The following is a 72,089-nucleotide window of genomic DNA, read 5'->3' on the forward strand; positions in this document are numbered from 1 at the left end:
ACAGTGTGATGATGTAAACATTTGTACCGTGTTTACCATCATCAGCTGTCATCATCAATCATCACCGCTATTGTTTCAATTGCGAATAGACTCAAAGCATGCGGAACCAAAACAAACTGTTTCGGTTTCGCCGACGGAGTGGCAGATTTCCTCTGCCGAAACCGTAAGTATCAACATCTCCCCTCAATTCGCAGACTGAGAATGCTAAACAGCTTCGCGTGCCTCGCCCCAGCTAGCTGATCCTCAGTACATATGTGTCTCAAAGGAAGCTGACCGCTTCTCACGATCTCCCTGATGAATGCATACTTCACATCCAGATGCTTCAACTGCTGATGAGTCTGCGTCTCTTCCAGATACTGGATGCAAGGGTTGGTGTCTTCCATTAACGTGAAAGGAGTGCTAACCACACTAAATTCACCAAGGAAGTTTGTTAACCACAAACCTTCCTTGACCGCGTGGCAAGGGGCTCCTATCTTAGCTGTCGACGACAGACTGACCGTCTGCTGACGTTTCGTTGACCACGAAACTAGATTCCCGATGTCTCTTCGTGTTCGCGTTTCTGCGGTATACCAACGCCATAACGATCATACGTCGTAGAATACGCTGCAGGCCTCGCCAGTGGCTATCCGCTGGGCTGGCCTGGTATTTACTAAGTGCGCTAACCGCTGCAAGAATATCTGGTCTCGATGATATCGCCAGATACTGCAAACAACCGATAAATTCTTTGAACGGCTTTTCGGTGATAACCTCACAATCGTTCATCTTCGTCCAGTGAACGTTCATGTCACGAAATCTGTGACCTAGGGTAAGCCAACCGCCTCCCCTGCCGCGAACTTCTCCAGGGCTTTTTCGGTAGCTGTCTTACAGAAGACCCATTTGTACGAGAAACAGAATGGGTTTCCTGTAACATGGGTTAAGCTAACCGCTTCCCAAATCTCGCTCTCATCCAGGGCTGCTTGATAGTTGCTTAGTACGCTAACCGCAGCACTGATATTCGGCCTCGAAAACTGCAAACAACCGATCAAATCGTTGAACGGCTGCTCAGTGATAACCTCACTTCGTTCAGCCCGAATCTCGTTCGATTCATGGCTGCGGTGGTCTTCCGGAAAAAGCAGTCTTCTTTTAGCCCTTAAGCTTGCTGACGATTCGGAACTGCACTTCCTCATCATTAGCGGCTACGTTAGCCACGTTGCGTTGAGTATCTTCTCCTGTTCGCTGACTGTGTTTCTGGGCCGGTTCGGGATTGACGGAATCTTGATCATCATCGTCATCTTCGTCATCGCTACTCTCGTAGTCGCTCTCGTCTTGCGCCATGCGCTGACCGGCACCGGAATCGATGATTCGTTGATTCCGGTGGCTGATAACCTCGGCACGCGAACTAACAGAGTTTCTTTGTTGCTTTCTGGTAACCCCAGAAAAGCATCCTCTTGCAGCTATCTTCGCGTTTCGGTTCAAAGTCTTCATATCGCGATGACTTCGAGCATCTGCACTTTTGGCAGGAATCGGCAGCAAGAATTGGTTGACTCCGATAGCGACTAACCGTCGCCGAAACCACCTCCTTCGAATCACCCGAAACATCAACCATCCGCCGAAAATAAGCTTGCGCATGCTAACCGCAGCGCAGCTACTAAGCATAAGAATAATCGTCTCGACTTGCAGCTTCATGGCTTTTCGCTCCGTTACTTTAATGCTTCGAGGGCTCCATAAACCGGAGGGCAATGTGGCAACTCCAGTGAAACCTTCTGGCTGACCTGGAGCATCTCGTGGCCTCTGCGCTGACGATCCTTTGCGCTGGTGATCCACTGCGCATGGGTCAGCTCATAAATGCTGACCATAGCGCATAACAAAAGCACGAGAGTAACCCTCTCGGCTATCAGCAACAACCAATTAATCAGGGGTGTTGCTGCAGCTGGACCTGTCCATCTCTGCGCATCCCTGGGACTCCTCCCGGCCGTCGATCGTGAACTCACGCTCCCCGGACTCGACCTTTGGTGAAACCTTCTGGCTGGCCTGGGACATCTGGCTGGCTGGCCGTGGACTTTTGGCTGCCTGGTCTCTGCCCTGGCTGGTCCATCTCCGCTGGCTCGGGGACCACGAACCTAAATTGAGTTGTTTGGCTTCACAGTGTGATGATGTAAACATTTGTACCGTGTTTACCAAGGGACTGAAATAAACGGAGAATCATCGTCAATGATCAAACAAATTTTGCAGCCGATGATTGAATTTGTTATGATTTGTTGCAATTTGTTAGAGAGAAGTAGAAGGTTTCAATTAAAATGAGAGAAACCGGTGCTCAGAGAGAGTGAAAATGTGCTAATTGTTGCAAATGTTGCGAATTGTTACAATTTGTTAAGCAGTTGTGGAATTTGATCATTACCATTCCAAATGCAAAGAGTTCTCTCTCCACTGCAATCCCTTGGTGTTTACCATCATCAGCTGTCATCATCAATCATCACCGCTATTGTTTCTATTGCGAATTGACTCGAAGCATGCGGACGGAGCGGCAGATTTCCTCTGCTGAAACCGAAAGTATCAACATTTTTTCTTCGTGTACAAACATAATTTTCTAACCCATGAATCAATGCACCACTGTTAATAATACTTCGATGAGTTAAGTTGGACATAAATATCAGAAAAAATGCTCAAATACTCCCAAAAAAATGTTAAGCATCGTTGGTTGATACGCTTCAGTAGGTTCGGATTGTTAAAAATTCTGTTCCAAAAGGCTTATGTAAATCAACAAGTAGTCGATAATTTTCGTAGTTCGATACAAATACATGAAATGAAAAGAGTGGATTCTTCTATTGTTCAGTTATACACTTGAATTCTCAGAGATTTTTTGATATGGAACTCTTTTAGCACGTTCTTTCCCAGCAAACATTTAACTATGTAGGTATACCGCAGAAACAAAAGGAATATAGAAACGCTTATACCAGAAGGAATAATTGTATTTAACTTACCAAAATAGCATATAGCTACAAAAGTGGAGGCGATATAGCGATAATGACTAGATTCCAAAACGGATTTACAAAGTCATTACGGCTACATCAAACATCAAGCAAATATACAATCATGAACAACTTGAGGCGAACGAAAAAAAAAACGGATCTGGCCGAGAATCGAACATTCCACCGAGTCAGCTCGTCAGCGCCTTACCACAAGGCCAGCTCATTAGTTGTTTGAGAGTTGAGCTGAAGCTCTATAACAGATGTTGAAGTTCCATCACGCATATTCCGTTCGAAGCGAGAAGAGAGGAAGAGACCCGATTGAGTGTTAATATAAGTCCCACCCGTTCGACATAAATCTGAACAAATTGATGCTTTTGACTACATATTTACGAACCAAGTTATTATTTGCTCGATTTGAAATATTTTGCGGAAGGAGTCGTAATGTATCATGGAAAATCACTCAGAACAAACATTTGTACGATAGCCACGAACAATCTTAATTTAAACGACTTATGTTGTTATTTCTATTTCAATTATATTTTTCTTAACTTCAATATGACATAAATGAATAGGTTTTCGAAAAAAAAAAACAATTATTTTGATTTCTTTCACCGATGAGCTTTCATTCCATCGTCACCCATCACAATAAATCGTAAACCGGAAAAGGCGAAAATCACCCTTAGCGAATGTGAAAATTGCAGGGTGAATCTGTTTTATTGGCCATTCTTTCGAAGCGATACAATTGATGATTGACACAATGGTGCACTATAAAAAAAGTGAGACTAGCACGACTACTAGCTAGACGTTCGAATGTTCGATTGACTATCGCCTGACACGACAAAAAAAAACACAAACAGCTATCGGAACCATTCGGGATGTTTTCCAGCAATTACGGCGGGTCCATTCACAGCTACTTTGGCGGGAAAATGTAGTTTTGGTGGGAGTATACACAACAGTGGGTTAAGATTTTCTCCGCCCTTCTTCGTAGCCTCCATCAACCAGCAGGATTTGACTTTCTCGATAAGCGATTGAACGGGTGCTTTCGCCATATCGAATGAGGGGGCCATAAATGCATCGTTTCGCCGTTCCATCAAGTTATGCTGCCGTTGTTGTACATCGCTGGCTTTTCCGAGAAGATAGATGTTTAGTGTAGAGAATGATGATGATGATGATGACGACGACGACAATGATGTTAGTGGTTGGTTCAAGGGATTGCAGTGGAGAGAGAACTCTTTGCATTTGGAATGGTAATGATCAAATTCCACAACTGCTTAACAAATTGTAACAATTCGCAACATTTGCAACAATTAGCACATTTTCACTCTCTCTGAGCACCGGTTTCTCTCATTTTAATTGAAACCTTCTACTTCTCTCTAACAAATTGCAACAAATCATAACAAATTCAATCATCGGCTGCAAAATTTGTTTGATCATTGACGATGATTCTCCGTTTATTTCAGTCCCTTGGGTTGGTTACTGGCTCTTCTGTTTCGTGATGAGGCAAGGAACAGACAGTGATGCTTCATATCGGGAGATTTGAGCCGGTGTAAATAGAGCAAATTGATAAACGATACTACCGGAACAAAGTCGTATATCGCAAGAAAGGTCGGATGTTCTGGTATCGGGGAAGTTAACCGACAAGCATACAGCTAGTATAAGGAGTAAGGAAAGATATAGTAGAGAGCACTCCAGAGATATCCTTTTTCACCGGTCGCTGGCTGATGATGAGGTGCTGCTGTCTTCCGGTGCTGGTTCCAGCTCTGAAGGGATTTCCAGCTGTGAAATCGGGCAGTGATCGTCTAATTCTTGGCAGTCGCTCGATTTTAGATACGGGAAGTACATTTCGTCACCCTCCGGCAAGCTGTTGGAACCGATGGAAGGATCATCATCAATGGCGGCAGGTTTTCTGTGTATGCATACACAAACAATGACAGGAAACATAAGAGCAATTGTTAATAAAGCCGTCGAAAGTTAGCTGTTATGTGTATTTACATGGTGATGATGGGTAATGAACATTGCTTGAAATACTCACGTGAAAATCTTCCTGAACAGCTTGAGCATAAATCCACTTTTCGGAGTCATCACTTTGGACATTTCGCAGAATGTTCTCAGGATACAAGCCCGGCCATCAAATCCGTGACTGTAACGAAAAATAATCACAACTGAATATACTAAGCTGATAAAAAAACGAACACGAACACATACAGAATCTCAATGAAACTTGATGTTTCTTCGAAGAGATTCCTTTTACTTAATTCTAAGCGTACATCTTTCGAGGATATTAAGGCTAGCATCTCTCAAATGCTAAAACCACCAAACCACTTTTAAACCGTTTTTCTATAAGACTGGGAGAACTCCTATCTAAGGATAAAGCCGCTCTTCCCTTTAAGGGATACTCAGTATGATAGTTCGTAGTGGATGAAAACTACCCCTTATTTCAAACGCTTTCTTTTAGTAGAAATTTTAGGCTTTGATTATGGAAAATTCGTTTGCTGGGAAATGAATGAAAACCAAATGTTTAATTTCACTTTGTTTATTAAAATTGCCAATAATTATTCGTCTTAAAAACATTTCTTGGAACAATCTTGGAATCAATCATTTTTCAATCAAAGATGATTGGAATCTTTCTTTACCCCGCGTAGATATTTTTTCAGCGTCCTATTAAGGACTGGTATTATCAGAAGAAACCTAAAATAGTATGAAAGATAAGATTTTAAATTGAAAACAAAATATATTCAATTAATTACCATCAAATTCCACCGCCATCCGGGGTTTCAAAAAGACTTTTTTTTTGTTTTTGTTGACCTCGTCGGTGATGTGCTGATGAAATAATATGAAAGAATGTAAATTCGGAAAAATATAATATAAACTTACAATAAAATGCTTACCACAATTTCTGTATAATTTATTCACCGAACAAATAAAATAACGCTTTGAATGAAACAATATCTAAAACAACCCCTTTTGAAGGAAATCGAGCTTTTCGAAATAAGGGGTAATATTGGTCGATGAATTGACCCGTTATTTGACGTGGAGGTTCTCAATAACGGGTCAATTTTACACCTTTAAGGGGTAGCCAATGTGAGCATCTTGAATAAGTGCATAATCTGGGCATATTAATGTAGAAAAATTATTTTGAGCTGTTCATGCCACAGTAATAAATTCTGTTCTTGACACGATGTTATTTTTTGTTTTCATAAAAGTAAGAAAATGATAAGAGGAAAGCCAAAAATCCACAGATATCAAAATGTTTAAAGTGTTTCATACTTCTAGATAAAAAAAACGAGCGGGGGCGCAACGAGCGAGGTGGTTAGACCAAGTGCAGCGTGATCTGGCGAACGTGGGGTGCCTGAGGAATTGGAGAACGGTTGCCATGGACCGAGTGAATTTTAGGAATTATGTTCGTCAATTTATGTCGTGAGACGGAATACTATGTAAATAAAATAAAAATAAATAAATAAATACTTCTAGATAAAACCCCGCGTTTTTTAATTTCATCTAGAAAATTGGAAAAATCGTTAATTTGAAAACATGCAAAATTTTCGGAAAAAAATTAAAAAATCGCAAAAAATCTTATGACTTATAAAAATTGAGAGAATATATTCGAAAAATAGTAGAGGAAAGTCGGGTAAGACGGACAGAGCGAGTAAAACGGACACTTTGAATATTTCGAAAATTGTGATGTTTGGCACAAAACTAATCATATCAATATATTTGCCTTAGTATATCAACACTTTCGAAACCCGCTGTTTATTTACATCATGTAAGGTCTCATAAACGTAAATAAAACAAACAAAAAATTTGAGAATCCATAATTGGTGTCATTTTTTTCTATTCAGAAAATAGTTCGTAACTCGCAACATTTTCGAAAACTTCAACCGTTTCATAGGTGGAGTGTTTATTACGGGGAACTGAAATGAAGGGAGAAAATTCGTCAATGATAACACAAATTGTGCAGCCAATGATTGAATTTGTGGTAATTTGTGGCAATTTGCTAGAGAAAATTAAAAGATTTGAGTTCAAATGAGAGAAACCAGTGCTCAGAGAGAGTGAAAATGTGCAAATTGATGCAAATCCGAGATATTAACCAAACAGTAGCGCTAAAAAGTGCTCCATACAAGAGTTTACAGAATTTGGGAAGCTTTTAGGAACAGGCATATAATTAAAAGGGAATTCGCTCCTAATGTTATTTTTTTAATAATTATTGGGTAAAATTTTGTCATGAACAGGTACTTGCAAGACACACCGACGAAAATATATTCGATTTTTTTTAAAGAAATTTTCGATAAATGTGCAAACAGTTCTCACATAAATGCAGACATTCCAAAAGTGCATTTTTCATAAATGAAATACCACTCTTAAATAAATCTATTAAAAAATCTAAACCATTTTAAATCTTCTTCCAGTACAAAAAACAACTCAAACACTCCATTGATTCCAGAAAAAACATCAAATTTGTTACTTTGGTTGACAGCAAACAGGATAAAATTCCAGTTTTTTCAACCAGGTTTTTCCTTGTTAGAATGCTTTCCAAAACAGAACTTTCGTAAATTTAGCTTACAAATATCTCCACTTTTTGAATGAATGTTTTTGTGAAAATATCACTTTTTCATTCAAAAACTTTTAAAATACTTAGGTGTGTTTTCAATTGCAAGAAAAACACCAGCTATCAATATTTTTTCATAAAATATTTTAAACACTTGAAGAAGACCTAAAAGTTGATTCGACTTACTGATCTCTGAAGTAAAAAGCCGTAGTAAAATGAGTTTTAAATTCATCGAAAATTTACACCCTTTTGTTTACCTTTTTTCCTAACTACAAAACGTCAAACATTTACCTGGTATCGCGGATTGTTGCAATTTGTGAAGCAGTTGTGGTATTTTGATCATTACCACTCCAAATGCAAAGAATTCTCTCTTGATTTCAATCCCTTGGTTTATTAGGCTTCTTTTTAACCACGCACCGGAAGGAAAATCAACGAATTTTGGTCAAAATGTTTAAGAAACGAACACTTTGAAAAACAAAAATAAGTTGCGTCAGCGGGTAAGACGGACACCTAATGGTAGGGTAAAACGAACACATAAGTTTCTCCAGGTATTTCAAAAATTTTCATCGATTTGATCCTCCATATGATTTCTAAAGACCTCGGAAAGACCAATTGTCGGTCGAAAAGCACCCACAGTCTCAAACAATCCATAAAAACTGTAAAAACAGGATCCCCGGTGAAGAAAGCGCCTTTAAAAAACGGAATTCCAAAACCACACTGTTTCGCTTTTGGACTCAGACCAATTTGATCCATTTCTGTTTTAAAACGTTCTCAAATAAAAATTTGTACGTTTACAACATTTTTTCTATTTCTACGCAGTGTCTGTTTTACCCGAAGTGTAGTTTGCAAGGATGTTTTAGATTGCTATAAAACCAGTCTTGATGGATGAAATTTACTACAAGAAAACTGTGATGAGAAAAGCAATATTTGATTTTCTATTGCGATTCTACCTTAGGGTGTCCGTCTTATTCGACTTTCCCCTATTACATAAAATCAACCACTAAAATTGTTGAAATTAAAGTTGATATTGAGATCTTGTTTTTATTTTTCCTTTTGATCGAAAAAAATAATCTATGAAAAACATTAGGGTAAGTTCGTGTACTTTTGACAAAAATAAACAATCTTGATTTTTTTTTTACCACATTTTTACATACACGAATGCCTCCAAAATGCTAATTTATAGAATCAAGCATGATCAAAAGGTTGAAATTTATTTTTGGATTTATATACTTCACCATCCTTGTGGTTACCCGTGTCTAAGTTTAAACAATCTTTTTTTAGGTTTTATTTTTGACACTTTACCAGCATTAAAAGTTTAAACAATCGATAAACAGTGATAAGTATGAAAACCTCCAGAAATCATCAAAAAAGATGAAATATTTTCATCAAAGAAATTTTATTTTGTTTCTGGGTAGATTATTTAAAATTTGGGATTAAATGTCAGAAGAAAGTCTAATTTGTTTCCTAGTTTAAAATCTCTGTTCATGAAGTCCTCACATTCAAAATATAAAGAACTAAATCCTTAAGAAAAGCGAAAGATTTTTTTTTTCAGAATGGAACCCCACAAATGCTCTAAATTTCAGATTACTTTGAAAAAAAAATATGTAAAAGATTAATTTTCAATGTAAAAAAACATACTGATTATTAAAAATTTATACAATCAATAACTGAGTTGGTAGAAAAATATTTCTAGTCATGATACAATCAGTGATGCAAAGTTCTATTATAGATTATTCAAATGAAATATTAATCACTCTAATATTCTAACTCTTTTCTCTCATTCCGTTTCACTTTGATGTCTGCTACAAAGTTGTAGCCAGAGAAATTTCCTATTTAATCATGTTATTGACATACGTATTTGAATTAAGGCTAAAGGTAAGACGAGCGTTTTCGCAGTGATTTGTATGAATTGTATGAATTGTATGAATTGACCGAGTGAATTTTAGGAATTATGTTCGTCAAGTTATGTCGTGAGACGAAATACTATGTAAATAAATAAATTGTATGATTTTGTCTTTGAAAAACCCCTAAAAAGGTAAAAAATTTAAAAAAATAAATGAATTGTTCAAGAACCTCCGATCGATGATTTCAAATTTGGGCTCAAATGAAAGGAAAGTCCCAATAAAGTTTTCTCCTAGAGACATCGTGCTTTGCCGTCTTAGGACAACTACAAATAAAAAAAAAACATTATTAAAACCGATGCCCATCCTATACTTAAGCAAAGCTACTATCAAGCTTACATTTGTACAAGTTAGACCACGATTATAAACTAAGTTTACCCGGTTTTAACCGGACTTTGTCTGATTTTCATGGAAAAAAATGGAAAAGCTTGTTTCAGCCCAGTTCCCGGATATCTAAAAAAACCCAGATTTTGCTTGGTACCAAAAACTCAAATTTAGATAACATAATTAATGGTTTATGCGACATTTAACAAAATCTTTTGAGCTTGTTAAACTCGCAAACATTTTTTGGAACTATAAGATTACATTTGAATGCCGCTGATACGCTTTGATCGAGAATAATGTTTTCATGTGCTTACCAAGCCCATGCGATCGGCCTTTTTTCGGAGTTTTTTTTTTCAAGTAAAAATTTCACCGCAGTATCGGGAAATTACTTGACCTTAAAAGGCGTTTAAAAATAAGTATGTATTAACAAGCTAGTCATAAATTTGGCTCGCCTCCGTCTGAATTCAATCTTAAACCACCCTACACGTCAGACATTGCATTTAATGACACTATATGACGTTCACGAATTGAAACTTATTTCTAATTGTAAATTCAACCTTAAGTTTAGGAACTCTTAACTTGATGGTCCATTAAATTAGCAAAACTGATATTAAATCTAATATCCTCTTCTTCATGACTTAAAATTTTTATTCAAAAAAATTTTTATGTCATTACAAATGTTATGCTGATATGAAATATTCTTCGAGAAACCACTTTCAGCCTAAATTAAAAAAATTCCTTTTTCTTCTCAATGCTCAACATCAAATATAGAAAGGACTGATAAATTACCCAAGTTCACCGAATTAACATTCTTCAGAGATGCATTGAATTAAAAATGTAATTTTGGGATATTTGGCCTGAAATTAAATATGCAATTTTTCTATCAGCTTTTGTTATTGAAATAACTTTTGAAAAAAGGTAAAAATTATTTAAGAAAGTTCTGCTCTTTTTTGACAAAATTTTAAAACGTAGGGTAAGTGTACCTAAGACAATGGCTTAAGGAAGCTTTTTTCATTAATTCAATAGAATTGCCTTGCATGTTGATTTGAAACTGATATTTATTCATTAAACTTTATTTCGAATACTGTTTTATGAAACTACGTAGGAAATAGATCAATCCATTACGTACTTTTGAGTCAATTTATGATTTATTTTTCTCATTCAAGTTCCTCCATTGTCGTACCAGGTCCCTAATTCCGTCGTACAAGGACCCCGGAATTGTCTCAATTTATTCCACCTTCTTCAGAAATACATTTAAAATTTTGCGGTTGCGGTTCATGCAAAAAGCATTAGCTTACATCGAACGGATCAACCGCGCAGTATAACAGCAGAAGTTCTCTCGGGTAATCGGGTAACCAGTCGCAATAAGCTATGAAACTAGGATAGCTTTATTCTAAACAAGTCTACCATTGCTTGGCTAATGCATCTGCAGGCAGCAAAAAAATATACCTTCTATTCAATTATACCGAAATTGTCTCAAACTATTCCTCCCTCATAAGGTATAGATTTGAAATTTTGCGGTTGCGGTTCATGCAAATGCTATTATTTACTTCGCACGAATCAACCGCGCAGGATAACTGCAAAGTTCGAATGAGATCTAAGTCGCAATAAAATGGACTTGCCAAGAAATCCCAAGGTAGCGTTTTTGTATCTAGGTACCATTGCTTGGCTAAGGCAATTGCAGGCAGCACAATATTAGACCTTACAAATTGAATCCACCCTGCAAATGTATTTTGTACCAACACACTCTCCAACGGACTGGGCTGCCATGATCCAGGAATTGTCCGTTAAATAAGATTTTATAACATTCAAACAGACATTTTTCACAAATTACATGGCACAAATTTACAAAGTAATTGCATATATTCAAAGAACATCAACATTTTTAATAGTAGGGTGATTTGCCAATCGTTGTCCCCTAACCCATTGTTGCACAGCATGACTTAAATTGTCAATATTTCAGCTGTTTTTCAACTTTTTCTCAAAAATAATAATGAATCATGTTATTCGGAATGTTTTCTGATGAAATTAGGGTTTTGTGATATTTTCTGCTGATAAGTGTGTATCTTACGACAGTTTTAATTTTTCTTGTTTTTATCGCGCGGTTTTTGTGCTTATTGTTAACAAAAACCTTAACATTCCTTCTACGGCAAATAAGGTTTTACGTCAGAGCAAAACATTTTTCGTATCAGTTTTCTATACGAAACGTTTGTTGGACAATTTTAACACCATGATTTTGAAAAAAAAATTATGATCCATACTTAACTAGAAAATATGTTGGATCGTGCAACAATTGGTCCGCTCAATCTCCTCCTGCCCCATTGTTGTACATAGTTCTGCTGCAAAATTTGTTTGGAAATTTCAAATTCGTATACCTCCAATAACTTTGTTTGGTTGTTTTTACAGCTAAAAATAGCAATAAAAATTTTGGAAGCGATCGATTAAGTCCTGAGTTATAACAACGTATTTTAAATTAGTAAGGAGGCTTGTACAGAAAAATCCAAATTTTCTTTCAAAAACCATCAGAGAAAGTTCAAAAAACATAATTTTTTATTTTTTAAATATTTCTTAGTTCTTGCCATACATTGCATGTGAACAAAAACTTAACCATACTTTTACCCCAGAAATGATATGCATTGTCATACAAAAAATTTCAAATTGAAAAATATTTTTTTATTTTAGTGTTTTGACAGCTAATTTGAAAGCTGGTTAACCGGATGAAAATAAGAATCGCATTATACTGCTTTGAATAGCCAATAAGTGTAATGATTCAAAACTTTCGTAAAAACATGTCATGAAATTATTGAAAACTTCAGGAAGCAAATCCTGCAATTTTACAATACTTTTGAATGGATTACGATTTTTTATTTCGAAATAATTATAACTTTTTTCATGAAATACTTTGCTTCTTCTCATGCTGGAAAACAATTAATCTTAAGAATGGGCAAAACCAATTATTTAAAGACATTTCAAACTTATTTGAATTTCTTGTATATGCGAAAAGTTCTTCTTGCATACAAATTGTCATACAAAATTGAACACGTTCATTGACTACATGCAACTAAAACAACTCGAGTTGTCTATTGATATAACATGTTTTTTTTGCTGAATAAGTGGATATTTAATTATTTTCCACTCAGAATTTTCACATTTTCTTGCACTCAATGTTGATTTTTAATAAATAATTCAATAATTCAAAGACACTTTCTATATCCATAAGTTTATTTTTTCTACCGTCAAATCTTAAAAATGAAGTTTTGAAATTATTTAACTCGTTGAAAAAACTTATGTATGTATGAAAGTTGGGCAACTTGCATTGTCTGAAAAGTGTCAAAGTCAACTCAACTGCATTGGCTTTGAGAGACTACTTTTTTATCAGATTTATTTTAAATTACTTTATCGCGACCATTTACTCAACATTTTATGCAAATAATCTAAAAGCTGTTCTGAAAAAATCTGTTTCTCTTATTTCGTGTCAACAAATCTAAAAGAATTTTTTTCCATGTCAACAGCGATCCCCTTGATATTTTTATTAATATTGTCAGAATATTGTACAGGAGGAAAACTACGACCCTTAATTCCAAAAACTAGAAGTCGAAGGTTGGAAGACCCGAAATATTACTTATCTGACGTGCAATTTTCTCAGGAATTCGAATCTGCCGTCGAATGTCTATGTGAAGTTTTATTTGGCCCTTATCATCCAGAAAAATAAACAGTCATAGCTTTGTGAAACTTAATTTGATCCAAAACAGTTTTCCAGCCGGAAAACTCTTGGGAAGCATTTCTTTGTTATGTGATTGTTTCCTGAAGATTGATGAAATGCTATAGAGGTTACATTAATTACAAATAAACCCACTTATATGAAAAAGATATTTAAATCAATTAACTTTTAAAAAAAATTCTTATACAAAATTGTATATCATGAGCATAAATCAGTCAAACGATCTGAAACTTTGGGCGTGGTTGTGTCCATTTTCAAGTTTTAAATTGAGATCCATTATGTAAAAATCGATCGACTTCCAAGTGAGTCCTAAAACATTTGTTTTATAAAATCGCATCTTCTTCATGGGGGTAAAAGGGGGCAAAACAGATCACGTTCTCTAATCTTTTCAGCTGTTAATAGCCACTTAAAAATAAGCATTAAATACCTTTCAGTTCATTCTATGGGATTTCAAAGACATAAAATTTTATGTTGGTAGGACATATAAAGAAAAAGGCTCAACACTGGGTAAATAAAGTTAAATAACACTCCACTCAAATGGCTTCGGGTAAATTAAGAGGTGGATTTGAGTTTCTGAGAAAACTTCACGTGTGATAAATGCTATTCCAGACACTCAAACCGGCGGATTTGTGTTTTTTGGGGCCGAATTGGAATTTGAAAGTGCATTGGATCATATGGAAGACCCCCCCCCCTCATAAGGGGCCGTCTAAAAATTAGATTGCATTTGAACTTGAAGTTCTTAATAAGCTTCCGTAACAAATATCAGCCTATTCGACCTCATGGTGACGGATTTTTAAAATGTGCAACCATTGGAAAAAATCGGACAACATTATGCACGACACAAAATTTGCCCGTGCAACTATTGGGCACAGACAACCTTTTTTAAATAATTTTTTCAATTTTTATGTTACTTTTTTAAAAAACTTGAACTTTTGGATCTTGTTGACCAATCCTGTATGAGTGCATCGACTAAAAAAATCGAGTGAATTTGGTTGAAATGACTAAAATACAGCATAAACACCAAAATCATGTGCTTAGCTGTGCAACGATTGGCAAATCACCCTACTATATGATTTTCTACGCAATGAGACTGAATAGTAAGACATTTGAGGAGAGGCAGAATCACACTTGCGTTTTGTCAACATGTGTATTCTTATGCATGTGGGAACCCTGGCGAAGGATATCGACACAAAGCAAAGCCACGTTGATGCGTGTAATGCTTATTAGACTGATTCAGCTCATCTATTCAAGTTTTTTTGCGAGCGATAAAAGTTTTTGCAAGAATGTTTTTTTTTTAAATTGACGCTTCGTTATAATAACATTTCGTTGTTTGGGTTCAAATTTTTGGGAAATGACGTAGAGTAATCCAACTGAAATTAAACTTTTCGACTTTTTTTATTCAAATTGTAATATGTCAAAAACGACAAAACATCTTTAGTTGAAAATTTACTGAGAATTTATAAAAATGCAGCAAACATGAGTCAAGTATAAAAACTTACATGGTAGAAATCAGAATATAAGCGGGTTTGATTTTGTTGAATTTTGAACGACTATATGTACAAAAAATCATATCTACCGATTTTTTATTCAAACTTGTATTGAGATCCAATCCAGAGACTCATGAATTCTTATTTCAAAGTTTAAATGATTCATTCAACCAAATTCTCTTGTCATTTTGACCTTCAACGGGAATTTTTTTCATCGTTTTTCCATGCATCGTAAAGATTCAATAAAAATCGAGGTTTTCGGTCCAGGAATTGAAATTTTTTCCTCGAGTTGATCCCCATTTAGAGAATTTCTGAAAACTGGAGAAGTTTTAGTTTTAGTTTTCAAGGATCTCTCAGTGACCATTCTGTAGAGCAAAGCGTTTGGTCGTATGTGCGATATTGCAGTTTGAATGCAAGAAGCTTAAAAAGTCTAATTTTCAAATAATTGATCTATCTCAAGTTTCAAACACTTGAGAAAGGTTTAGTGTCATCAGATAATAGAACCAAAAATAATCAAATATTAAAATATGAAATAATTTTGAAGAAACAATTTCATTGAAGTTGAATGTTAGAAAAGTTTAAAGTTGGAGATATTCTTGCGTGCACTCAAACGTTTATTAAATTATGCACGATACTGTTAGTAAATAATTTGTAATACACCAACCACTAAGCTAAAAAATCCATCAATTCTTTGTTCATTTGAAACCATGCATTATAAGCAATGCTGAATACATTCAAGTAATTTATCAATATAAATAGACTTTTTGCACTTATCTCCCAGCGCATCAAGTTCCTAGCTTCAAAATAAACAAAATTACTGTATTGTGTTGTGATTACTTGGAAATCCATTATGTTCATTTTCTATGAGTCCGACTGTGTTCAGCAAAAAATAGTAAAAATGAACCGGTCTAATTCCAATTCTTGCAAAACGGTTCCCTATTCCTGTCGCAAAATTACGACGAATTATGGGGCCCGAGCGATTCAATTTCAATCGAATATTGACAAATTTATATAGTTCAGATTAGTTTGAAATCATTTTTCTAATTTTATTTCAACACTTTTCTGTCGAATTTTATGATTTTGATCGTTATATGCATTGACAGGAAGCGATAAAATAAAGAAACACGTTGGGGGAATCACTAAGTTCGTTTTACAATATGGCGGAGTGCAATAATTCAATTCACTTCGCGATTTCAATATCAAATAAATTAAAAAATAGTTTTAAAAGTTACAAATTTGTGATAGAAAATAAATTCACAAGCTTAAGTTTATCATGTGAAGTAGCCAATTAAAGTTTTTTTTTTTTCGTTTCGATTATAGTCGTTTTACCATCTTTATGGCATTCGCGACTTTATCAACGTTACAGTTGGCGGATCGTTATTGAAAAACTATCCGGTACAACTGTATTCGATATTTACTCTTGGGCTCGAACTCGCGGACATCGGCTCAGGAGACAACAGACTTGCTAACTGAGCTATATCACAAGCCCTAGCCAATTAAAGTGGAAAGTGATTTTTCGGCTCTAAAACATGCATTCTTGAATTGCGACGAATCAGAGGGATACGACGGAGGAGGGTACACCTACCCTATACATAATTTTTTTAAATAAATAATTTTTTAATCAATTATTTACTTTCCTCAAGATTTCATGTAATTTTGAGTTTAGCGAAAAAAGTTATAAAGGTTTTCTATTTGTTTACTTTTTCTCATTTCACGTATTTTTAATGAATTTTTAGACCAAATTTAATTTTAGATACTTTTAAATCAAAATCTCATCATTTGACAGGTTTCAACAAAATTGTAAAGTGAAATCATTTTTTTTTATTTTCTCTTTTCAAATATAGGTACAAGCTAGTAATTTTAGTAATTTTTTTTTTAATTTTCAACCTGTTGAATTTTTTGATCATGCACCATTATCGTTAAAACATTATTCCTTGTTAGAATGAAGTATAATAAACAAAATCAGAATCAGCAGAATTAGATTTCTTCTTAAATGTTGGTTTGATTGCAAAACAGATATCAATGATTGATTTCACTTAAGACTATAGTGCCCGTCCCGGGATTTCCCGGGAATTTGAAAAATTCGGGAATTCCCGATTCTTGGGAATCATAGTTTCATTCCAGGCATGTATGAAATTATTTGTCTGGAAAAGCCTGATAGCCTCCGGAACCATTTTTATGTTTTTTTTGAAAATGTACTCATACAAAACTCATTGAGGATATGCTAATTCCTGTGGCAGTAGACATTTGGCAGCCATTTAAATATGTAATTCGACTATGAAATATGTATTTCCACTCCGTTTCCATTGAACGAAAACTCACAACTCTTTGAAAAATTTATGAAAAATCGCGCAACAGGTAGGCAGTCTGTGTTTTCTCGAAAGTGTCATTTTTGCACTTTTTTCCCTCTGGCTTTGAAAGCTAAATGAATTTCAAAACTTAAAAATGACGAATACATAGTTTTTTTTTCATATGAAGAGCGAATATGTAAAGTGTGCAGAAGAAAGAAAACAGGTTGGAATAATCAAACAAATAAAAAGATTTTTTTTTATTAACCCCTAATTGCATGAATAAATTTTTCAGGTTCTTATTCAGGTTATTTTATAATTCGTTTGACTGCTTCATATTATTATTGTTGAAAAAAGTTTGATTAATTTGATAAGAAATAAGTTAAAAAACATTATGAAGAGTATATTTTGAACAAATTATGGGCTTGTATGCACTAAAGATTCGATAAGCTATGTATATTTGAATTGAAGTTCATATATTTTACATGTTTTTGGATATTTCCCGGGATCCCGGGAATTCCCGGGAAACAGGTAACCAGATTTCCCGATTCCCGGGAACGCAAAAATGGCCGGGAAATGGACACTCTACTTAAAACTGACACTCTTTAAAACTCCATATTACCCAAACTAAACCTTTGTAGTCAAAATTTGACAAAAAAAATCGATTCAAGCATGCTAAAATCTAAAAAATCAATCATTAAAACATACGCACCAAAATGCTTTTCCCTTGAATCTTCAATTAAATTCTATAAATATGTTTTTACAATGCCAAGACGTGTTTTTTGAAAATATCCCTCTTATTAAAATGGTAAAAATGTCATTTTAATCTTCATACGTTAATTCTATATTCAAATGAATTTTTGGAATTTATAAGTACAGTTTTTTTCAATTTTTAAATGATTTTACCAAATTTTAAACTCTAACTATTCAAATTTTTAGGAATACTTTTGATAAGTTTTCCTATGTTTTTCAATTCTGAGTTTTAATTTCTAAAGACATAAACCTCTAAGTTTTCCTTATAAAAAAAATAATTTTTCATATCGCGATTATTTATTTTCAAATTCAATACACTAAATTGGAATTTATTAATCAACCCTTCAGTTTAAAATGAAGAAAAGAATTCTAAATTAAGATGATTATAAAAAATAATTATTATAATTAATCATTTTTGGTATTGTTATTATTTTTAAAGAAATTTGAATTTCGTTAAAAATAAACTGTGAAAGCAAATTCATTTCCATCGTTTGGATTTTTAAGTAGTTATCTTCAATGCCAAATTTTGAGCCTTGGAGATGGAGATATTTTGATGAATAAACTGAAACACTGTCTTTTTTTTTAAACCTAATATATCACCTGTTGCTCGAGGTGTTTGGTTAAGTATATATGAAACAGCTTAGCTTGGTTGGCGAAATGGATGACAGAAATATATCCACACCTAGAATTCAAAGTCTATTCGATTTTTTGTTGATTTTTCTCGATGATTTTAATCATTCCAGATTTCGCATTTTTCAACCCTCAATACTTTCAGCCTGACAAAATAAAAATTTAAGATGTGGTCCATCTCAAATAAAAACTTTTAAAAAAATATCAAAGTATTGTGGAATATAATTTGTTTTAAAAATTGTTGAAACTTAAGCGATTCGTGCATTTGCTTCTCAGAATTGTATAAAGGAAATACAATTATAATGAACCTATTTTAGCTGCAACTTTTTGGATTTTGTCCGATTTAGTTTAAAGAACGATGATTTGCGCAAATATTTTTAATTTGCTCAAATAATCATGAAAAATTAAATTACAGAAAAAAGCTTGTGCTTTTCTCACTACAAATAATTTTCATTAGCTTTGAAATCGTCTAAATTGAAACCCGAACTTAAATGCCTTGTCACTCAAGCCAAACATTAATTAATAAAACCAACACTCCAAATGGTACCGATACCAGAACAGACAAACTCACGCTTGAATCAGTTCCCCGATGGACTCGTGCAAGTCACGCTTGGTTATCATCAATCCTGGGGGATTGTTGTATTCCACATTCCACCGGAAGCCGTACGCGTGGGCCCAAATGTTGGTGATATCAATCATCCGGTCCTTAACGTTGGCCCGAGCCTGCACGGATTTGTGAAAGGAAATTCATTAGATATCCATCCGTATACGATTGCTTGCCTGGAGAAAAGCTCGCACATGGAGAAAATACTCACAAATCCTCTGGAAATCTCGCGGAAAATTATGTATCGCTTCCGTCGTCCATGCAGCGTTTGGGTCGAATTGTTGCTGAAGTCGGGCTGGCCAACTGCTAGCTCCTCCCCGGGACCGGATGCGGAAGTAAAGCAACAGACCACCACGACTGTGGCCACAAATAGAAGCCACCGTATGTGCATTGTAGGATGTTTTTGGTTTCTCTGGGTTCTATCGAAGGCAAAACGAGGGGCCCCACATTAAACCGCGCTTAAAATCCGACTAAGCTTGTTGATGAGCCGCATAGCGCAGTGGTCACCGAGGGCTTTACTTTCGTCAGTTTTCAACACGATATATTTGCCGAATCGATTCACGGAACTGCGGCAATTTCACTTTCTCTGGCCGATTTAATGCTCGAGAGATTCGAAAGAGTCCATTGAACTGCTCTTGATGAGACGGTTCTGGTGTTGGTAATTTGTACTTACAATGACCAACTGCTTTAGAATTAGACATCTATAAAAAAATTACCAACATGCTGAAATGGACACAAATATCAGTATGTATTCCAATCTATTTTTTTTTTCATTGTAATCCCGGTGCCTATCGACCGTTGTCTCGGGATTTTCATGTTGTTGTGATGCAAATAAACATACATATAAATTTCATGCTAATGTTTGCTTTGACACTTCAGACGATTGTGATTGTTTTTCTGGTTGAATTGGTCAATTGAATTGCCATCATCAGACAAGCACCTTTTGGCACGACAATCGAAATAACACAACCCTAGCCAAATCTAACTACATATAGCAAAAGGGGTTGACTGGCTAGTGGCACGCAAACCTCATCAGCCCAAGATTATACTACTGCTACAATAGGACCAAGTTCTATGCTATTTCAACATTTTCCGGTACTTTTTTTCTACATCGACAAACTTGTTAAATTAATTGAGATGTCAGCACGCGATTCCTATCATCGGAGGAAGTACCCTGCTTACATTGTCGATCATTTTATGTTGAAGCTAAATATGAGCATATGGACAAATCATTGTTGACGTTGTTGACAGGCACAGCATAAAGATTTCATTTACATTTCCCTGTGGAGATTGTTTTTTCAACTAGCGAAAGATAAACAACTTTGTCTAAAGCAGTGTCATTATTCGTATGCCACCCACATCAAGATGTGCGACTTGAATGGCGGAAATGCCAACAGTGGCTGACAAACTAAAATAAGACGAGTAGGGAGTTTACCACAAATCGGCTCACTTTTTCTATAGGGGCATTTCATTGAGTACATGTTCGAATGATTTAAATTTAAATTACTACATTTCATTGAGTACGTGTTCGAATGATTTAAATTTAAATTACTAAGCCTTATACGCATTAGAGTGTCAATTTGACATTATTGCAAGTTTGAATGCTTGTAACTTTTTCAGAAGCTTCAAAAAACAAAAATTTCTCCGGGGACCCCAAATGATTTAAAAAGTTTTTGAATATTGCATCTTTACTTTTTTTTATGGACGAACCCTGGAAGCCTGGACAGAAAAACTCCCTTTTCCGACTTAGAGTGTCAATTTGACACTCCAAAAGAAAAATCTATCTAAGTCGTTTGAATTATAATTAATTTCATATAAAACTTATCTCAAAAGGAACCGTGTAATGTCAGAAAAATATGTTTCGAACATTATATACACCTTTTTCTTGTTGTTCTTGTTTTCTTGTTATTCAGCATGAAAGAAAAAAAATCAGAAAAAAACATGCCTCAGGAAAACTGCTGTTGTTCATATATTACACGTCCAAAAAAAATTGCCTTATGCATTTGAAAGCTGAAGTTAATGTCTACATCATGAAGTCCAGAAATATTTTTTAATTTTTTTTAATGAAACACAATGGTCACAAAAAGTTCAAAAAAGTGGTCTGAAAAACCTTTTTTTCATTTGATTGCTAGTTAATACTGTTTGAGCGATGGTAGAGTTTTTGAAAAAAATGACTACAAAATTTATTAATCTAAAATTTTTTGTGTTTAGATTTTTGATGCAACAAAAATTGAAATTACTGGAATTTTTCAATTGACTACTTTGCGCGTTTTTTTACAAATTGAAATTTCATCTGTTTTTGTGGTCCACCATCAGGTTGTGTCCGGATATTCAGTGCTTTTACTTTGTTTGAACCAATCAAAATTATATCCATTGGAAACGAAATTTAATATACATTCTTATAAGGTGCAACAATTTACGCTGTCAGATTTCACAAAAATATGAAAATTATAAACGTAAAATCATTTCTTAATGTCTATCACAACAAGCAGAACGCGTCCAGCATAACTCATTTGTTTCAGCGTTGCCATATCCAAATCTGTACTGCTCTCCGAAAAAACCTTTTTCATCTGTACCAGACACTCAAAAATCTGAATCAAAATCTGTACCGAAGAAAACAAAGTTCTGCATTCAATGTGTTGATATGTGAAGATTGCAATGTTGCTTCAAAAATCTAAAAACAACAAAATGTCAGAATTAGAATAACATTTGTTTTTACTAGAAATCGAATGAAAAGTGGGTTTTTCAGACCACTTTTTTTTAACTTTTTGTGACCCTTTCATAAATTTTTTTTTTTTAAATATTTCTTGACTCATTATGCAGACCATAACTGAAGCTTTCATATGCATAAGATAGATATTTTTTGAGTATGTAATGCATAAGCTGCAGTAGTTTTTCTGAGTCATGTTTTTTCGGATTTTTTTTCTTCTGAATAACAAGAAAACTAGTAGCTTTAGATGAATATATTGTTCTAAACATATTTTACTGACATTACAAGGTTTCTAGTGATATAAGTTTCGTTGTATTCGGTTAGATATGAAAAGAGTTATTGTTTATTGTTTATTATGTTGGTATCATCTGACAAAGGTGGGTGTCTGAATGAATATAACTTAAATCTAGGTTTACATAAATCGTTTTCTAGTTTCTTAGTCGTTCACTCATGCTATGCTCAATCCGTTGTTTGAAAGTTGCAATGGACACATTAAAATCGAATAGGGTATAATTACGGAGGAAGCATATTTTTGCGGCACGAAGGGGGTCGTTACTGCCATAGCGCGTACTTCGTGGTTCCAATGAGATCCAGTCTCGATTACGAAGGGTTCGTTCTGGAGCATAAATGTTACAACGGGAAAGCAGCCAACAGCAGTCAATTTCATTTCTCAAGATCTTTGCCACGAACAGTGATCGACCAATGGAATGACGATCCGCCAGCGTATGGAGTCCAAGCAGAGCACATCGTTGTGGATAAGGCGGTAGATTTAACGGGTTTTCCCAAGGTAGTTCACGGAGAGCATACCGCACAAATCGCCGTTGAATTGCTTCGAAACGCGCTACCCACAAAGCTTCAAACGGCCACCATACCAGATTCGCAGATTCCAATATTGATCGAACCAGGCAGCAATATAAAGCTCGTAGGCAGACGGGATCGGTGAATTCTGTACTCAGGCGTATAATGAATCCCAGCATCCTGTTGGCCTTCTCGAGTACCACAGAGTAATGGGGCTTAAAAGTCATATGACGGTCCAATAAAACTCCAAGATCCTTTATCTGATCCACACGTTGCAGTGACTCACCCAGTATGGTGTATTCATATATGAATTGATGTTTCCTCCGACCGAATGTAATAACACAACACTTAGCAACGCTTAAAACCAGTAAATTATCAGCACACCAGTTCACAACCATGTCCAGGAAGCCTTGTAACTCGTAACAATCAGCTAAACTGTTTATGACCAAAAATATTTTTAGGTCATCCGCATACAGGAGAACTCCACAGCCAATCAGAAGCAAATTAATGTCATTACAGAATATTGTAAACAACAGAGGGCCCAAGTTGCTACCTTGTGGAACCCCAGACTTTGGAATAAAATCAGGAGATTCTGCAGAACCAATTCTGACAGCTAAACGGCGATTCGTAAGATAACTTTTTATCCAAGCACATAGTCGTTCAGAACATCCCAAACGTTGCAATTTTTTCAGGAGAATATCGTGATTCACTGAATCGAATGCAGCCGAAATATCAGTATAAATTGCATCAATTTGCTTTCCGCCATCCATTTGTGATATGCAATATGATGTAAAAACTGTCAAATTCGTGGTTACCGATCGTTTAGGGAAAAATCCGTGCTGATTTTCAGAGATCCAGTTCCGACAAGCTGAGAAAATTACATCGTTTACGATCCTCTCTAATACCTTCGAGCAGGCAGCTAGTGATGTGACACCACGGTAGTTGAGAATATTTTGCTTATCACCTTTTTTATAGACTGGGCTCATAAACGATCTTTTCCAGAGGTCGGGGAATTTTTGCTGTTCTAGGGACCGGTTAAAGATGTGAGTAAGTGGTTTCACTAAAAGAGTACGACACTTCTTAAGAACGCACGCCGGAATTCCATCCTGTCCGGCTGATGTAGTATACTTCAGTTTACCAATGGCTTCAAGAACCATTTCCTCGCTTATAGAAAAAACATCCAGATTCAACACATCTATGGGTAACCGTGTGACGGCTGCGAAAATTTGATCAGCAGTTGGCGATAGATCAGAGAAAATACTGGAGAAGTGCATCGCGAAGAGGTTACATTTTTCGGCAGAAGACGTTGCAATTCTATCATTTAGTTGGAGTACCGCAGGCAGACCGGATTACTTCCGTTTTGAGTTGACAAATTTCCAGAACTTTTTCGGATTGCGGCGAAGCTCCCTTTGCGTACGAGCAACATAGCGTCGATAGCAAAAACGGTTGAAACTGCGATATTTTCGTGTAGCAATGTTCAATTTCATTTTCGTGAAAGGGCACCTGGAGCTAGTGAACTTTCTAAGTAATTTAGAACGTAACTGTTTTAACCGCTTTAGGCGTCCATTACTCCAGGGAGGTCGAAGAGGAGGTCGCACCAAGGGTACTGAGTTGTTAAAAACATCATCCAAAATTGAGCTGAATACTCTCATGGCAATATCAACGTCCGTACAATTGAGGAAATCCGTCCAATTGATTTCAGAAAGAACTCGATTCATCGTGTCAAAATCTGCGCGATTGAAGTTGCGAGCTGAAGTATCGAACGCCTCATCAAAAACGATAGGGTTTGGAAAAGAGATATCAAAATTGAACGGAAGATGGTACGTGTCAATCGGAACAACGGCATCGATGGCCTCAGTGACCGAGCTTATTGAGATAGAATCGTCCGTAAAAACCAAGTCCAGCGTTCGGTTTTGAGAATTGCGTAGAGAGTTTCTTTGATCCATTCCATTCAGTTGCATTCCATCCAAAAGTGATGCACTAGCCGATGTTAATACTGAAGTAGAGTCTATCACCATATTGTTACTGTCACCACGAATCCACGTCAATTGCGGTTGGTTGAAGTCACCAAGAAGAATAACGCTGCACGAAGGATGTTGCAATCTAACTTCAGATAAGCCATCATCATGCTGATCGATAATTGATCCATCTTGACTTTTTTCCGGTGGAATATATGCTGTACCAATTAAAAACGAACTATGAGCATGAGAAACTTTCACCCACAAGGCTTCTATGCAATTGGTATTAGTCAAAGTAACCAATGATGTTATAACGATTTGAGCTTGGAGTGTCAAATTGACATTCCTAAGTCGGATAAGGGTGACGAAATCTAGTGCGGATGAGGGTTAAAAAGACAGCCATTCTTCTCCCAAGTAACAAGTTTTGCTTTATTATGGTCAGCAAAATATCGTCAAGACTATAGCATTAATCTTCATAAAAAGCTAAAGCGCATTCTATAACATCACCAGAACTCTAATAAAGCTAAAATATGGCTATTTGACCCTATACTAGAAACGTCATCATGACAAATTTTTCAATCCTCGATAGAATCATTATTTATATATTTATTTATTTATTTATACTAGCAATTCAAGATGCAATCTTATCAAACATTGCAATCGGCTTCCACTGGGGTTTGCAAAAAACATTCTTTATACATCAACTTAACACTTTATGTCTTATCCTAACCTAACCTGGCCAAACATTCTCTCTTAAACAAAACAATGTTATGATTCATTTTGATTTCATCGGGTATCTGGTTCCAGTAGACAACGCCTCGTACGAATAGTGTGCCATTGTAGTGGGAGGTAAGATTTCTCGGGATAACCATTTTTTCTTACTCGATTATTCCTTAGTGGTATAAACTTTTGATAAGGTAGTATGGGGTTCTTGTTGTGCAGATTTTCAGGATCAGCATGTTTGAACGGAGCTTGAAGAAATTGTAGAATGAACAGCCCATGAAACCCCGATGGTGTATGCTGACTCTCGCATAACGGTCCAGTTTGTAAATCTATCTGATGCAATTGTTGATTGTTACGCGTAATCTATCCATAACCATCCATTATGCTTTGAAATTTTGGTCACCAAAGCTTCAACAAAGCCATTTTTAAACATGTTAGCAATTTTTGTTTTTTTTTTTCGATTCTATGAGTTCTCGGAGTTCTCGTAGTTTTTTTTAAATTTTTTTCCAGCAACCATGATGGTTGATGAATGATAATTGCATTATTGAGATATGATCTGGTAAAGCTTAGTTCTTTTAGAAATGGGACAGTTACGAATGCCTGTATCTCAAAAACCATTCGTTTGAACGAAATACTTTCTATGAAGAAAAAGAAGGTAATGTTATTATCTTTCATGAAAAAAATTGAAAAAAAATATTTACGGTTTTTTGTTTAAGAAATTCCTACTTTATTCTTGGTATCTCCCATTGGCCGGCGCACACTTTTTTCAGTCATGGTATTGATCAGTTTCTCCAACTTATACTTCGTAAAATCTATAATTTAGGTGGCTTCACCCTAGATCTTCAATTTCTGATAGTTTTTGGTCCAATACTTCTCTGGAAAGTGGAAACTGGAAGCATTTTAGTGGATACAGTTGTTTCGAAATTAACAAATTTGATTATTTTTGACCACATTTTTGAACGTTTTTTTTCGGTACCGGTTTTACAGCTTAAGAGCTTTGGAACTATCAAAAAATGGTTGTTAGAGGTTGGATTTAAATGAGTCATCACTAGGCAACACTTTCAGCTTATCGGAGAAAATGGTTTTGGACATTTCAGCGGTCTACCCTTGGTTTTTCGTTTATTGAAAATTAAAAATGCTGGTATGAGACTTGACTTCCTTGATGATCCTTAACCGTTGTTGCCGATCATGTGCTTCACTTCAATGCTTGATTTGAACTTTGCGGACATTATTAACAGTGTTTGCATACTTATCCACCACAAAAACTCAGTAATTCATTGAATAATCAACGGTTTTGTCAGCTATCAATTTGATAATGACGAATTTTAAAGGAAACTGTGCAAAATTATTTTTTTCCTTTTCTCTTGCATCGTACATATCTCAAAAACGCATAAATTTTAAATTTTGAAAAAAATAGGTCGAATAGTACTTTTTACAGGCAACAAAATGCTGTCAAAATTTTTAATATCCAATAACTAGTTAACGAGCTATTAGTAAATGAAAGTGTCCCATTTCTAAAAGAACTAAGCTTTAAAATAAATAGCCAAAGCAAAATCACCAATCTTTTACCCATCTTATGAACATGTTTTCTACTTACATATCTCCCGCCAAGAAGTTCGCGGAGTTTTATCATAATAGATAGGAATTATTTCACACGCCTCACGCGACGTCGGTGGTTGCGCCGTTGATGATTGCGCCGTCAGTGATTGCGCCGTCAGTGATTGCGCGCCGTGTCGATTTTAATCTCGCTGATCTGAAGGATCAATTTCCATGCATCAACAAAATGTTTTCAAATACTTGACATTGTGAATCCATCAATATGGCGTCATTATGTGCCCTTCGATTTTGCAACCAACATGGCGTTAGTCAATTCAATGCTTAATAGCTTTTTTATAGTCAGATAAATTATTAGTTTTATAATGGTTTAATGATGACCATATAAAAACCTGAAATTTTACGTTTCTCTTGCAAGCCAATCAGCTACTCGGTTAGAATTTATTTAGTTACATAGTATTCCATCTCACGACATGACATAACTTGACGAACATAATTCCTAAAATTCACTCGGTCCATGGCAACCGTTATCCAATTTCTCGGACATCCCACGTTTGCCAGATCACGCTCCACTTGGTCTTACCAACCCGCTCGTCTTGTTCCTGACGGATTCGTAGCGAACACCTGTTTTGCAGGACAATCGTCCGGCATTCTCGCAACATGTCCCGCCCAGCGTATCCGGCCAGCCTTCACCACCTTTTGGATACTGGGTTCGCCGTAGAGTCGCGCGAGCTCGTGGTTCATCCTTCGCCTCCACACTCCGTTCTCGTGCGCGCCGCCAAAGATGGTTCTTAACGCTCCTCGCTCGAATATTCCGAATGTACGCAGGTCCTCCTCGAGCAATATCCATGTCTCGTGCCCGTAGAGAACAACCGGTCTAATGAGGTTACACTTCGTGCGAGGGCTAAGTCTTCTCGACCGCAGTTGCTTGTGGAATCCATAGTAGGCACGACTTCCGCTGATAACTCACCTCCGGATCTCACGGCTAGTGTCATTGTCTGCGGTCACCAGTGAGCCGAGATAGACAAAGTCTTCGACTATCTCCAGCTCGTTGCCGTCGATCGTGACCTTGTTATTACTGGACAAGCGGGTTCGGTCGGCCTCGGATCCGCACGCCAGCATGTACTTCGTCTTGGACGTATTAATCATCAACCCAATCCTTCCTGCTTCGCGTTTCAGTTTGCGGTAGATCTCCTCCACAGCCGCAGATGATCTGCCGACTATGTCAATGTCATCGGCAAAGCAGATAAGTTGACTGGATCTGTTAAAAATCGTGTCCCGCATTTCGCCCACGGCTCGTTGAATAACACCTTCTAGCGCCACGTTGAACATCATGCAGGATAGACCATCATCTTGTCGAAGCCCTCTGCGCGATTCGAATGAACTCGATAATTCACCCGAAATCCGCACACAGCACTGCGTTCCAACCATCGTCGCCTTGATCGGTTTGAACAGCTTCCCGGAAAAGCCGTTCTCGGCATTTTTGGAGGATTTGCCGTGAATATCTGGTCAGTCGTTGACCGTCCCTCCAAGAAGCCGGCCTGATGACTTCCCACGAATCTGTTTGCTTGTGGCGTAAGGCGGCGGAGTAGGATTCGGGACAACACTTTATAAGTGGCATTGAGGACAGTGATCGCTCGGTAGTTCTTACAGTCCAATTTGTCGCCCTTCTTGTGGCATATCACCCCTTCCTTCCACTCCTCCGGTAGCTGTTCTATGTCCCAGATCCGGACTATCAACCGGTGTAGACAATCGGCCAACTTGTCCGGGCCCATTTTGATGAGTTCAGCTGCGATGCCATCCTTCCCAGCCGACTTGTTTCTGTTCAGCTGGCTAATGGCTTCCTTAACTTCACTCATCTTTGGGAGTGGCTCCTCTACGTCGTTAGCTACGCCTGCGATGTAGCTTGCCCCATCGTCTTGATCTCCTGCATGTGTGTCGTTCAGGTGTTCATCGAAGTGCTGCTTCCACCTTTTAATCACCTCACGATTGTCCGTCAGTATGTCCCCGTCCATTTCGCCGGCACATTTCGGATTGCGGCACGAAGCCTTGCGGGATAGTTTCTGATAGAACTTTCGAGTTTCTTGGGAACGATGCAGCTGCTCCAGCGAGCTGCTCCTCCTCCAGGCAGCGCTTTTTCTCCTGGAAAATTCGGACTCGTTGCCTCTTTCGCTGTCGGTGATTTTCCACATTTCGACGGGTGCCTCTTTGCACTACTGCCGCCCGCGCGGCATTCTCTTCATCCATCACCCTCCTACACTTCTCGTCGAACCAGTCGTTCCGTCGAGTTTGCTCCACATAACCGATGACCCAGCAAACATTTTTGTAGATATATTTCTCAACAAACTTTGCTATACGTTTCATATACATTATAAAATCATCTTATTTAACTCGAAAAAACAGCATTTACGTACTAAAGTGGAGGCAATATACATACATATTTTTTACTTCTGGCTTAAGCGATAAGAGTTGAACGATATACAACACCTTTTACCGTACATCCTGACAGTATGCGAGAGAACGCAAGTTTTGCTCTCAATGCATGCAAACCGTTGCCAGCGACAATATTTGCTGCTTCTCTCATTGGCCAGTTTATCCAAATGGACCCTCTGATTTTTAGAACTCTGGTTGCACTGCTTATCGCAAAGAGAACAACAAGGTTGTTTTCTCGTTTGAATCCCGCACGCGGGAGACAAATTTGCCAACATGGCGGACTTGTGTCATATACGAGTTGGTAGACTTTAACTATCCATTTTTACGATCATTTACTTGGTTTGGTAGGAATTACGATTCGCATTAACATTGTTAACGAGTTGAGCTGACATTTCTTATGCGATGTTATGTTTGCTGGGGACGTTCTCCGCAGCACTGTTGATAGCTGTTTTGATGGTATCCCCCTCCTCTCGCCTCAAGCTTGATATTCTGGGACTGAGCGAAGTCTGTTAGCCTAACACTGGAGAACACAAGACACAGTCCGGGTAAGTCCTGCTTTACAAGGAGAACATTCTACTCGGGAACGAGGAGTTGGTTTCCTGTTAAGCCCACAGGCGCATGCGGCCCACATTAGATGGAAACCGATAAATGAAAGAATAATCGTAGCCAGATTTAGAAAACGGGTTTGAAACCTTACAATGGTTCAATGTTATGCACCAACTGACGTTGCCGATTTGCAGGAGAAAGAGCAGTATTACTGTCAACTGAACAGCGTGGTTAAGCAAATTCCGAAGGGTGACATTCAAATCCACTTAGGTGACTGAAACGAAAAAAAATGGATCCGATAATCAGGACCTTGAGTGCATCTTGGGGCGTCAATGTTTAGGACAGCTAAGCGAAAACAAAGAGCTGTTTGAAGAATTTTGTGGCAACAACAACATCGTGATCGATGGATCGCTCTTCCCTCATCGACCAGTACATAAGGTCACTCGGGTATCCCGAGATGGCCAAACAGAAAATCAAATTGACCACATCTGCATCAGCCGAAAATGGAGAAGGAGCCTTATTGATGTCCGCAACAAACGAAGCACAGACATTGCATCTGACCATCACCTCGTCCTTGGCCAAATACGACTGAGAGTTGCGCGTGTCCAACGGCGCGAGGTGAAAAGGGCATGCATTGAACAGCTCTAATCCCGAGTCTCGGAATTTCCAACAGACGGAACAGTCGAAGAACAGTGGTGTGGAATCAAGAATGCCTTTATCACGACGAGCCATGGTACTCTCGGTAAAGTTGGTGGAAGAAGAAGTGAATGAATGTCAGATGAAACTTGGAGGATGGTCGATGATCGGAGGAAAACGAAAGTCGGAATTGAGCAGGCATGTACCAGGTCAGCCAAAGCAGCCACCTGCTTACGATATGCGGAGCTGGAAAAGGCAGTTTAACGAGCTTGTAGACGAGAAAAGAGAGCTTGGATAAACTTCCTGGCCGAAGAGGGAGAAAGAGTGATCGCCATTGGAGATATCCGATTACTTTATGACATTTTCTGCCGCCTTGACTAATGCTAGAATGCCTCTAAATAACCAGTCATTGACCGATCGAACAGATCAGCTCAAACGATAGACAGAGCACTTCAAACAGCTCTTCCGTGTCACGAATAGCGATGGCCAAAAGAACCCGCAGCTCGAAGCGCCAACAGTAAGTCGCATTAATGGCATCAACTCAGAAGCGCTCTCGCTGGCTGAAATAGATGCAGCAATCAAAGACATGAAATTCGAAAAAGCGCCTGTGATCGATTGCATCCCTGCTGAAATGCTGAAAGCCGACCCTGCCTTGTCAGCACAAATGATGCACCGTATTTTCTCTGGCATCTGGGATACTGCAACACTCCCGGCCGACTGGATGCAGGGTATACTCGTGAAGGTCCCGAAGAAACTAGACCTGATAGAGTGCGGTAACTGGCGAGGCATAACGTTGATCTGTACAACCCTCAAATAACAGAATCTAGGAGAAAATCGACGTTACTCTCCGACGGCAACCAGCTGGATTCCGATTCGGACGATCATGTGTGGACCACATCACAACGCTACGAATAATACTGGAAAAAATCAACCAATTCCAGGACTCTCTTGTGCTGGTGTTCGTTGATTTCAAAAAAGCATTCGACCGACATAACCTTAAAAACAAATGGGCGGCTCTAAGGCGACTAGGAGTCCCAGAGAAACTAGTCCATCTCATCGAAGCACTGTACGAGAAATTTTTGTGCAAGGTTTCGCACAACGGTATCTTGTCCGAACCAATCCCGGTAACTGCTGGAGTGAGAGTCTCACTGTGAGACAGGGATGTATCTTATCACCGCTACTTTTTCTAATCGTAATGGATGAGATCTTGACTGGATCGAGGATTGCCGTGGAATCTTTCGAAATGGAACAACTAAACGACCTTGACTTGGAAGACGATATTGTTTTGCTCGCTTAAAGACAACAAGACATGCAGAGCAAACTCGACGACCTCACCGAAAGCTCCTAGGCAGCAGATCTCAAAATCAATGTCGGATAGACCAAGTCGATGGAAAAGCCAGATCTCTCTACGAACGAAAATCCGAATTTTCAACTCAAACGTCAAATCCGTGTTGTTGTATGGGTGCGAAACTTGGTGTACATATGCGATGACGAAGCAACTGCAAGTTTAGTCAATTGTTGCTTGCGGAGTATCATCCGTGATTGGTGGCCTGGCAATTTGATCTCAAATAAGGAACAACATTGGCGGTGTCATCAAAGGGTGCTAGAAATCGAGATTCGGGAACGTAAGTGGAGATGGATTGGGCACACGTTGCGAAGAGATGCAAACGAGATTTACAGAGAGGCGCTTGAATGGATTCCAGAGGGACATCGAAGGAGAGGTAGACCCAGAAACTCGTGGAGGCAGAGCTTAGCCACCGAAATCCGAACTGTCGACGAGAATCTTGACTGAGACCAAGTGAAGACGCTGGCTCTTGATCGTCAACAATGGAGGTATTTTACCACGGCCCTATGTGCCGGAGATCTAACGCGGGACCATTAAGTAAGTAAGCAAGTATAAGATGCCGATCATGTGCTTCACTCCAACGCATTATTTGAACTTTGTTGACATTTTCAATATTATTTGCATACTTTTACACCACTCACATACAGAATTTTTTTTTAATATTCAACGGTTTTGGCAGCTATCGATTTAATATCATATCAATGGATTTTTGAGGAAACTGCAAAAAATATTTTTTATCTTTTCCTCTTGCATCGCAAATATCAAAAACACGTTATTTTTAAAACTAAAAAAAAGGTCAAAAAGTACTTTTTACAGGGAACAAAATGCTGTCAAAGTTATGTATGTCCGATAACTAAGACATTAACTATCAGCAAAAAAGAGTTTCCCATTTCTAAATGAACTAAGCTTTATTAGAGGTTCTGCAAACGATTTGTAATTAACATGAGGTCTTCTAAATGGCAAAAGAAATCACCAATTTAAGCCTGCATAGCTATTGATTCTTCAAGTTTAGTTTTTTCCTCTAGTATCAATGCTATCTCAGGAGATATTTTTGCTTTGATTTATAAACTAGAATGAGCGTTTGAAATGATTCAAATTAGCTTTTTTTCATTTTATAGGACGTCAATTTTCAGTTGGAAGAAAAGGAGTAGGCGGCGACCGTGACTGACGGGTGTGGTTATTTTTGCTGCTGATTTTTACTCCTGGAAAATTATTTTATTTTCAATTGCGAATTGTTATTTGGAACAAAAGTTCGTACAGAAGTTGGATATTATGAGTTTGCGTCGCGTTTGTTCTAATTTTGTTAGTGTTTTGAGGTCCAACAACCCAGTTCATTATTGAAATTCTAGTGGACGATGTGCATTGGCTGTTGAAATAGCTCGGGCCGGTGCCAGAAATGGAAGAAAATTTACAGCTTTACTTGATACTTTCTTCGAATCTTTCTACAAATCAGAGCTAAGTATACCTTTATTGTATCCAAATTGAAATTTCTGGTTTAGTAAGGTAGTTTATAGGATAAAATGTGTTTTTTTGTTTTGCTATCTGCCGATCAAAGTACAAGTTACCGCTAAACAAAACTGGTCAAGTTTCCTAGCTGTTCTTAATGAAGATGTATTTGGCAGATTTTTCAAGAGTCTACATAGTATTTGCGCTGAATATATATGTTTTTAAAAATATTGATAGAAAAAGGTTTTTTAACGGGAATCATAAATAAACTCATATTGTCAAGATTTTCTAATTAATTCCAATTGTCAATGGCAATGATATGATAATAAGATATATTATTAAATAAGAAACAATAAAAAATGCATAATTAGAACGATCATTAGTGCAATTTTTACATCAGAACTTTCAAAACGTTCTGTGGAAATATCCAAACACGTTTTGTTTACTATTTTTAAACATCTGCAAAAGCCCAACGGCTTGTAATAATATTTTTAGCACAAATAAGACACATAATAAAAAAAAATTAAAGAACGACTTTAAATTTAATGGATGATAGAGTTTTCAAATAATTTTATTTTTAGTTCGAAAGTTATTTCAAAGTATTTATAATTGTTTATCATATATAGATTTTTATAGACTGTAAAAGTGTTGCTGATTGTTGAATTGTGAATTCTAACGATAATGATCATGCTTTGAAATAACTCTACGGAAATATGACTATTTTCCTTGATTTTGTTTGTTTTAGATTTAAAAAAATGTATTTAAGAGTTGCCTACTATCGGTTTGAATGGCAGCATTGGAACAAAACTCCATTTGACTTGTGGTATACTTAGGGACTAAAATGACTTCGTTAGGGAACTTCAGTGACGAATATCAAAGGACCTTATTTTAACAGCTAAGCTACAACTGTTTTGTGATTTAAGTCTTCCTTGATTTTTTAATTTTTTTGGTCATTTCTAAACCTACTTGAAAAAAAAAGTTTTTTGTCCAATTCTTAATTTTTTGCACTGTTGATCATTTTGGTAGTTATCGACATATTATCGTTTTTTAATATTTTGATCAAATTTGTATTTTTTTTTTTACTTTTTTAGTGCTTTTTTGACATTCTTGTCACTTTTTATGATTTTTGGTATTTTTGGTATTTTTTTTTACTATGAATGGCTAACTTTTTTCTCTTCGTGCAATCACGAAATCAAACTGAGGCAAAGAGTTGATTTGCACTGATGAGTTTCCAAAAACGATCTTATTCAGTTTTCACAACCTACATAACAAGTTAAAAACTAGAAGGAACAAAAAGGAGAACCACTTTATCCATCAACAAAACTTTAATAATTTAAACATTTTTGTATAAATATTCTTCGAAATTTCATAGAAGTATCTTCAATCTAAAGGATCGTTTTTGAAAACACATTAATGTATCAGGAACATGAATTAGGAAAACAAGTTAGTTTAAAGAAAATTCATACATTTGTTTTACTTTACTATTAAACTTTTTTTCACTGCCTCAAAGTTAGAAAAATAGGAGTTTCCTTAAGAAAAATCTAGGAGCATAGGAGGTGTAGGAAAACCCGATCGCACCATTAACCAAAATGGATCCTGATCTATAACCTTTTCCCTACTAACAAAGCCCTTTCCATGAATATAGATTCGCAGACGTATAGACGGTTTCTATAGTTGGTGATATTGACTTACCTTTGTTTCTAAATTTTTCAAAATTAATCTTTGAAAAACAAAGAGACAAAGACAAAAGGTTGTTAATTGATCCTATGAAGTATCCAACTAATAATCCCTCCTTCATTCCTCATTGACTACTAGGACGTGGCCGGCGCCGTTATTGATCATTTTCAAAGGGAGAGCATGAGTTTTGTGTATTGTGAATGAACTGCTAGTCCCAAGCACCATTCTTTTGGCCCTTGCACAAAGCTGATGGCCTCGATCAATCACGGAGTAGCAACCATTGGCGAGGTAGAACTTGTTCTGCTTAGCCACGCCAGCGATCATGGAATATGAAGTGCGTAAGTTGAATAAAGTCTTATCAAATATGTTATCTGAAGTTTTAAATGAATTATCATATCTAAGCACTTCAAGTTCAATGATTTAAGGTGGATATGAGTAGTCAACTAAGCTAAGCTATAGGACGTCAATTTTCAGTTGATGGAAATGGTTATTGCAACGAAGCGCTCACACACATTTTTTCGCGTCCCCGAAACTCCCCATGGCACGATTAAATAGACTGACTTTATTCAATAGCGTTTATTTCATTTTCCATCCCCATAAATCCAGTTATGTCACTCAGGAATGACTTCCTACATTTTGGAAAAAGTAAATCACAGTTCGCTCCTTCTTTCCCCAGTTGCTCGGCGCTTTCATACTTAGTTCGCATCCTCCGTTCGTGGGGCTCAAAAGATTTATGCTCTGAAGGTCTGGAATCGAAACGAGAAGATTTTACTTAGTGATATGGAACACATTCCGATTCGAAGGAAAACACTCACGTTAGCACAAAGTGCAGAATTTCGGTGTACAAATTTTCCTCCACATTGTGAAACGGACTGTGGGCCAATTCGCAAACACTTTTCACCAGACAATCTTCATCGTAGCCGGAAAATTCGAGAGCTTCGTTCATTGCCGTGTAGATGTCGCCGGCGCTGAGTTGTCGATTCGACCGACGCTTCCTCGATGCCCTGGCCGTTACAACTTCCGTTGGCATCAATCGACCTTTGATGACGTCGATAAACGCCCTGGCAAACGTGGGAGGTTTGTAGAAATCCATCAACCGATAGGGTAAATTATAATTAACCTGGAAGCCAATGTTGACACCCAAACGACGGAATGGATATTTCTTTTTGGGTTTGAAAAACGGCGTTCCGGAACTCATACAAATCGAAAGCTGAAATTATAATTTTAATTAAAATTTAAGAATCAAGTCAATGTGATATTGAATTTCAAACCTGTAAAGTTGAAAGGGTCGGAAAAACTAACCCCACGCCCCGTCCTTCACCAACATCGTTCCGGAAATCAGTTTCATTAGCCGAAGAACCATGAACAGCATCAAATACTCCGAATACGATTGCTATCAACAGAAGAATCAACATATTTAATTCAGATTGCTCCAGTTGCTTCACTTGCGGCGTTTGAGTTAATCAATCCGAAACTAGAGCTATCAATCGTTGCATTTCGAGATGCCGAACGAGTTGTCCCCAGTATTTGACAAATATCGAGTGTTAATTGGTTCACGGTCTAGGGAACAGAAAGTGTCACGGCACGAGATGCTCCGCACAAACTTTCATCTCATCTCAATCTCGTTCATTGAACTTGCCCAAGTTTGCGCATCGAATTTCACTTTCCAATAGGAGGAGACAATGTCAACATTTGTCCCCTTTCAAGTCAAGTAGGTACAGTTCTTTAGAAAAAACGATTGAATCATTGATAATTGCCAATGATTCTTAGAAGGTTCTTCGTTTGCTCGTTTATTGTTTCTAGGTTTTATACAAATTAATTGTGATTCGTCTTGACTCAAGATAACAAGATTTATTTTGACTTTTTGTTCTTTTTGGTCCTTTGAAGGATCATTCAATTTTTTCATGAAACTGTTCTGGAAGTGTACCGAATACCACCTGTTTTACTGTCTGATGACATGAATATTTAACCCTTTCAATACCGAACAGCGATATATTATTGTTTAGTACACTCGCCAAAATAACCAAACAATGATATTTAGACCGATGTTGCTCTGTATTTTCTATTTAAAACTCGTCACAAGTGATCTTTGTTTAGAAATAAACGTACAAAGTATTGGAATAGTATGTTGTCGAAAGGTTGTTATCAGGTATGATGTACGCTTCATTGGAAATTTGTCGAATTTAATAATCTAAGAATGCATGAAAGCACATACTTAGACAGAAACTGAAATGTTTTGAAATAAAGAAACTATTTTATGAACATTTGATTACGTCCTGTTTTGGCTTTTAACCCATGAGTTTGAATAAATATTGAAAAAAATTTATGTCATTCTTCTTCATTTCTTAAACAAACTGCTGTTTAAATGTTTAATGTTGTTTATATCACTTCTTCTTTTGTTTTTATAAGTACCAATTTCTGTCGGTTATTTTTGCCATGCTCTTTTTGCTCAGTATTAAAAGGCTTAAGACCAGGGTTGTCAAAATTTTTTTCTCCAAAATTCAGGGAGCTTGAAAATAAAAATCAGGCTAACATAAAATGCTTGAGCTGAGTGCCTTTTTGGTCACCGTTGTAAAATGTTGTGGCACAACTGATACACAGTACCGTTCATTTTTCTTTCACTGTCACTTCAACCTTTAAACGCGATATTTTTTGTTTCATACCTTTTATTCGTATTTCCTAGATTGGCCAGCTTTAACACGTTTAACTGACGAAAAATAACATTTTTCCAATATGTGATTCAATAGTTGAATGAATAGTTGAAAGAAAAATTCCGATTTCTATAGGACAGTGAACGAATGTTTGCATACGACAAGTACATTTCCTGAGTTTTCTGATTTTTAACACTAAACATACCGACACTTTGTATATACCTATTCATACCGCGAGCGGCAAACACTGTTTTTGCTAAAACTCCCTTGTTTCTCAACCGATTTCTACCAAATTTATAGTTTTGAAAAGCTTATAACTCGACTCAAATATATTTTTCAGACAATTTCCAGCTACAATCAATAACTTTAAAGTTATTTACAGTACAAGAAAAATTTTATGAAAAAAAATGCTTCAGGAAAAAGGTTGTAAATCAGTTATTAAGTGCTCGAAAAAAATTTCACTTAGTGCCTGAGAAAGCTGAAGTTAGAAGCTATGTGTTGCACATACGGAAAATTTTTTTAAAAATTTTCTAAGAACATGGCCACAAAAAATGTAAAAAAGTTGTGTAAAACCCGTACTTTTCAATCAATCAACCGCCAAAGCTGTTCCTGTTACAGTAGAAAATTTTGAAAAAGTGAATTGAAAAGTAGACGTAATTTGTCACATTTTGGCATCTTAAGATTTTTCAAATACTAAATACATAATTTTTGACGGCTTTTCAAAGGTAGTTGTTTTGCGAACTTTTTATGAATCTGGATTTTCTGAGACAATCCTTACACCCAAATTCAGCTTTGCACTGGATTTTGAGTACGTTAACGTATAGTTTAGGCAATAACACTATATGGAAAAGAAAGCAAATTTCATGCCGGTTCTAGTGATGTAACTGCATTGGTGATTCAATGCTTTACAAAAATATAATAAATATATTTCTGAAAGTAAAACCAGAAAATTTGAGCGAATGCTCGTTTGTTTTTTCGTTTCCTTTCACCCGTCTTCGTGTGCAAAATAGCTTTGAGATATTACCACCCACTGCGCCCGTCTGCCAAGCAAGAATTTGTGCTGACTTCTCAAAATTCAGAAACTAGTTCACTGTTTCATTTATCATATTTTTGCCAAGCATTTCACCGCCAATGCAGTTACACCACTAGAATCGGTGTGAAATAAGCTTCCTTTTGCATATAGTTTTATTGCCTAAACCTTACGTTAACGTACTCAAAATCCAGTGCAAAGCTGAGCTTAGGTGTAGGAATTGTCTTAGAAAATCCAAATTGATAAAAAGTTCGAAAAACAGCTACCTTTGAAAATTCGTCATAAACTATGTATTTCGTATTTCAAAAATCTAAAGATGCCAAAATGTGACAAACTACGTCTACTTTTCAATTCACTTTTTCAAAATTTTCTACTGTAACAGGAACAGCTTTGGCGGTTGATTTATTGAAAAGTACGGGTTTTACACAACTTTTTTACATTTTTTGTGGCCATGATCTTAGAAAATTTTTAAAAAAATTTTCCGTATGTGCAACACATAGCTTCTAACTTCAGCTTTCTCAGGCACTAAGTGAAATTTTTTTCGAGCACTTAATAACTGATTTACAATCTTTTTCCTGAAGCATTTTTTTCATAAAATTTTTCTTGTACTGTAAATAACTTTAAAGTTATTGATTGTAGCTGAAAATTGTCTGAGAAACATATTTGAGTCGAGTTATAAGTTTTTCAAAACTATAAATTTGGTAGAAATCGGTTGAGAAACAAACGAGTTTTAGCGAAAACGGTGTTTGCCGTCATTTGACCGCTCGCGGTATGAATAGGTATACCACATGCGTTATTCGAAAATCGTAAAACTTAAAAAAAAATTAAAAACGCAAAAATACTTGCATTTCAAAAACAAAAATAGTGCTGTCGTTAAATTTGCGAAAAAACAATAATATAAGGCGTAATCATCGTTTAAAGTTCAAAAACCGTCGATTGACCGCCTCCGGTACGTTTAGTGTTAAACACAAATCAATCATTCATTCCGTTTCTATACTTATTCTTTTGAACATAATGAAATTTACAGATTCGGAGTCTAATATAAATATTGTAGTTCGAATAAATTTGAATTAACTTACAAGTACTGTTACATATAGTGCAACATATATCTCAGAAATGTAAAATAAACTCAGATAAAGGTGCAATAACATAAGGCAAAAAATTTAAATTTTTCCGAGGTGGCAAAAATTTGAAAATATGTTTTGACTAATTTGGAGGCGCAATTCAAATATGCAATTTTGTTTTTTTTTGTTCCAACTCTGGTTTTCGAAATAACTTTTAAAAGTAAGTAAAAATTTATTCAAGCAATTTATTCACTTTTTTGGTAAACTGTAGAATAAAGCATGATCTTAAAATTTAAAGTTTTCACACTTTCCCGAAGATCGCATTTTGACCGATATTGACTTCGAAGTTTTTTTCCCCGTTCAATTAAAACGGAATTCAAACGAAATTTCAAGCCAAAATTAATTTTAAACATTTTTCAAAGTATAAGTTAAAACGCTCTGCAGTATTCAACAAAGAAGTAAAAATAATGAAAAATAGCAATGCTTGATTTATCTTAAAACTTTTGTTCTAAATGCCTTATCAGAATGCTCATCAGATGCAATAGACAAAATATGACAAAAAATTCTAGTTCTGGACGCCAAAACCTTTTAAAGCCAGTTATAAAATATTGATAGAAGATTTTAATCTAACAGATTTTGAAGCTATTGAGTTCAAGGTTGGAGCAACAACGAGCAAGCACTGAATTTCTATTGAGTTTTAAACGGATCTGTACAAAGTTTTGTTTACTTAAACATTCAATTTTCTATAAAAACCAAAAAATCAGTTAAAATCAGGTTTATTTTCGGAAATCAGGAAAAACAAGAAGCTTATCAGGTTATCAAGCTGGACTTTCAAAAATCAGGCACATTGGCATCTCCGGTTAAGAGTCCATTCCAAATATTCGGCAATGGTCTTAACTAAAAACAATTGCTGAAGATTTCGTTAAATATTTAAAGAGATTTCACACATGTTTAAATTATTGTTTTTATTTTAATTTTATGCCCCTCATGTTTTTGAATCGGTTATTTAACCATTTAAAAATGGTTCCTTAATCTTATATGAACTTCGTAGATTCAGCAATAGACTAGTAAAGCTTTTTGAAAAAAAAAACTTTTTTTCTCATCCGTGATGCATTGCACGCAAAAATAAGGTCACATTTGAGTGATACAATTTATAAGATCGTATTCTGAGGTGCAAAGAGCTTGGGAACTAGTTTTGTCTAAGTTGGGGCGCTGATTCCAAGTATGCAATAAATTTTGAGCTGAGAGCTGTATGCTGTATGTTTTCTGGATAACTTTGGAAAATAGGTAAAAATTCATTTAATCGATTTGTGCAATTTTTTTAGAAAACTGTAGAATATTACAAAGATTTGTGAATTAAAGGTTTTAATTCGATGATCGACTTTCCCTAAGACCGCCAAGCTGCCCGGCTTCAGCAGCTATGCGTGTTTATGTAAGGCAGGCTGAAGAAAAGCGAAAAACAGTTTCTCGTTTCCAAATTCCATTAAATGGGGAACAAATCCTTTCCCATTCGCTTCACGGTATGAAAACTCCCTATAAAAAGAAATGTTTTGATTCTCATGAGAAGACAATTTTGCATCTTGGCATGCAATACAAAATCCGTATACCTAACTTCGGTTTGTAAAATCGCAAAAATCTCCTTCAATTTGATCTGAAAGGAATCTTTTAGGATCCCAGAAAACTTTAGAAAGTGTTTATTTGACCCATCCAGATGTACGTACTGTGTGAATGTGCTATAGGGTGTGTTGAATTGCAAGTTTTATTTTCAAATTCCTAATAGCCTGTAGTCTGAAACTTTTGTTTTCGGTTTAACGAACGCCAGAATGTTTGCAGATTTTTAAAATGAGGTTTGACTCGGGTTTGGTATTTAAGGTTCTCGGGTTTTAATTTGAGATGGAATTCGTATGGAAAATTCGAAAATTTGTTCGGAGGATGTCACATTTTTGATTTTCTCTACCTACTATTTTGTTCTCGCGCATTACAAATGAAATTCCAATATTTGGTACTAACTGGAATTTTCTCTGACTAAAATTTTGCCCAAAACGGCGGATTAGGAGTAGCGCGAAAATAGTTATAAAGTCCCAAAAAGAGGATTCTTATTAGGAAAAGAAACTGGTAAAATTGACAGATTTTTTATACAATTTTCAGGTATATTAATTAACAAGAAAGTTATTTATTTGAGAATCTTGAAATGTTTTGATGAAATGAATTACATTCAATTCTCTAACAATTAAAAGAAAATCTAATATATAAAGATGAGTTGGACTATATATGTTTGTTTGTATGCACCTTATACAAATCCACACCGCTTAACCGATCAGCCTGAAATTTGGTACAGTTATGTATTTGGACCATGGTAAGGTTTTAGTAATAGTTTTGAGCCCCTCCCATCTAAGAAAAGGGACCCTCCCATACAACTTTCGTTTTTTCTCCCACGAACCAAAAGTCATGGCACCATTTTGTCGACCGATTTTCGTTTCCTTTGGCGGGGTTGTTTTCACCACCCCCATGGACTGGACGTTAGAAACGACCATCCAGAGTACACGTGTACTGGATAGCAAATCAAAGCTTGCTGAGCACTCAAACTTTGAAAGGGAAAATTTTGGCGGGTGTTTTTTGTCATTCTATTTCAAAGCACGTGAAACCGGTACGAGATATTTGGATGCCATAATATTTCGATGTAAATAATATGCCTACATTTTGAATTGAAAAATCTAACTAGCCTGTTGGGAACGTAGATATTGACAAGAATTGTACATAGTGTTTATCAAAGCTCTTTACCGCCACTGGGGGGCTTTGAAAGTCTACAAAAACATACAGTGAACTGAACAGTGAACAATGAATTGACTTTTTCAGCTGAACAACTATTTGGACTAAGTGTTGAAAAACTTATGAACCGATTTTCATAAATTCCAGCTTTTAAGAGCCAACCATTTTAATATTTATGGGATTTTTCATAGAGAAAGAAAACATTATTAGATTCAGCTTTCAGCCTCTTAGATAGCCTTCGAGGAATTCAAACGGGGGTTTAGAAAATTTAATAAAAAATTAAATCTAAGGTTTTGAGTTTTATACAATTCAATTTCATTGGCAAATTTCTAACTTTTGAGTCATTTTTGGTCATCAATGTGACTTGACAACATTGATCACTTTTCACAATAATTAATATGATGATTGGTCCAACAATGGAAACATTGAAATATAGCTCAAATTAAATCTCTTTCATAGCATTATAATGGTAACTTCGGTTCAGAGATAGTTTGTTCTCGATAACTTCAAAAAACTATTAGTGGAACTTTTAACGTTTAAGAACAAGTACTCATAAAGCAGTGTGATTTTAAAAGCACACATACAATTGAAAACATGCAAAGTGAGTTTTGAACATAATTCAACAAGATTCGAAAGTCTTTTTTGAAAATTTCTAAGTAACTGAAACTTGAATATACCATTGTACAGGGAGATCATGTAACTTGAAAAGTGGAATGATTTCCAAAAGTTTCCCTAGGAAAAAAAATTTCCAAAAGATGTTTTTATTAAATGGGGGATGTGAAAGTAAAAAAAAAACAGTTTTATCAGCTGAAGATATCAGGTCAATGCTATTCAAGCTTCCTTAGAAATGGTGGGTGAAAAAAATGTTTGTTATGATAGGATGAACAAGCATTCTAGAGAAATAGTAATAAAATTCTTTTAACACAAACAATTTTTTTTAAAATTATGAATACGAGAAAAAATAATAAATAATCTCAATCAAAACATAAAAAAGACTTACATAACTAACATAGCTCACATGGCCTAAAATTGACGAGATTTTTTATATCTAATGATGAATACAAAGTTTCCAAAATTTCGGAAAATCCAATGGCTCATTTTGATTTATATTTTATGCGAACCCGAGCAAGGCCGGGTAAAATCAGCTAGTATCTATATAAAGTTAACCAACAATTTGGAGTCATCAGAAGCAATTGCTTTGCGAAAATTGATCTTAAATTAGATGAACTAACAATTCACTGCACTTATCACATATTGAATAAATCTTCGGAATCCAAAATTGTGAATGTTGTGATCGAGCTAGTTCATGTCTTTTTTCAAAGGAGTGACCCTTGTCTGAGGCCTCCGAAACCAGCTTAACTACGCGCATGATTCTTTGACTAAATATGACATGGCCAATTTGTACTCACATTTCTTTGATTTTGAATAAAAGGGTGTTCGGATCAAAAAGTGGTCAAACTAAATTGCGTGTAAATCGATTATTTGTTTATTAAAAAAATCAAAGTATCTTCTATTTTGAAGTTCAATATGTATAAACTCAGTTAAGATTCCGGTCGACTTAGTCCTATTTGGCAAGACTTTCGTTTGACGCCTGCCATCAAGTTTTATACAGTCACCTTATCCACTTTCTTCGATGTTAAACGCCAGTTTGCTGCTCGCTGCTTACAGTTTTTTGGGTCTTTCTACGGCTTTGCTCACTATCTTCCAATATTTTTCGATTCGGCGAAGTTCTTGTGTGTTGGGAGGGTTCTTATCCTTGGTATACCACTCCGCCTTTTTTCATGATGGCAGGATGCCGAATCCGGCAAAAACAGCACAGAAAAATCATGTCTCTTCAGGAAAGGCAGCAAACGCTTTTGAAGACAATCTTTTACGTAAATTTCCTGGTTGACGGTCCCGGCTGTAACAATTATTTATTTTATTTACATAGTATTCCGTCTCACGACATAGCTTGACGAACATAATTCCTAAAATTCACTCGGTTCATAGCAACCATTCTCCAATTTCTTGGGCACCCCACGTTCGCCAGATCACGCTCCACTTGGTCTAACCACCTCGCTCGTTGCGCCCCCGCTCGTCTTGTTCCTACCGGATTCGTAGCGAACACCTGTTTTCCAGTCGTCCGGCATTCTCGCAACATGTCCCGCCCAGCGTATCCGGCTTCTGGATACTGGGTTCGCCGTAGAGTCGCGCGAGCTCGTGGTTCTCCTGTACGCCGCCAAAGATGGTTCTTGACACTCGTCGCTCGAATACTCCGAGTGTACGCAGGTCCTCCTCGAGCAATATCCATGTCTCGTGCCCGTAGAGAACAACCGGTCTAATGAGCGTCATATACAGGTTACACTTCGTGCGAGGGCTAAGTCTTCTCGACCGCAGTTGCTTGTGGAGTCCATAGTAGGCACAACTTCCGCTGATAATTCGCCTCCGGATCTCACGGCTGGTGTCGTTGTCTGCGGTCACCAGTGAGCCGAGATAGACAAAGTCTTCGACTATCTCCAGCTCGTCGTCGTCGATCGTGACCTTGTTATTACTGGACAAGCGGGTTCGGTCGGTCTCGGATCCGCAGGCCAGCATGTACTTCGTCTTGGACGTATTAATCATCAACCCAATCCTTCCTGCTTCGCGTTTCAGTTTGCGGTAGATCTCCTCCACCGCCGCAGATGATCTGCCGACTATGTCAATGTCATCGGCAAAGCAGATAAGTTGACTGGATCTGTTGAAAATCGTGCCCCGCATTTCGCCCACCGCTCATCGAATAACACCTTCTTGCGCCACGTTGAACATCATGCAGGTAGACCATCGCCTTGTCGAAGCCCCCTGCGCGATTCGAATGAACTCGACAATTCACCCGAAATCCGCACACAGCACTGCGTCCCATCCATCGTCGCCTTGATCAGTCTGATCAGCTTCCCGGAAAAGCCGTTCTCGTCCATGATTTTCCATAGCTCGTTACGGTCGATCGTGTCGTATGCGGCTTTGAAGTCGATGAATAGATGGTGCGTAGGGACTTGGTGTTCCCGGCATTTTTGGAGGATTTGCCGTAATGTGAATATCTGGTCTGTCGTAGACCGTCCCTCCATGAAGCCGGCCTGATGACTTCCCACGAATCTGTTTGCTTGTGGCGTTAGGCGGCGGAGTAGGATTCGGGACAACACTTTGTAGGCGGCATTAAGGACAGTGATCGCTCGGTAGTTCTCACAGTCCAATTTGTCGCCCTTCTTGGAGATGGGGCATATTACCCCCTCCTTCCACTCCTCCGGTAGCTGTTCTATGTCCCAGATCCGGACTATCAACCGGTGTAGGCAATCGGCCAACCTGTCCGGGCCCATTTTGATGAGTTCAGCTGCGATGTCATCCTTCCCAGCCGACTTGTTTGTATTTAGCTGGCGAATGGCTTCCTTAACTTCACTCATCGTTGGGAGTGGCTCCTCTTCGCTTTACAAGCCTCAGGTATGGATTGCTTCCCAAACGAGATATTTCTGGGCATGTTTTGATAGGTTAATATTCTTGAAAATGTCTGCAACCTGTCCCCTTCCGGTTGCTGTATAAAACTCTTGTCCCAGAAACTGTCTGAAGTCTGCCTTGGCGTGGATTTCGTCGTCCATCACCACGCAATCAAACTTAGCCGACAATGTCGTACACAGCTTCCGAGAGCTTGTTTTTACCGTATGGGTTTGCTTTTCATTGCAATGAGCAGTCACTAGGGTAGATAAGTGCATAACGAGTACGTATTTTCTTAAATAAATGTTTATGAGGATTTGTTTCGTACTTCCTATTGTATAAATTTTTCAACAAAAATGAACTCTTCTTATCATCTTTACAGAAATATTTTGAAAAAAAAACAGCTAGGTTCTCAAGTGACGAAATTATTATAATTTTTAAGCACTGAATTATAGAGCTACTGCCTGACTAGTTTACATCTGACGATTGGGCTTTTGATTACCTCTCCGACACCTTCCAATTGGGCTCGGGCCTGCTAAAAAGAATAAAGCTTGCTCTTTACTCTTACACAGATTTCCGTAAGAATGAAATCTAATTGGAGTGAAGGCTATTGCTTTATTTGTTTAACGCATGAGAAATCGTGTACCGGGATAGCGAGCGCGCCCATCGGCTCTAGGCCAAATCGGCAGATGAAACAAGTCGAGTTATAGCTCTATTATTCAGTTGACTTCATCGAGTTGAATTCACTGCTAGATTCCTCGGCAGAAAACGCTCATCGTGCCCCTAGCAATGGTGCTTATTCTTCCCCAGGAGGGTTCTCATCATGCCCCTGCAGTGACTGGTTTTCAGCTTCCGGGAAAAAAAAATTAAAATGTATTTTTAAACGTTTTCATCTACTTTGTCCAGTTTCAACCAATTAGGAAATAGACTATTTTTGTGTCTGAACATGAAACAATGATGTAATTCACATATTATAGCTGTTTTGCTTACTTAATAAACGTTCTACTTAAGGTGGTCATTATTCCCTTATCTCCCTGTAGGAAATGATACATTGTTTATAAATCATTTAATAACTATTCTATAATTATAGTGTAAAGCGAGAAAAGAGTCACATTGTGACGAACGTCTCGGACGTGTCAACGCACCTTAATCCAACACACACTTACACTATTTAAAACATACCGCAGCGTACCTTTATTCTAAATGTCAAAAAAACAGATCGATGTAAACCGCTTCCTCTTGCAAAGTCTTTATGACAAAGCGTGTCTTTAGTTCGTTCGCGATTATTGTAATCGATAGGCATTTACGGATTTAGAGGATTAAGCTGTGCTGTGGTTGCAGATACTCTTTCAAGCGAACAATCATTGGTAGCAGAGCATAGGTAACTAGGGTTTAAAATATATATTACACCTTGAAAAGACATTTGGAAAATCCGTAATTTATAGGTTAGAGTGGATTCTCGACCACATTTCGTAGCATACCCTGTTATTCCGGACACTAAAGTGACCACTCTTCACAAAAGGTAACTGAAAAACAAAGAATGAATTTGAAAAAGAAATAATAGCACAGAGAACAGAAGTACAAGCTCGAACAAAAAATCGTCAAAAAAGTGTGTAAAATTTCAAATGCTATCACCAAATAATACGTTAGAAATCGACTGTAAACAGTGCCATCTATTGCGCCGCTCAAAAGTCACAAATCAACTTTAAAGTGCCCATTTTTCGAAAAGGCGTAATCATATATAAACTCACAAAAAATCAGAAATGGTGTTGGGATTTTTACACAAGTTTCGTGGGCTAGCTTGTGCGTCTGTTCTCTGTGATAATAGTTTGTTTTCACATGATAGGTGAAAAGAGTTGAAAATAACATAATCATACCCAGCTCATATTCGAAGAAATTAACGAACACAAACGTAAGTTAAACTTATATTATACATATAAATCTAATTACTTAACAAACCGGATTATATGTACCACAGGATTTTTTTAACCAACCAGCGGAATAAATTAAATCGGTTCAACAAATCGGAACATATGTATTAGTATGGTTTTCACACACTTTTCCCTTGTGGATTCGGTTAATGTGTAAATTTCGAACTTGCATGGTATGTGAAAACCACACTCGAGTTTGACAGCTCCATATATTTGCTTATAATGTGTGAAACAATTTTGCAAAATGTGTGAAATGATTTATCAGTGTATGTCACAGTTTATTCGATTATGTGACTCTTTTCTCGCTTTACACTGTAATTAAAGAATAGTTATTAAATGGTTTGTAAACCATGCATTATTTCCTACACTCCCCTACCATCTTATAAGTCGTTAATCCAGATCGTGTTTAAGCTTCATGCACGGTTGTAAACGATATTCCCAACTTATTGGCGACCCCTCAAACGGAGAGATTGGAGTTTCGCTCTAAAGTGCTAGCCACTCTTCTGTTCGTCACTGCCGCTCCCGGATTTCGGTTTTTCCCCAGATCTCGACTTCCTAGTTGTCAAAACAAGTTCTCCGAACACTTTCATTACTTTGGTGACGGTAAATTTCGTCTCATTCAACGATTTTGCTATTTATGCGTGCGTGAAGTTTGGATTTTCACGACGCATGTACAAAATTCTGATTCGTAGCTCCTCTTGCTTGGACGTCATTTTGAAAACTATAGAGCCAATGTTGAATGCCAAATAGAAACATCATCACACAAACCTACAAAATAAGGGGTGTTCAAGTTTTTTTTATATGAATGATTACAAGAAAAAAAACGGCGAATTTAAGTTGACCACTTTTTGATCCGAACACTCCCCTAGGTTATTAAAAAATAATTCCAATGTTCGATAAATTGAAACAAATTGGACAAAAGCTTGCATACATTATTTATTTCATAAAATCGAAAACTCTTGTGATTTAAGATCGAAAGCTTTAAAAAAAAATCAAGTAAAAAAATAAAAGAACTCCTATACTCTACAGTATGATTTGAACTGTTTTAATTTTCTTAATTAATTTCGTCACATGCCAAAAAAATAAAATTTGGTAATTTGTGTTTGCTCACAAATGGAAGTACGACGGACCTTTGAACGGTTGACTAAGTAAATAAATTTTCCCCAATAAAATTTCTCAAAGAGCTTGAAGTGTGGCTCTTTTTTCCACACGATTTAGTTTTCACAACCAAACAATCGCCACCAAATGAACCTACTGCTCCAAATCAACTTAAGCGCTGCTAATTGATTTCCGTGTCATCATTATTGGTCCATCGTTGGTCATCGGCGATCAAATTGGACCGCACTCTGTCAATCAACTGATGTTAGTGAATTAAAATGAACGTTTTGGTGCTGTTTTTAATTACCGTACAAATTTTCTGTACGGCTGCAGACGACAAATGTGAGGAAGTGCAAATGCAGTTGGACAACAATTGTCCAAATTACGAAGCGACAAATGAAACTGCAACAGTTTTATCTAGAAAGAAGCGTTTTCTGTTGTTTCCCGTTAGTGCCAGTGTTTTGGTTAGTTTGCTCAATTTTAACAATTCTTTCTAAAATAACTCACATACTTCGCTGCATTTACTCCATTTAGTACAATTTGAAAGTTCCTAGTTTGTAAAGATATTTCCGGACTTTAAGATCTATACGAAAAAATGGTGATATAAATACTGAACTAAACTTAATTTTATTCTAAAATAACTGAGAAATATACCGTGTCAGTTTAGTTTGAAGAAATGTTTAATGAGTTTAATGGTGTGATTCGTGAATATTCAAAAGCTATTAAAAAAAAACTCAAACTTTTTAGGTAACGGCTTCAATGCTGAAATCTTTGCTGTTCAAGGGTCCTGGTGGTAATGTCGCACTATTAGAACTAGATTTGTATCACCCACTGCCAGACTACCGATATAGGTTTTCTACTCTTCGATTGGGCGAGATAGCTATGCTTCCGGATATGACCTCAACGCCAGCTCCAAACATGACTAAACCTCCGCCGCCACCCACGACAACTTCTGCTCCAGCACCTCCAATGATGCCAGAAATGCATCATAGTGGACAGGAGCTAACACCTATGGAACTGGAACAATATCTAAAGGCACATCCGGATGCGTACGTTCCACCGGGATATTCCAAAGATCGTTCCGATTGGATCCGACCAGCTCAACAGTACAGCTCAAATATGTACTATCAACCAAATCGGTACGATTACTACCGTCAACCTGTTCGACAAATGTACGATGCACAACCAATCCGGAGTAAGCTGTGGCACTTGGATCCTGCGGATTACTTCGGGCAAAATTATCGCATAAAACGGTCGACCAACGGTATGCACGAAATAGATTATGAGCTGCATAAAGACAAAGATCGATTCAACATAAGTCATCATCGTGATTGGGAGCTCTACTATCATTACAGGGAACGAAGGGAGCTATATCATACCTTGACCAGTGAATTTGAGGAGAAGTATGCAGAATGCAAAGTAAAGTAAAGTGAGGGGAATTTTCAAAAGTACTTTTGATTGCAGGTTTCATTTCCCTATGAGATCTTGTCTCATGCGTGCGATATGCGAAGGACGGAAATTTCTCGGCCCATCTGGCAAATCGATGATCAAGGACATTATAAGAATATTGCTAACGTGAGTTTACTTCTATGACTTCATTTTCTTTTATTTATACATGTAGAATCAGATTCCATTTAGCATATCATTTAGGTTGAGTTTTTAGTGAAGATAATGATGAAGAAGTACTCGTGTCCAATGCGCTGGGCGGTATTTATTTTAAATGCGACAGTTTAGATCATGCAGGCAAAATGCATTAAGCCAGGTTTTAGTTACCGTAAACTGGGATATCTTGCAACTCTGATGTTTACAGATAATCATGCATTAACATTTTCATGGTTGATGGGATATCAAAATGACGCGATTGGAAAAAATATATGTAGGTTTCGTTGGTAATTTTTAGTAATTCTAAAACGTGCGTTTCCAAATCAAAGAAGGAGTACATTGTCATAATAGATCTGAAGGATTTTGGGTTGCATCATATTGACAGCATTAAGAACGCCAACGGTCGACTACTGGATCTGGCATTTTCGAATGATTCTACCAATTTCCAGTTATTTGAGTCCCCGCAGCCGCAGGAGCGTAAGGATGCTCATCACCCACCTTTTATGAGTAGTGTATTTGAAAAAAAAAATATGCAACACTCAATCCCCCTTATTCTGCGCCGCGCGTGAGGTGACGATAGTCGAGTCGAGTCGGAGTCACGTGAGTCTTGTCCCCTTATTTCCGAAGCCAATGTGACAGAGGTTCATGCCCAGTTGACTACTAGATTAGGATAAGAACTTGAAAAGTTCATTCTAAAAGACGTTTCTCACCTTAAGCGACTACTGGAATCAGGTGACTAGGGTGATTCTACTATCGTCACCTCACGCGCAGTGCAGAATAAGGGGGAATATCTATTGAGCGCATGGCTTTTTTAGATAGGGTTAGTTGTCCTACTTTGGACCCATTAAGCGGTGGTTTTTAAATAATCAAGGTTTTCTCACGAATGGACGGGAAATTTATATCCTTCAGGAAGTTCATTTATAAGTTATGATCTAATCTGCAAGTTTCAATAAAAATTTTCAACATGGGTTTAGCCTTTATTAAGAGATTTGCAAAGATATGGATGATTTAAATTTCCAACTTTGAACCTACTGTTCCTATTTTGGTACTGGACCGGTTCCTTTCATTGGACCTAGAACTAAAACTTCTATAAAAAGTTTGATTTTTCGAAACTAAATAAACCAATTTTTGTAAATGTTAACTTAAATCAATTACTATCATAAAAAAGTATTACAGCTTTTTAATATTTAAAAAACTAAAATTTCTGTAATGAATATCACAAACACTTGTATTCCCCGTCAGCTCTATCAGCAAAACGATAGCTGAAACTTGCTTGTGTTTACTTACTTATAGTTTATTTGCGTAAATCTGGCAAAAATGTTGGAAATATTCAATATTGGTTCTGAATTATGCCCCAATTGAAAATTCGCAACATTGTTGATTTTTTGGTTTTGATACAAAGATTTGGTGATGTCAGGTCTAAACATGGAACATCAAAGTCGAAAGTTTCCTACATTTGGACCCTTCGCAAATTTTCCGAGTTTTCCATTGATTTTCATGAATTTTTGAAAAAATGGGTAGTGTGTAATTTGTGTAGTGAAAATAATTTCCCCTTAAACTTTGGCTTGGAAAGTAAAAAATCGTGATTTTTCCTTAAACACTCTAATTTCTCAATACGCGCCCCACTAAATGAGCTGTCTGATTTACCACTGATGAAGAGGTACATTTAAAAAAACGTTGAAAATTTTATCAGAAAGACTTTTAATGGCAAAAAACGGTATGGTAGGGTTCAGGAAGAATAAGAGTTCATTGTGTGCATAGGAATATCTTTTTTTTATGCCAGCAAAATGAATTATTTTCAATTTTCGGCATTTTAGGACTAAAGTAGGCTCTAGGTCCAAAGTAGGAGCACTCAGCCTAGCGCCCATGGAATAAGTTAAATATTCGACTTGTATTTTTGGGCACCACGTGCGTCATCTATGATTTATACTGTGAACCACTTTTTAACGTTTTCTTTTTTCTGATGCTTGACCTTCGAAATTACTCAATACTTTTGATTTCGTCGAAGTTATGACATATTTAGCCGATTTTCCTCCTACGGCACAAAAACTACATGTTTGACTTTCTATCACTCCACCTCAATTTTCGCGTAATGGCCTGATTTCAGATCCAACTTAAACACAATTTAAATTTTGTGGGACAGATTGAAGTACAACGCAGGGAAAACGGTTGCATTTGGAGGCAGCCTTCTTTGTATATTTAGCTATTTATCGTGTTAATCGATGAAACACTGACATCTTACACAGTTTGTCAGCCTCCTCATGTACTAAACATAAGATTGTTCAATTTGTATCCTTGTTTATCTTCGGAAAATACAGGCGAGATCTTTCAATGAAAAGTTTCTGGCTGAAAACCTGCCAGGTGCCCAAAAAGTACTTTTTGCTGTTCATTACGAAATTTTCCAAAATATCTCCCAACGAGCAGTCCAAATATTTTGCGCTTGCTTTTAACACCTTTTTTTGTTCATTTTTCTGGAGGACAGCTTTTTTAATTTGTAGAAATGAAGTCAGGCCTGTTGATAATTCAGCTAGACGAAGCAGTCAGATTTTTTTTTCTTTTTTATCACTTCCCCTATTGCAATTTTCTGATTGCGCAAAATAAAACTTCTCACATTCCTTAACTTAAAATCAATCATCTTCGCTTTTATTCAAATTTAAGCTCACTGTTAGATCCTCCAGCACTCCTTGAACAACTCTCCATATGGAATATGATCGAATAGTCGATTTCCAGCTGTTTTTGGGCACCCCATCGGGAGTTTGCTGGATTTTTCTCGATCCGTCCCAAAAATTTTGTTAATTATCTTTTGTTTTGGACGACATCTCAAAAACCACTTGACAGATTGTCACCAAATTTTTGCACACGTTCACAATACATCACTCGGTAGCTACGCTGAAAATTTCAATTTTCATTCATGAATTTTAAAGTTATTTACAATTTTTTTTTTGTTTTTTCGTTTCGTTTTCCTCCGAAAACGTTGACAAAGGTAGTGTTACTAAATATGACTTTGAGAATTGCTACTTTTTCGAGCTCGATGCCATAACCCAGCAGAGAAATTGGCGAAGTGCCTAACGTAGATTGAGCCAGGATAGCCGGATTTCTTAGGTCTACTATATACTCCGTTGCTTGCATGCATACGTATGAGTAGGCCAACCAAAAAATAGTTATAGAAAAACCACAGAAATGTATGGAAAATTTTTAAAATATATGTTATTTTGAAAAAACTTACTTATTTTAAAACTCCGACGAAAACACGAAGATATTCACCAACATATTTACAATATTTTAAACACTACAACTAGGGGAGATAAGGGCAAAATGGCCACCTTAAGGAAAACGCTTATTTAACCATAGAGAATAGCTATAATATGTGAATTACATCATTGTTTCGTGTTCAGACACTCAAATAGTCTATTGCCTAATTGGATGAAACTTGAAAAAGTAGATGAAAACGTTCAAAAATGCATTTTAAAATTTATTACCGAATGCTGAAAACCAGTCACTGTAGGGGCATAATGAGAACCCTCCCTGGGGCAGTATAAGCACCATTTTTCGGAGCAAGATGAACGTTTTCTGCTGGGGAATCTAGCAGCGAATTCGACTCGATGAAGTCAACTGAATCATAGAGCTACAGCTTGACTTGTTTCATCTGTCGATTTGGCCTATTGGTAAGGTGTCGGAGAGGTAATCAGTAGACTCGAGTTCGATTCCTGGTTTTGGTGATTTTTGTTTCATTTATCATTCATGATCGATGCATTTTGCACTAAACGGTGAGGCGTAGACTCATCAAACAAAGCAGTAACAAAATAATCTAGGTCTGTTTGTAAAATTCAAACAATTATCACATGCTCATACATTATGTTTCTGTTGTTTTGTTTGACGGATGATGCTACTAGCCGTATAATGTAACAATCAAAAAAATTAATCATGAATGGTATGTAAAAAAAATACCCTCGAACAGGAATCGAACTCGAGTCCACTCGATTACCTCTCCCGACACCTTACCAATAGGCCAAATCGACAGATGAAATAAGTCAAGCTGTAGCTCTATTATTCAGTTGACTTCATCGAGTCGAATTCGCTGCTAGATTATACGGCAAAAAACGCTCATCTTGTCCTGATTAAAAGTGCTCTGTTCGCCCCAGGTCTACAAATTTAAGTAAAAACGCGTTTTAAAATTGATTAAAGTGAAAAATGAAAAATTTTATGATGCTGAAAATTGAGAAACAATGTGTAAATCATGTTACAGTGCGTACATTTCAGATCAAGATGATTTAAAGGTCATTAAAACTTATTTGGTGGAGCTTAAAATTATAATTTTTTCGTCACTTGAGAACCTAGCTGGTTATTATTTAATATTTGTGTAAAGATTATAAGGATATTTCTTTTCTGGTGAAAAATAATACTATAGGTAGTACGAAACAAATCCTCATACAAATTTGTTTAAGAAAATACGTACTTTTGTAGAAAAAAGGAGTGCTTATTATGCAATGGGTGCTCGTTATGCCCTTATCTCCCCTTCATTAAAAAAAAATCTATCCGAAATTCAAATTTTCTGTTCAAATACTGCTGAAGTTTCAAAGAAAAACTGTCTCGAAGTCAGAGTATTCAAAGTTTTTGAACATAAATTCCAATGATTGTCTCATAAGTTATTTCAAAGAATGCGACTGATTACTTATTTGAACAATTTGATCCTTTAATTTTCCATAAATTGTTACTTTGTTTGAAATCCCATACATATCGTTCGAAATTTCATAACTATTTTGACCCTGCATTTACATGGTTTTATCGATTAAATGAGTGCAGGTATAACACCTTTTCATCTACCTATCTTGGATTCAGCAACTGAGGCTTTCGACTCTCGTATTAATGACTTTCGGAGCAGAAATGCACCCACACGCTCTCATCATTTGTCCAAAAAAATTATGAGTTGAACTCGTGAACTATATAACTAAACTAGCTGATCCCATACGAACTCCAGTTCGCTTTCAACTTGGAATATGTCATGAACAGTTTGTATGAAAGTCAATTGCCAAGCATTTTCCAGGTTCACTTCTGAATTCATTGTTAAGAAATATAATTGCAAAAATATTGGACGATCACTTTGTCTGTCGTCTGCTACTCAATTTGAAATCAGGAATCAATTGACCGTGCCAAAAAACCCCGTGTATAAATTTCGACTCAATCGTTGCATGACAACGCAATTATTGTCAAACAGCTAAATCCCTTTCGGTGACCTCTTATACAATCTTTGATATCTGAAATCGATTGCCCTTCCCTCAAAATTCACGTGTGCAAATTGTCAAAGCAATCCATTGAATAATAACGTCAATATTGCTAAAAACAGTGAAAAATTAATTTATATGGACGACCCCTTTCGTCGACCCCTGGCAAAACATTTGACATCTGAAATCGATTGCCCGTCCCTGAAAACTACCGTGTGCAAATTTTCATCCCAATCCAATGTATAAAAACGACAATATTGCTTTGCCGGCCCCTTACACTGAATTTAATATCTGAAATCCATTGCTTGTCTCTCTAAACTCTCGTGTACCAATTTTCGTCCCAATCCGATGTGTAATAACAACAATATCGCATTAACATTGAATAGTTAATATGGACGACCCCTTTGGCCAACCCCTGTTTTTAGTTTGGATAAATGAAATCAGTTGTTTGTCCCAAATAACTCCCATGTGCAAATTTTCATCACAATCCGATGTATAAAACGTCAATATCACTAAGATACTGGAAATTTAATATGGACGACCCCTTTTGCAGGCCCCTTACACTGAATTTGATACTTCAAAACGATTGCACGTCACTCAAAACTATCGTGTACCAATTTTCATCTGAATACGATGTGTAATAGCGTCAATATCGCAAAAACATCGAATAGCTAATATGGACGCCCCCTTTGGCCGACCCCTCACACAAAACTTAATGCCTGAAATCGATTGTTCGTCTTTCAAAACACTCATGTGTAAATTTTCAACACGATCCGACGAAAAGTAACGTAAATATAGCGAAAACAATATTTGTCTCCTATGGACGACCCCCTTCAGAAGGGGTCATCCGAAAATCTGAAAACATTTTTCATCATTCCTGGTTCTAATGAGCATCCATGCCAAATTTCAGACCTCTAGCTCTTAAGATGGCTGAGTCTATAGAGGACAAACAAACAAACAAACAAACAAACATACAGAAATTGCTTTTTATATATATAGACTAGCTGATCCCGTACGAACTTCGTTTCGCTTTAAATCATTGGTACGTCAAAATGAGTTTAGAAAATGAATTCTAAACATTCTTTCGACAATTTTGGGGAAAAAATTCAACAGTGTTTAAAGTCGCTACTGTTACTATTACTTGAAATTCAAATTAAACGGTTGATTGGCTTTTTATTAAAATTTATGTGAGAGTGTTTTCTTCTCGATCGGTTGCAAAATCTAGACATTATGGCAGAAACATGTACTATTTGTTTATGTGCACGACTCTTTTGCTTGACCTTCACACATAAATTGGTATCAATTAACTGCCTCCAACAAAATTATTGCACAAAACACTGAACTTTCAATGAAACCCTCTTTTTCTGTCCCATGGCCCGAAATTCGATAATTGAAACCAATTTTACGTTCCTCAAAACTCCCTTTTGCCATGGACGGCCTTTTTTTGACCACGATTCAAAACTTGACACCTGAAATCAATAATCTTTTCTGTTAACCTCCCATGTGTCAATTTTCATTACAATTCTATGCTCAATCAAGAGAATATCGTAAAATCAGTGAACAGATAATAACCCCTTTTGCCGACCCCTGAGTCAAGATTTGAAACCTGAAAGCAAAAGAACGTCCCTCAAAACTCCTATGCGGAAATTTTCATCTCAATCCAATGTAGAATAACGTCAAAATCGCAAAAACATTAAAGTTGGGTATGGACGACTCCTTCAGCCAACTTCTGATTCGCAATTCGAAACTTGAAATCGATTGCTGGTCCCTCAAAACACTCATGTGCAAATTTTCATCACAATACGATCTATAATAACGCCAATATTGTAAAAACATTAATCAGTGGATATGGACGACCCCTTTGGCCGACCCCTGACGCTAAATTTGATAACTGTAACTGATTGTTCGTCTCTCAAAACACTCATTTGCAAATTTTCATCACACTCCGCTGTATAAAAACGCCAATATCGCAAAAACATTAATCAGTGGATATGGACGACCCCTTTGGCCGACCCCTAACCCTAAATTTGATAACTGTAACTGATTGTTCGTCTCTCAAAACACTCATGTGCAAATTTTCATCACAATCCGGTGTATAATAACGCCAATATCGCAAAAACATTAATCAGTGGATATGGACGACCCCTTTGGCCGACCCCTAACCCTAAATTTGATAACTGTAATCGATTGCTCGTCTCTCAAAACACTCATGTGCAAATTTTCATCACAATGCAATGTAAAATAAAGCCAATATCGCAAAAACATTAATCAGTGGATATGGACGACCCCTTTGGCCGACCCCTAACCCTAAATTTGATAACTGTAATCGATTGCTCGTCTCTCAAAACACTCATGTGCAAATTTTCATCACAATGCGATGTATAATAACGCCAATATCGCAAAAACATTAATCAGTGGATATGGACGACCCCTTTGGCCGACCCCTGACTCTAAATTTGATAACTGTAATCGATTGCTCGTCCCTCAAAACACTCATGTGCAAATTTTCATCATAATCCGGTGTATAATAACGCCAATATCGCAAAAACATTAATCAATGGATATGGACGACCCCTTTGGCCGACCCCTGACCCTAAATTTGATAACTGTAATCGATTGCTCGTCTCTCAAAACACTCATGTGCAAATTTTCATCACAATCCGACGGAAAATAACGTCAATAACGTGAAAACAATATTTGTCTTGTATGGACGACCCCCTTCAGAAGGGGTCGTCCAAAAATCTAAAAACATTTTTCATCATTCCTGGTCCTAATGAGCATCCATGCCAAATTTCAGATCTCTAGCTCTTAAGACGGCTGAGTCTATAGAGGACAAACAAACAAACAAACAAACAAACAAACATACAGATAATTGCTTTTTATATATATAGATAAAAAAAATACATATACGCAAGCACATTGCTGCCTCAAAACAAAATGTCTGAGCAACTGAGTTGGATTATTTAAAACTTAAGTATTCCAGTTACCTTCGTTACTTAGCTGTAGTCCAACGTTTATTCAAAAATTAACCATCATCATTTTGAAGCTGCATACAGAACCCAAACGAATAATTCTAAACTTCCACAGAATCTGTCGTACGAAAGTCTCCGATCAACTGATTCGGCTGTTCAGCTCTGCACAGAGTTCTTCAAGACTAAGTTCGTTGACCACATCATTACTTCTGGAACTCAACACTTGGCTTCAGTAAACTCGTTGCATCCCTATGCTGGTCCAGCATTCCTCGAATAAGAGTTTTCCCCAACGACTCGAGAAAAGTTCTCCTAGACGCCCAAGTAACACAGATTAAGCCAACTAGCATTAGGAAGTTTTATTATGATTTAATTATGGCATTTTTTGTGCAGCTCGTTTTATGACGGTTTTATTATGGTCATGCAGAATGCTTATATTTTTTTTCGACCATATGTTTTCAGATGGTTTTGAAAACGCTAATAAAACTTTTATTAAACATACTGTTTTAGTTATTTTGAAAGAGTTATGAATGCTCTTTTTAAACTTTAATAAAACACAAACTTAGAAGTTTGCTCCAAGCTTTCTTTTGCATGTTCTATAATAGCACTCAGTGCACGATTATTAAACCGCCATAAAACTTAGTGACAGTTCTCGATCAAGATGTCAAAACAGGACACGCTCAGATTAGATAGCATTATATTGGAATTGGAATTGGAATTTGAATTGGAACTCCCATTTTTACACATTTTTGATAAGTTATGCGTGTTGGTTTCGAGTTAAAATTAAAAAAAAAACATCTTAGAAAACTTGAAATCACCGAAAGAGGTATGAATATCTTTACAATATGAGTATTGAGTGAAAGGGCCCAAATAGTAGGAAAAAATTGTTGCTTGACGCCATCATTAATTCAAGATGGCGGCTTCCGCTTTTATTTTCAAAGCTGTAAATTACTGAAAATATCGTGAAACCTTCACAATATGGTTATAAGGTGAAAGTAATAAACGAGTAGAAGTCAAATTTCGTTGCCCGTCGCCATCTTTAATCCAAGATGGCGGCTACCACTCAACTTGAAAATACTGTAAATGACTGGAAATCGCATAAAACCCATATTATAGGAGAATAAGTTGAAAGAGATCAACCGGTAGAAGTTGAATTTCACTAAACTTTAAAATGTAGCAAATGATTTAAAATGACATGAAACCCAAATTGGTATTGGGTGAAAGGGCTTAATGAGTAATAGTCGAATATTGATATCTTACGCCATCTTGAAATCCAAGATAGCAGCATTTAACAGATAGCAGTATTTAACAGCTAACCGGAAGCCGCCATATTGTATTTCAAGATGAAGTTTGGTAGCGAAATTTGTCTTCTCTTGGTTCCACCCCTTTACCAAATACCAATATTGTGGAGATTTAAAGTCATCTACAGCATTTTAAAGTTCAGCGGAAACCGCAATCTTCGCATTTAAGATGGCGTCAGATAGTTAAATTCGACTTCTACTCGTTGATCGCTTTGAAGTAATACCCATATTCTGGGGGGTTTATGCGATTATCAGTCCTTTATAGTATTTATTGAAGTTGAGCTGCAGCCGCCATCTTGGCTTTCATGATGGCGTCGGACAACGATTTCCAGCTTTTATTTGTATAGCCCTTTCACCCTATACCCAGTATTGTGGATGTATCATGAGATTTTCAGTTATTTACAGCTTTGAAAAGAATAGCAAAAGCCACCATCTTGGATTGATGATGGCGTCAGATAGCGAAATTCGACTTCTTCTAGTTGAGTCGTTTCACTCAATACCCATAATGTGGTGAATTCATGCGGTTGTCAGTGATTTAAATCATTTTTAAGTTCAGGGGAAGTCGCCATATTGGATTTTAAGATGGCGTTTGATAGTAAATTTCGACTTCTTCTCGTTTGGTCTTTTAACCCAATACCCATATTGTGGTAGTTTCATGCGATTTTCATTGATTAACAGCATTTTAAAGTTCAGTAGAAGCTGCCATCTTGGATTCCAAGGTGGCGTCGGAAAGAAAATAAATCGACCTCTTCTAGTTTAGCCTTTTCATTCAATACCCGTATAGTGGTGGTTTAATGCGACTTTTTGTCAGCATTAAAGCATTAAAAGTTGAGCGGACGCCGCCATCTTGGATTTCAAGATGGAGTCTGATAGCGAAATTCAACTCCTACTCGTTTAGCCCTTTCACCCGATACCCATTTTGTTGGGGTTTCATGCGATTTCAAGTCATTTACACCATTTTAAAGTTCAGCGGAAGCCGCCATCTTGGATTTCAAGATGGCGTCAGACAACGAAATTTGACTTCAACTCATGATTTATTCCACGGTTCATTCACAACCAATCCCTTTTCATTCAAAAAGTCTGTCCTCATTTACTGTACTAATGATTAACAACTAAGAAATGAGGAACTCATCCTTAGCGTGTAATTGGTTGGCTTGCGAGAGAAACGTCAAATCGTAGCTTTTTTTGGGATCATCATTAAACCATAATAAAACTATGAATTGACTCACGCCATGTTGGTTGCAAAATCGAAGGGCACAAAATGACGCCATGTTGATGGATTCACAATGCAAGCATTGGAAAACATTTTTTCAGGCATTTTTTCCATCAATTCCATTATGACTGACCATCAGATTTGACGAGGCGCATTTATTTTTAGATACTATTTCATATTCATTTGACCTAAAATCTTGACTGGCAGTAGAAAAGACGCTCATTATGTGGCTAAAACATTGGTTTTTTTAACTATTAATTTTACCAGATCATATGTGAATAATGCAATCATCATTCATCAACCATTATGGTTGCTGGAAAAAATAAAAAAAACTCCGAGAACTAACAGAATCTAAAAAACAAAAATTTCTAACATGTTTAATAATAGCTTTTTTAAAGCTTTGGTGACCAACATTGACAATAATATGTCATTATGACGTTTCTAGGGTAGGGCCAAATAGCCTAATTTTGGCTTTATTAGAGTCCAGGTGATGTTATAGAATGCGCTTTAGCTTTTTATGAAGATTTATGCTATAGTCCAAACGAAATTTTGCTGACCATAATAAAGCTAAAATTGTTACTTGGGCGTTGACGAGCGGAAAGGTTCTGGCCCTGATGGTCTGCCTCGCTATTCATCAAACGATATGCTTTAACTCTTTAGCACTCCCGGTATACATGATTTTTGGAATCAAAAACCTTCTCAAAACTTTGGAAAAGAGCTACAATTACACCTATCCACAAATCCGGTAATATACATCTCGTTGAAAATAACCGTATTTAGTATTTTTATACTGAATTGCCTTGCAATGGATTTCGAGCTGACGATCTAAAAATGTACGTTGAATCCATCCGTGATTTTTCTGTGATTGTTGATATTTAATTCTCTCAATTTCAAGGAACATCATGCCGTAACCATAAAAAATGCTAAAACAGTGCTGGGAATCTGGTAAGAAACACCAAAGGATTCAACGATATTACCACTCTGAAGGCATTGTACTGCCCGTTCGTCCGCAGGGGATTGGAGTACAACACTCTAGTCAGGGCACCAAATTCAATCGGCGCTATGAAACTACTCAAACCAGTTCAGAAGCGGATTTTAAGATACGCACTAAATAATTTATCCTGGAATGACTTCCGCCTTACCTTGCCCGAACCGATCAGCTCAAGAATAATAATTCTCCGTTGCCTGTTTATGTTCTACATTTTGTCCGGGAATATTGACAGTGCTAGTATCGCCGAAAGCATATCGGTATTTATTATTACTTGCAAAGTTTTCCGTTTCACGCAATAGCTTGATGAACACAATTCATAAAATTCACTCGGTCCATGGCAACCGTTCTCCAATTTCTCGGACATCCCACATTCGCCAGATTACGCTCCAATTGGTCTGACCACTGCTCGTCTCTTTCCTACCGGATTCGTAGCAAACAGCAAAGGCAGTCATCCGGCATTCTCGCAACATGTCCTGCCAAGCGTATACGTCCAGCCTTCACCACCTTCTGCATACTGGGTTTGCCGTAGAGTCACGAGAGCTCGTAGTTATTCCTTCGCCTCCACACTCTGTTCTCTTGCACGCCTAAGATGGTTCATAAAACTCGTCGCTCGAATACTCCGAGTGTACGCAGGTCCTCCTCGAGCAATATCCATGTCTCGTGCCCGTAGAGAACAACCGGTCTAATGAGCGTCATATACAGGTTACACTTCGTGCGAGGGCTAAGTCTTCTCGACCGCAGTTGCTTGTGGAGTCCATAGTAGGCACGACTTCCGCTGATAATTCGCCTCCGGATCTCACGGCTGGTGTCATTGTCTGCGGTCACCAGTGAGCCGAGATAGACAAAGTCTTCGGCTATCTCCAGCTCGTCGCCGTCGACTGTGACCTTGTTATTCCTGGACAAGCAGGTTCGGTCGGTCTCGGATCCACAGGCCAGCATGTACTTCGTCTTGGACGTATCAATCATCAACCCTATCCTTCCTGCTTCGCGTTTCAGTTTGCGGTAGATGTCTTCCACCGCCGCAGATGATCTGCCGACTTTTTCAATGTCATCGGCAAAGCAGATAAGTTGACTGGATTTGTTGGAAATCGTGCCCGCATTTCGCCCACCGCTCGTCGAATAACACTTTCTAGCGCCACGATGAACATCATGCAGGATAGACCTTGTCGAAGCCCCCTGCGCGATTCGAATGAACTCGATAATTCACCCGAAATCCGCACACAGCACTGCATTCCATCCATCGTCGCCTTGATCAGCTTCCCGGAAAAGCCGTTCTCGTCCATGATTTTCCATAGCTCGTTACGGTCGATCGTATCGTATGCAGCTTTGAAGTCGATGAATAGATGGTGTGTAGTTACTTGGTGTTCCCGGAATTTTTGGAGGATTTGCCGTAATGTGAATATCTGGTCCGTCGTAGACCGTCCCTCCATGAAGCCGGCCTGATGACTTCCCACGAATCTGTTTGCTTTTGATGTTAGGAGGCGTATTCGGCACAGCACTTTAAAGACGGTATTTAGGACAGTGATCGCTCGGTAGTTCTCACTACTTAACTGGTGGCGCTACTTGTAGATGGGTCATCACGAAGCGTTTGCGGGATACGTTGAGTTTCTGATAGAACTTTCGTGTTTCTCAGGAACGATGCAGCTGCTCCAGCTCCTCCTCCTTCAGGCGGCGCTTTTTTTCCTAGAAAATTCGGACTCGCTGCCTCTTTCGCTGTCGGTGATTTACAACGTTTCGACGAGTGCTTTTTCACAACTTCACAACTTTTCTGCACGGCATTCTCTTCGTCCATCACCCTCCTACACTCATCGTCGAACCAGTCGTTCCATCGAGTTCGCTCTACATGTCCGATGACGTCTCCGCAACGCTGTTGATGGCTGTCTTGATGGTATCCCAACAGTCCTCGAGAGGGGCTTCGTCAAGCTCGTTATCTGGTTGCTTCAGTCGTGCGATATTTAACCGAGCCGTGTGTTGGTTTCGTTTGTTGTTCAGTGCGGAGAGTTTTGGGCGCATCTTCACCATCACCAGATGTTGGCGCCTCTACAGGATCTGACGTCGATGATGTCCGGAAAGTGCCGGCTGTCTATCAGAACGTGGTCGATCTGTCAATGCGTTTCATACGGTGATCTTCAGGTGTACTTGTGGGGGAGGTGCTGAGTAAAGGTACCACGTACGGCCATTGGATTGGAGGCGGCGAAATCTTTAAGCATGAGGCCGTTTTCATTGGTGAGTTTATGGACGCTGAACTTTCCAATTGTCGGTTTTAATTCTTCCTCCTGGCCGACCTGAGCGTTAAAATCCCCGATGACGATCTTGATATCATGTTTTGGGCAGCACTCGTATTCACGTTAGAGCTGCGCGAAGAATTCGTCTTTGTCGTCGCCGGTACTTCCGAGGTGAGGGCTGTGCACGTTGATGTTGCTGATGTTGAAAAACTAACCCATGATTCTCAACCGGCACATCCGTGGGTCGATCGGCCACCACCCCATCACACGCTTCTTCATCTTCCCCATCACTATAAAAGCTGTTCTATGCCCCTGTGTGTTGCATCTTGGAATGTAAGTACCGTGGAGCTCTTCCAGCTTACTTCTTGAAGCGTTGATGTCGATTTTGCGGCTCTTCAACTCGTTGGAGAACACGTGGTTACTGCCCATGAAATCTAGAGATCGGCCATATGTTCATCAAACAAAATAAGGATTTAGAACAAACCCAAATTGATTTAAGTTCATGCAATTATTGTAGGTCATAAGATAACAGTGAGATTTGATAAACAATTGTGATGTACATTATTTTCATTCATACCTCCAAAACGAAATTTTTTGAGCAAGTTTTGCAAAAATATTCATGAAAGGTTTTTTAGAAGTCTAATATTCGATTTAAAATCTGTCTATGAGTTATGATGATATATTTTTTAATTTTTTTTATGATATTAGTTTTATAATTTCTGGGTTTTTCAAAATTTGCCTGGATGTTGCTCGGATTTTCGTCGTCAATTCAGAAATGAAACGCCTAGATTTTACGAGATTTTAATATAAAATTGCTCGAATACGTGCTGAAAAAATTCTGGCAACCTTAAGCTAGAACAAAGGATGCCAAATTTAAAGCCATTGGCATTTCTTCGAACCATTTGAGTCATGTTTTTTTAACTATCTACGAAAGCAAATCAATTTTTTACGATCTTGCATATGTATGTGTTTTAAAATCTGCAGTTTAAATTTGTCTCCCGTCGAAGCCAGGACAGTTTTAAGTCCCAAGCATTCGGTCCTGTGATACGTGTTCAATTGAAAGTCACCGTCACGGTAAGCCGAGGAATAAGTTCCATGGGGAAAAAACCATGAGAGCATTTCGAAAATTTAGGGAACATAAAATATTATTTAGAGATTCAGATTTCTTATTGAGTGAATTTATCTCTAAACACAATTTAATTATCAAATTTAAAATTAAATGTTACGCTTTATGGCTGCGATTGGATGTTGTAATGTTTTTTTTTTTTTTTTTTATTAAAATGAAATTTAAACCCAGAGGGAAAATGAATTAAAGATCTTTTCAAACAAATTAAAATCGTATAGTATGAAAAAGAAATTCAAGCATCTATCAGAAGATTTTAATGAAGTATAGAAGTTTAAGAGATTTTCTTTTTTTTGTTTGAAACAAGAATATGTTTAACCTAATGGAGTTTTAAGAAAATGATTTGTAAATAATCTTTCTCTTTGCAGCATTCCATTGAAAGATGATCTGGAAGATGACTACAGCGGAGCGATGCGTAACGAGAGTCTCGATTGTCATGGCCTGTACGGCAAGGAATGCCCCATTAGCATACTTTATTTGTTGCTTTTCGGCAAATTTGTACCCTAATTTGTTGTTTTGATAACTACTGGAATAAATGACGTGATTTCAACAAAATTTAAAAAAAATGATGACATTTCCGTTTGTAAAAAAATGCAAAAATATTCCTTTCCGCTTTTAAGTTGTTGAATGTTTCCCCAAATTGAAATGAAATAGTTTTCTCCCGGGTGCAGTTCATCACAGTTTGTTGACAGACGCGTTGAGATCATAATTCAAAAGTCAAACACTGTGCAGATTCGCTCTCTCTCTACCCACTAACGGGGACAAATCGATCCAGTTCACTGAGCGACATTCCTGAAGTTGAACCCTCGGGAAAGAAAATCCTCCAATGGCCGGTGCACTGAAGTTGGTGCTGGTTTTAGTGATTTTTGGCGTTGTTTTTGCTACTGAAGCGGACCATCATTATGGGCGGGAAATCGTTCCAAAATCCGAAAAATACAATATTGATGCTCAGATTGCCAATGCAACCAGCGATGGAGTTCAACGACACTCAAGAAAGAAGCGCTTTTTGCTGTTTCCTGTGAATGCGAATATATTGGTAAGAAATTATCCCTAAACATATTAAGTTTTGAATCTTCAAGTGAATAAAATCTGAAATTCATAAAAAATAAACCCTTTTTTCTGAAATTCGAGTAAACTTTTTTTATATATCAACTTCAACAGGTCACAGTATCCGGTGGCAAAGCGCCCCAATTTCGTAGACCCAGTGGATACTCTTTTATAACGGAGCTAGATTTGTACCACCCGCTACCGGATTATAAATACAGGATCACTCAACTTAAGTTGAATTCCGTAGCCATGTATCCACCGGAGCCCACAAAGCCAACGGAACCTCCAGCAACGACAGCAGCCGTAGAAGAACATCATGATGGACACGATCTGACTCCAATGGAGCTGGAACAGTATCTGAAAGATCATCCCGAAACCTATGTTCCACCGGAATACAATAACAACGATCGTTCTGATCGGTTTCAACCGGGGACGTACAATCCATATGGTTACGGCAATGGTCAAAGTTATCCGTTGCAGTATTCCAGATATTGGAAACCCTATCAGCAACCTTACAAAAGTAAATTGTGGCAAACTTATCCCGACAGTTATTATCAACAGAGCTACCGGAAGATGAAACGATCCGTTGCTCGAGATTTGGCAGCTGAGCTTCAGATGATCGAGGAAGAAGAAGATCGATTCAACATAAGTCACCATCGAAATTGGGAACACTTTTATCACTACAGGGAACGGCGTGAGTTATACAGTTCTGTTGAGGAAGGCGTTGAAAGCAGGTAATTTAGACGTACAAGTACACATAAAGCCCCAAATAGTTAACCTTTGTATCTGTTTACAGATTGGGAATAACTATAAAATATTGCATTCTGAGATCTATTTGTGAAGCCCGCAGCTTTCTCTTGCCTCCAGGGCGATCGATGATAATGGATATTCTCCGGATAATATTTACGTGAGTTGTTCATCCCACTATTTCGAAAAAAAAGGTCACATTTCCTTCTTATTCCTATTGTAGGGTTCCCCTGAAGGATGAATTGAATGACGATTACAGCTCAGCAATGCGACAGGAGAATCTGGACTGTCATCAACTTTATGGAAAAGATTGTCCTATCAGTATACTGTACTTGATTTTGTTTGGAAAATTTACACCTTGATATGATTCTTCAATAAAACCTGTTTTTCATAAAATATTTGTTTTTTTTAGTTGATCAATACATCTGGGAAGAGTGTAAACTTCACCAGGTAGTATTAAGAATTTTTTCTCAAAACTGTTAAAAAATTTTTTGGCCTTTCTTAATGTCTGCAAAAGTATTCTTGACTTCAAAGAATAAAAAAAAAGTCCCTTCGTTGTAGACGCTCGGCATCTCAGTCACAATACTGTTTAAAAACAGTTCATTTACTTAATGTCCTATGTTTCGGCCATGATCTTGGCCATCATAAGGAAATTGAAAAAAAAAAATATATTGTATTTGAAAATTATTTCTGCTTTACATATTAAAAGTGTTCGACTTACGGAGTGTTTATTTACAGAGTATGTACTGTTGGTTCCTATCGCATTTTCGAAAGCTGATTTTTTGTTGGATTTTCCGAACTTATTTTTAACACGAATCACTATCAGTTTTTTAAATTGGTTTTGTTGTAGAATGTTTTGCACGTCCTTGAATTAAATGTTTTGCACTAGATTTTTCAAACAAACTGTAAACTTTACGTTAGTTTTAAAATGTCTGTCTCCTAGCGTTCACTTCTTGTTGTCTGTGTTATTTTTATTATCAGTGGTTTTATAAAGTGGAGTTGAATTCTGTTGTGTTCTTCGGATGTGATATTGTGATATTGGAATTTCTTCTTTCATTTTGCTGGATTTTGGTTGTGTAGAGCTTTGCTGATTCTGTGACTTAAACCAGGTATATGTGGAAGCGAAAAGTATGTGATGGGCTTGTCGATGATTGGAGGCTAAGGAATTGATAGTGGCGATGGAGGTGAGGCAGCAAAAAACTCCAACCAAATACGTCCACCAACGAATGCCGACTCAACTGATCCGAACAAAACGTAAACAAACCAATATCACACACATACTATCACCACAGAAAAACATAACAGAATCCAACTCCACTAGAGCTAGGAGACAGACATATTAAAAGTATCGTGGAGTTAACACACTCCGTAAGTCGAACACTTTTAGAATGCAAAGCAAAAAATAATTTTCAAATACAATTTTTTAAAAATTAAGAATTTCCCTGATAATGGCTATGATCATGGCCGAAACGTAGGACAGAAGTAAATGTACTGTTTTTAAACAATATTCTGACTGAGAAGCCGAATCCTATACGATAAAGCTTCACAAATCAATCAGCTATTTCTTTTTAAATGCAAAAAAATGCATTTACACTTGGATTCAGATCATTTCCTCACAATAGGGGACATAAGGGTATAACGAAAACCCATGGAGAACTGAGCACCCCTCTATTCTAAGAAAAACGTATTTTCTGAAATTAATTTCCATGAGGAACAGTTTTGTAGTATTAGTTTTACAGAAATATTTAAAAAAAATCAACTAGGTTCTCTAGTGACGAAAATATAGTAATTTCTGAGCACCGAAAAATAAGCTCTTATGTTCGTTAAATCATCTGGATCTATAATGTACAAACACCCTGCCACATGATGTACATCGTTCCTCAATTTTCACCATCATAATTTTTTTGATTTTTCACTGAACAGTAGTTTTCTCGATTTTATCACTGTTCAATTTTTTTTTTACTCGCCAAATTTACGCTCGATTCTATAACGGTCGTTGTTTCAATTTTATCGCACTTTTTCATGTTGTTGTACGTTTATTTAAAGAGGGTTTTTAGTCTTAAACTTTTATCATACAGTTTTTCATAAATTTTTTAAATTACAACGAAACCAATTTCAAATATCTTAAAATGCATTATAAAACGAAGAACTCGTTTGTTCAATGCATTTTTTTTGGTTTATGGTATGGTGTATGAGCATTATATAATGTAGAAATTCCACTGAGTTGTGTCTATATTTCACCGAATAAACTTCCAAAGTGTCTCAAATCATCATTAGGAATTTTGAACGGGTTTTTTTAATGCACAAATGTATTTCAACGTCACACTGCATGTTGAGTTGATGCGTTGTGTCCTGCTTTATTTGTGCTTGCTTAACCGTTCTAAAAATGCAAATCTAGAGCATGTGTTTTAATGGTTATACGAATCATATAAATGTTGGTTTAAGTAATTATTCTTGAAAGGAGATTGGTTCTATCTCAAAGCAGTTTTTTTATGAACATGAAATTCTGTTCACCCTGGATTGAATATGCTATAATGACCCAAAAACTTTTTTTTGCTGAAGAATATGATAAAGAGGGGATTGTAAATTAAGATTATGTGAGGCTTGTTTCTAGAAAATATGATTTCAAAATTCTGAGTAGAAAATTCACAAATGTGCACAACTAAATGAGTGCGATTTCGCACATTTTTCAAAAAGGTGAACTATTCGTTTAATCTAGGGTGTGAAGTAATAATTAAAAAATATATAATTTGACACAATTGAAAATTGATGACAATCCTAAAGACAGTTTTTCCGAAGCCGTTGCGTTGAATCTCGGCTTAAAAGGCATCGGTATAAGACTGAACGACTGTTTTCAATTAAAAAATGCAACAGTAAAAGATACACTTTAATGAGATAAACACTATCTAATTGATTTTTCATATGCTGCGGCTCTGAGGAGAAATCGAAAGAAAACTATGGAGAAGAATATTATGAACTAAAGTCGATTAATTGTGTATTCTAAACTTCTTTAAATACACAGAAAAATCTTATTAATGCAAACCTTTTACGCTACTGAAGACATTGATATTCAAAATTTAAGACACCAAAATAAGGGTTTTTGCAATATTTTTTAGTTTAGACAAATTTACGGTTTCGCCATTTTCACGATGAATTTTTTTTAGCGTGATCAAATAAAAAAACTACTGTAATTAATTTCAAATCGGGTTTAACTTTAACTTGTTGACTGACCACAGTTAGATTGTAAAGGCTCGATGGGGCATGCAAGTTTATCATTCCTAGCGTATTTTCAATTGCACTTCTCCGTTGAAATTTTTTGAGTCGAATAAGGCCTGCTGAATCTTTCGGCGGCATCCGAGAGTTTCTAGACCCAAAATCTGACATCAATTTGGATAAGCGGGAAGACCTCCGGGATGGCGCCACGACAGATGTCTAAGTGCGGTCCTAAAAAAGTTTCTGCACCCACCTAACAGAAAATTGGCGCAGTTAAATCGATAACTCAGTGAAAGTTATTATGCTTAAAAATTATCGCTTGAACTAAAAGCGCTAATCACTAACCAAAAAACCGTACACCGTAAATCATTCATATTTTTTTTTAATTGATTTAATATTTTTCATGCTAACACTACACATATAACATCGTAAAAACAAATATAGTTTAATTAAGAGTTCTAACAACAACACAAAAATATCAATTGTCTATATCAGCAGCAACATGTGAAAAGGGTATAAAAGACAAAGTAAACAAAACCGGTTTTCAGTGGATTCAAATAGCCCAATATAAGCTCTACTTAACACAAAAACCGTTTTTAGTTTTCCAGTTTTCGTAAGATTTATATAGCAGTTTGAGTAAAGGATCTATAAAATTTAGAGCCATAAAATGACATTATCCTCACACAGATTGTTTTATACACCCTTTACTCCACAACAAAGCAAACGGTCTAGTTGCAAAACATTAAAAGGGGAAGAATGCGGAAAGCTATTCACTCACTCCCATAGCGAGAACCATAAGCCTTTGTCAAAAAATAGGGGAAATTTTATCTCCATCTCACTCACACATATGAGACATACAGTACAAAGCGAAGGGCGTATAAAACATTTAGGCGAATTACATACTCCAGCTAGGGTCTATAAACAATTGCGAGCTATTTTTACATGATAAAACCGTCGTATCGATAAAAACATATTTAGAATGATCCAACGCACCGTTTTGACCACTAAGACTTGGGAGATTCCTCGTGAATTTTAATTAGCGATTTAAAAAAGATTGCAAAATTTTCAAACGCGTTTTTCTCGAAACGTCATAAATGAACATAGACCCTTTTCACGTGTTGGTGCTGATATCTAACATAAATTATGGCTGTTGTTTCCTTTGGGTCAAATACTATACGCAGGTCGGATTTTTTTTTGTGTCGAGTCTTACGCTAAATCTTCAACCAGTTTCCACCTTTCAAATTTGCGTGATAGAAATGTAGGGCTAAGTGGGGTAATTATTAACAAGGGGTAATTTCGAACAAACGCCGTAAGCGCCTAACAGTGGTTCAAAATAAAAAAGTGGGAAAAAATTAATAAAAAGCTGTTTTGTTAAAGATTATAGGCGAAAACATAAAAAAATAATAAATTTAAGTTTTTTTTAA

The 72,089-nt window shown here is 36.9% G+C and overlaps 4 protein-coding genes across 6 annotated transcripts; 2 read left to right on the forward strand and 2 right to left on the reverse strand.

Moving 5' to 3' along the window:
- Nucleotides 1-3,563: 3,563 nt before the first annotated feature.
- On the reverse strand, nt 3,564-19,666 carry LOC129757867 (uncharacterized). 3 transcript variants are annotated; one of them, XM_055755219.1, is made up of 4 exons: nt 19,414-19,666; nt 19,170-19,321; nt 4,981-5,088; nt 3,564-4,067 (listed from the first exon to the last, which is right to left on the reverse strand). In XM_055755219.1, the coding sequence occupies exons 1-4, from the start codon at nt 19,591-19,593 to the stop codon at nt 3,806-3,808; spliced, it is 702 nt and encodes a 233-aa protein (XP_055611194.1). In that variant the 5' UTR covers nt 19,594-19,666; the 3' UTR covers nt 3,564-3,805. The 3 variants fall into 3 exon arrangements, with proteins under 3 accessions (XP_055611194.1, XP_055611196.1, XP_055611195.1); XM_055755221.1 differs by having other exon boundaries at nt 3,564-4,809; XM_055755220.1 differs by having other exon boundaries at nt 3,564-4,854.
- Nucleotides 19,667-35,590: 15,924 nt separating this feature from the next.
- Nucleotides 35,591-36,481, reverse strand: LOC129753055 (uncharacterized). The gene is made up of 3 exons (XM_055748851.1): nt 36,300-36,481; nt 35,844-36,238; nt 35,591-35,774 (listed from the first exon to the last, which is right to left on the reverse strand). The coding sequence occupies exons 1-3, from the start codon at nt 36,441-36,443 to the stop codon at nt 35,591-35,593; spliced, it is 723 nt and encodes a 240-aa protein (XP_055604826.1). The 5' UTR covers nt 36,444-36,481.
- Nucleotides 36,482-49,290: 12,809 nt separating this feature from the next.
- Nucleotides 49,291-66,165, forward strand: LOC129753056 (uncharacterized). Its single transcript, XM_055748852.1, has 4 exons — nt 49,291-49,476; nt 49,760-50,415; nt 50,477-50,587; nt 66,027-66,165. The coding sequence occupies exons 1-4, from the start codon at nt 49,291-49,293 to the stop codon at nt 66,163-66,165; spliced, it is 1,092 nt and encodes a 363-aa protein (XP_055604827.1).
- A 289-nt stretch (nt 66,166-66,454) lies between these two features.
- LOC129756030 (uncharacterized) lies at nt 66,455-67,814 on the forward strand. The gene is made up of 4 exons (XM_055752784.1): nt 66,455-66,694; nt 66,820-67,439; nt 67,502-67,612; nt 67,676-67,814. The coding sequence occupies exons 1-4, from the start codon at nt 66,485-66,487 to the stop codon at nt 67,812-67,814; spliced, it is 1,080 nt and encodes a 359-aa protein (XP_055608759.1). The 5' UTR covers nt 66,455-66,484.
- Nucleotides 67,815-72,089: the final 4,275 nt, after the last annotated feature.

This window comes from Uranotaenia lowii, chromosome 3, assembly GCF_029784155.1.
Source record: "Uranotaenia lowii strain MFRU-FL chromosome 3, ASM2978415v1, whole genome shotgun sequence".
NCBI lineage: Eukaryota > Metazoa > Arthropoda > Insecta > Diptera > Culicidae > Uranotaenia > Uranotaenia lowii.

What these genes read in the sequence shown, in the direction of transcription:
- LOC129757867 (XM_055755219.1), bottom strand. Translation starts at nt 19,593, where the DNA reads ATGCACATACGGTGGCTTCTATTTGTGGCCACAGTCGTGGTGGTCTGT. An exon ending in ATCGGGGAACTGATTCAAGC is followed by an intron (nt 5,089 to 19,169) that starts GTGAGTTTGTCT and finishes TTTTCGTTACAG; the next exon opens with TCACGGATTTGATGGCCGGG. An exon ending in CTGTTCAGGAAGATTTTCAC is followed by an intron (nt 4,068 to 4,980) that starts GTGAGTATTTCA and finishes CGGAAAAGCCAG; the next exon opens with CGATGTACAACAACGGCAGC.
- LOC129753055 (XM_055748851.1), bottom strand. Translation starts at nt 36,443, where the DNA reads ATGTTGATTCTTCTGTTGATAGCAATCGTATTCGGAGTATTTGATGCT. An exon ending in CGACCCTTTCAACTTTACAG is followed by an intron (nt 36,239 to 36,299) that starts GTTTGAAATTCA and finishes TTATAATTTCAG; the next exon opens with CTTTCGATTTGTATGAGTTC. An exon ending in ATTCTGCACTTTGTGCTAAC is followed by an intron (nt 35,775 to 35,843) that starts GTGAGTGTTTTC and finishes TTTCGATTCCAG; the next exon opens with ACCTTCAGAGCATAAATCTT.
- LOC129753056 (XM_055748852.1), top strand. Translation starts at nt 49,291, where the DNA reads ATGAACGTTTTGGTGCTGTTTTTAATTACCGTACAAATTTTCTGTACG. An exon ending in CCGTTAGTGCCAGTGTTTTG is followed by an intron (nt 49,477 to 49,759) that starts GTTAGTTTGCTC and finishes CAAACTTTTTAG; the next exon opens with GTAACGGCTTCAATGCTGAA. An exon ending in ACCAGTGAATTTGAGGAGAA is followed by an intron (nt 50,416 to 50,476) that starts GTATGCAGAATG and finishes TTTTGATTGCAG; the next exon opens with GTTTCATTTCCCTATGAGAT.
- LOC129756030 (XM_055752784.1), top strand. Translation starts at nt 66,485, where the DNA reads ATGGCCGGTGCACTGAAGTTGGTGCTGGTTTTAGTGATTTTTGGCGTT. An exon ending in CTGTGAATGCGAATATATTG is followed by an intron (nt 66,695 to 66,819) that starts GTAAGAAATTAT and finishes CAACTTCAACAG; the next exon opens with GTCACAGTATCCGGTGGCAA. An exon ending in GAGGAAGGCGTTGAAAGCAG is followed by an intron (nt 67,440 to 67,501) that starts GTAATTTAGACG and finishes ATCTGTTTACAG; the next exon opens with ATTGGGAATAACTATAAAAT.